At 35.9% G+C, this 72,089-nt stretch overlaps 1 protein-coding gene across 1 annotated transcript; it reads right to left on the minus strand.

The window, feature by feature from the left end:
* Positions 1 to 20,224: 20,224 nt before the first annotated feature.
* Positions 20,225 to 22,525, minus strand: LOC149234428 (RING-H2 finger protein ATL52-like). Its single transcript, XM_089371837.1, has one exon. The coding sequence runs from the start codon at positions 22,107 to 22,109 to the stop codon at positions 20,880 to 20,882; it is 1,230 nt and encodes a 409-aa protein (XP_089227963.1). The 5' UTR covers positions 22,110 to 22,525; the 3' UTR covers positions 20,225 to 20,879.
* Between the last annotated feature and the right edge of the window lie 49,564 nt (positions 22,526 to 72,089).

Here is a 72,089-nt window from a genome sequence, read left to right on the forward strand (position 1 = left end):
ATTTTTCCAGGTTATTGTTTTACCTAAACTGATTATGGACATAAAGAAGCAAATTGTAGAGTGAATTTATCCTACTGACAACTTAGAGAAAGAAGAAGAAATCAATAGATTAGACAGAGGAATAGCAAACCCAAGTATGATAATTATTTTTCTCCCTTGAACAATTTGATTCAATGTTTTAAATGTCAAAATTTTAGGCATAAAGCAGTTTATTACAAACTTAAGGATAAGAGGCCTAAACCAGTTATTGAGAAAATTAGACATGAACCCAAGGTTTGGAAAGAGAAAGAGAGCACAAAGCAATGTGATATTGGTTTGTGTGCTCATAATGAGGGCAGTCACTAGTATGTGGATAATGGTTTGGTCCAGGCACATGTCAACAGACGAAAGTAAGTTCTTCACATGGAAACCAGTTGAAAAATGTAATGTAATCTTTGGTAACAATGTAACTCGCAAGATTGTTGGTAAATGAGTAGTCAATCTGTTAAATGGAAGAGAAAAAGATAAGAATATATTATATGTTGATGGGATGAAGCATAATTTTCTTAGTGCATCTCAGATGTGTGATCAAGGATATGATGTGATTTTTAAGGCTAGAAATTGTCAAATCAATTATGCATGCATAGGTGAAATAGTGGTTGAAGCTGTGAGAAAAAATAATAATGTTTATGTCTTGAAAGAGAAAACAAAGAGGTGTTGTTTGTAAAATATTGATGAGAGTTGGTTGTGGCATATGAGACTTGGACCTCTGAATTTTGATAAGATTGTCAAATTGAGCAAGAAGAATGTTGTCAAGGATTTACCCAAGATGTAAATCCAGAGTATATGATTTACAAATCTTGTCAATTGGGTAAGAAAACTCGAGTACCATTCAAGTCTAAGGAGAGCTCATCATCAAATCCATTTCATCTAGTACACATGGACTTGTGCGGACCATCAAGAACACAATCAACCACATGTAAATTGTACTTCATGCTTGTAATTGATGATTTCAGCAAGATGACATGGGTTGCTTTTCATAGGGAAAATTTTGAAGCTTTTGAGAAGTTCAAATATTTCAAAGCTATCGTTGAGAATGAAAATGATTGTAAAATCAAGAGAAGAAGATTTGATAGTGGAGGTGAGTTTAATTCAAAAGAGTTTGATTACTTTTGCAAAAAGCATGACATCAAGAGCCAGTACACTATAGCAAAGACTCCACAACGGAATGGTGTAGCTGAAAGGGAAAACATATATGTACAGTAGCTAACTAGAGCTATGATGGATGAAAGGAAAGTTCAACAGATATTTTGGGCTCAAGTCATTCACACAACAATGGTGATACTCAACAAAGCTCATTTCATACCAAACGGTGACAAAAATCCCTATGAGCTTTAGTATGGAAGACCTGCAACAACCAAGAATTTTAGAGTTTTTGGTAGTATTTTTTACATCAAGAGGAATGATGACAGGCTTGGCAGGTTTGATGCAAAGGCCGATGAAGGTATTTTTCTTGGATATTCTCAAAGGAGCAAAGGAAATAGATGCTATAATAAGAACACAAAGAGGATTGTTCATTATATTAATGTCAAAGTGGATGAGTATATTGAATATAAAGACAAACAACTAGTAAATACCAACTCTAATGAACCAGTCAACAATGTTGAGGAGGAACATGAACCACTTTCAGAAGAAGATCATAATGAGGAGCCCTCCAGCCCTCAAGTCAAAGATCCTTCAAGGTATATGAAAAAATGCCACCCAATTGATCAAATTGTTGGTGATTTAAAAACAGTTGTGCATACAAGAAGGAAGTTTCTCAATCCCCCTATGCAAGCACAAGTATGCATGTTATCCATGGAGGAACCAAAGGATGTTGCAAAAGCTAGTCAAAATGAAAATTGGTTAAAAGCTATGCATGAAGAATTGGACCAAATCAAGAAAAATCATACATGGGAACTTGTTGCTAGACCAATAAACAAGATTTTCATTTGCACTAAGTAGGTCTTCAGAATAAGTTGAATGACCATGGTGAAGTGTTGAGAAATAAGGTAATATTGGTATGCAAAGGCTATGCTCAAATTGAAGGTATGGAATTTGATTAAACTTTTTCTCTTGTTGCTCGATTAGAAGCAATTAGAATATTTTTGGCATTTTCTTGTTTCAAGAAGTTTGAGGTATATCAGATGGATGTCAAATTTGCATTTCTAAATGGAAAACTACAAGAAGAAGTTTACATAGAACAACCAAATGGTTTTCAGTTGACAAATAAGTCGGATTATGTTTGTAAGTTTAAGAAGGCCTTATATGGTCTCAAACATTAGGAAATTTTGAGGTCTAAAATGTGCCTCCTAAGAAATATTATAAAATAATAGTGGAAATAATAAAATAAGATTAGATTACATCATCAAATTTTAGAGGGAAAAAAGAAAAAAACTATTTTTTCAACTCATGTTTTCAACTTATCTCCCTATGATTTTACTCAAATTTCGAGTGGGAGCACTCGTTGGATGCTAAATTTAATTCCTCATCCAAGGAGTACCCATGTTGCATACTTTAGATGGACCCTGCTTCTCGAAAAATGAAAAATACATGAAAATTAAATGTGATTGCAATCACATTTTTCATGTACTTCTCATTTTTTTTCATGTAGCAAGGTCCATCGAAAGTATGGAACATGGGTACTCCTTGGATGAGGAATTAAATTTTGCATCCAGCGAATGCTCCCACTCGAAATTCGAGTAAAATCATAGGGAGATAAGTTGAAAACACGAGTTGAAAAATTAGTTTTTAATTTTTTGATCTTTTCACTTTTTTACTTCAAAAATGGTGAATCATCCCCAATGGTTGACATCATCATATTGAATCCTATTCGTTCTTATAAATTTGATTTTGGTTGTACATTTTTGGTTTGAGGCCCATTTTAGACCTGAAAATTTCTCTAATGCAAGCCCCTCGAGCTTGGTATTCCAAGTTGGACAACTACCTGCTCAAGAGTGGATTCAAAAGAGGTGCAACTGATAGTAATTTATATGTTAGATTTAATGATGTCAAACTCATTGGGGTGGTTTTTATGTTGATGTCAGATGATATTATTTTTTCTAGGGATTTAGATTCTCTAACATGTCAATTTGCAGTTGATATGAAGGTTGAGTTTGAGATGTCCATGTTTGGAGAGCTTTCTTATTTCCTTGGATTGCATATTGCACAAAATCCCAAAGGGATTTTTATCTCACAAAGCAAATATCTCAAGGAAGTATCAAATAAGTCTGGCATGGAGAAATGCTCTTTGGTGAGCACACCAACGATTACTGGTTGCAAGCTTAGAAAGACTGATGAATGAACAAAAGTGACCCAAACTTTATATAAATCCATTATTGGCAGCATATTATATTTGACGCTTCAAGACAAGACATTATGCAGGCAATTGGTATTGTTAGAAGATTTCAAGCAACCCCTAGACAAAGCCATCTTCTAGCATCCAAGAGGATTCTCAGATATCTCAAAGCCACAATGGACTATGGACTATGGTACCCAAGAGGTAAATATTTTTCACTAACTATTTATACTGATGTTGATTGGGAAGGTGATGTAGATGATCGAAAGAGCACTAGTGGTGGTGCTTTCTTTCTTGGAGAATGTCTAGTTTCATGGTTGAGCAAGAAGCAAGATTCCATCTCTTTAACTATAACTTAAGCATAATCTATTACAACAACTTCTTGTTGTACTCAACTATTTTGGATGAAGTAGACTTTGCAAGATATACAAGTGTTTTATGATCAACATATTCCTATCATTTGTGACAATACAAGTGCCATTAACATGTCAAAGAATCTTGTTTTTCACTCAAAGACAAATCATATTCCAATCAAGTACCATTTCTTGAGAGAGCAAGTTTCCAATCAGATTATAAAGCTGGAGTATGTTCCTACAAAATAGAAGGTTGCCGATATTTTCACCAAACCCCTCCCACAATATCATTTTGAGTATTTGAGGCAAACATTGGGAGTTATTCCTCTTGCTTCCCTCCACTAGATCTTCCTTCTAGAGGAAGAAAGGTAGCTAGTATACCTTCAACATATCAAACATAAGTTGTCAGGTTCGTAGGCTCCATATGATAGGGAAGATTGCTGACAGAAGGGAGCAAGGTTGCAGGGGGCTCCATTAGTGCCCTTTCCATTGATGTCAAAGGGGGATAAGTCTTCATGTTCAAACAAAAAAATAAGTGTCTTCAACCAAATTGGTGGTGAAGTGAGTGTGACATACAACAGCAGTATAGTCGAAGAGAAGTGCAACAGAGGGGGGGAACATTCAAAGAAGAAGAAATTGATAAAGCATATTTGGTTTATAGCCCACTTTATCTTCATGATGATGTTTTATTTGATCAAGGTGTTTCCATCATTGTCAAAGGGGGATAATGTTAGAATTGTGTTTTCATTGATGGTAAAAGATGCAAAGGATGGCACGGGTGATCAAGATATAGGCACAAGAAGAATGAAGATCAACAAAGGTGAAATGATGCAGAGACTTTTAAGTTAATTCTTGGATAGAAAAAGCACCCCAAATATAGGTGGAACCCACTTATATGGAAATAGATATGAAAGAGATTTCCAGTGGTATGTGGAAGATCAAAAATGGCCTCATTGATTGAAATTTATGGCCAATCAAAGGTGAAGCCCAAAAGTCAAAGTTTGCAGAGTTACTATTGGTAGAGGTGCTTTAAAGCAAGATAATTTGGCAATCAGCAAAAGCTAGTGGAGCAGTTAGTGGAAAGGTTGGTGGAAGGACAAAGTTAAATTACAAGCATGTAGTTGGGCAGATTTTCCGCCACGTGTCCCCATCGAGGCATCAGAGGGATTGTGAGGGACCTTGTCACTTGACTCATAATGCATAGGGGGTGTCGTAAAGTGATTTTCCATACCTTCGATCGTTAGATAAATGACGAAGGTTAATTGCGTTACCCCCCATCCTAAATGACACAAACAATGCAAGCGGGTGGCACAAACCATCAATGGAAACCGACAGTGTAGGTGGAAAACAAGTGGACATATTACACCGGTCACCAGTAGATAAGCGGCAACATTTAGTTGATCGACATATGACGTCAGCACCATTGACGGGGCATCAAGAACAATAGACACATGTCATGTATTTTTGGACTTTTTAGGTACCCCAGTGGGCCAAATTTGGGTGAGATGTGGACCATTCAGAGCACCACGTGTCATAGATGACATAAGCATGACATCATCCCAATGGCTTGATCCCGGAAGGCTTTGAGAGGTGTATGCAAAGAGTACGAGATGACTAGGTGCTAGGATAACACAGCAGTGTCAGAGACAACTCATCCTGGCATGCATTTAATTGGTTGAGCAGTGGGTGGACTCACCAGGACAACTCATCCCAATCTCCAGACCCCGAAGGTAAATTATGGTAGCAAGGGAGAACCTATGGGCTGATAGAGCACTAGGACACAGTGGCATGTACATTCGAGAAACAATGACCAATGGGAGAAGCGGAAAGGTGGCCCCCCACAACATGTAATCCCGCAAGGAAAATCCTGGAAGGAAATCAAAGGCGCAATAGAGGAGCATTGGGATAAAGGAGTCGAGGTGTAAGCATAAATTCCAAGACATGGTTTTATGCGGCAATGATCACTAAAGGCGTAGTTTGGAGAAGCACCAGGGATTAGAGCCAAGGTCATGATCCTTGGTGATATGGGCCAAAAAGGGCAAATACATAAATGGTAGGGGCTTAAAGGACAAATATGGTGACATGGACATATTAAGTGACTTATTTGGTAGTTTGGCCATATTTAGCAATCAAATAGAGTCAGAATTATAGATAAAGACCCAGCTAAAACCTTTAAAGTGCCAGAATAAGCAGAATTGACAAAAAAACTCAGAGATTGAGCTCGGAACAACAGATCAGTGCTTGATAACTTGGAAAACACATCTAGAATACTTAGTGAAACTTGACAAAGGAAGAAATAACAGATTCAACAAGGATTAAAGTGCAAAGAAGCTAAAAATATCAATCAAATTATTTATATCCATAATCGATTGAGCAAGTTTTTTAGAATAATGGTAGTGTGTGAGTTGGATTGAATTGATGCTACTGGTGTGGATGGTGGATTTACTAGTAATCAAAGATTATTGAAGGTGTTGGTGATGGTGGGAAAATTATTTTATCTTGTAAAAGGAATTGGCCTTCATGGTTTGAGTATGAAAATTGTATGAAAGATGAATCATTGAGGTCAAGCAAGTTGTAGCTTGCAGATTAGAGGTTGTAGCTCCTTTCAGTAGGTGCTGGTAAATATTTATGGTTTGGATATCCTTTCAATTGTAGTTGATAAATCAGGGAATAGAAGCTTCCTGCTGGTTGCAGCCAGAGAATTTTGTAACAACAAGTTGTAGCTTGCCTTGTGAAGGAATTGAAGTAAAATTTCAAGAATTTGTGTGTTCATTTGTGTTACTTATATTATTTCATGTCATGCTCATATGAGTTAATTGTTGAAGTATTTCAGGGTGTCCTAACTTCCTTGCACAAGTAAAAATAAGTTTTAAAATTCCTACAATATTGATTCATTTTACCCCCAAAGATCTCCTTCGTGACTTTGACACCCAAAGACCTCCTTCATGACTTAAAATTTGATTCACAAGTAAAGATATCAATAACTTTAGTGACCTATATCAAATACCATATAGGAGGGATGAAAGAGGTGTGGATAAATTTTCATTTCAGCAAAAAACATTCTACACAAAACTTGCACTTCAGCATCAAAGTTCCTTTTGTGCATATTTTAGGTGGTCTATTAAAATGAAAATTTTAATTTCAAAACAAGTTACCTATAGTTATTTTGGGTATGCAAACTCAATAGAATCATGTGAATTCAATTCCAAGGCTCAAAATTATGGACAAGCACATTATTATTTTTTGTCAATGAGACTCTTTTGGCTTCAAAGATTATGAAAACTATCATTGAAAAGGTGGAATAGGTATTCCAATCATTTTTTTAGAAATCACTTGGTGCTCTTTATACTAAAAATAAGCAACTTCCTCATCCAATGTTACATGATGAACATATGGTATTTTGATTTTGAAAAAACAAGGGCTTTCATTATATATTATTTTAATTCAATTTTAATCAATTGCCTATATGAATTCAAGTTTGTTTTTTCATCCCAAGCTTGCATGTAAGGTGTTTTAATAAAGATGAATATTTAATCACTAAGTTTGTTGTTTTTTTCTAAGTATGGAAAGTTGTGAAGGTGGTGAGACCCTAAAGACTTCCCATGATCAGTAATGAGTTGAAGATGTTGTAAAAGACATTGAATATCCATTAAAATTCAACGATTCGACCAATAACATGTGTAATGAACTTCAAGGAAGTGAGAATTTAAGCCATTAGCCATTTAAGAAGTTATTTTCAATTTTAAGTAATGTTTCATTAATGGAAGAGTGGTATCACTCACTTGGGAAGCTTGATAGCTTCCCAATCTAGTGATTTGCCTCATGACGGATAAATTTATACTTGGGAGGACAACAAGCCTATGAACCTTCCAATTGAGCCTTTATAGATGAAGTGGGAGAAATTTAGGAGAAATTTACATGTTCAATCCTATTGAAAAAATAACTATTTTGGACAATTTGCCCAAGAAAGGGATAATTAGAAGGTTTGATGGCCAACAAACCTCCAAAACTTTCGATAGAGAGTTCCAAAATCATTGATGTACCTCCAAAACTAAAATCTCTCACTTTGATGAGCTATATGTTATCATAACCTTTTGATTTTCTTTATTGTCTATTGAACTTAGTGATTGTCCTATCTTGGGAATGTTGAAAATAGCAACAAGAAATGCTAAAAATAACATTGCTATAAATAGCATTTCAAGATATACTCCAACTTTGTTGGAAATAACAAAAAATAGAAATGCTAAAAATAGCATTGCTATAAATAGCATTTCGAGATAGATTCCAATTTTAATTAATCCCTGAATTAAAATTGAGAATTAAAATTCGAATTTAGTCTCACCAATTGTTTGAAAAATAAATAGTTAATTCATCTTGAGTTAATTAGTTGGAGAAATTCAAGTTAGAAGTCTTTCTGAATTCATGTAACAGTTATCCCTTAAATTAAGGAGATTATCCCTTAATTAAGGAGATAAGGATGAGTTGTATTTGAGTTGTAATTAGTTAGCTCAGTTAATTGAGTTAAGTCCAGTTAAATTAGTTCCAAACAGTTGGAGGAACTAATTGTGAGTTCAGTTAGTTAATGCATACATGCATGCAACTAGTGTTCTCCAGATAACTGAATATTCTCTCATAAATAACTCATGCATGTCAGTTCAGAGAAAGACCCTGTTGAGATTGAAAGAAGGGATAGTGTACTATCAGTTGGAGGAATTTTCCTATATAGGAAACTCATCCATGTAGAAGGAATTATATCCTTCAGGATTGCGCAGTTATTTCAGAGGTGAGTGTTGTGTGTGAGGTGAGAATCACACAGGTTGCAACTAGAGGACCCAGGAGAAACTACGCAAGGAAATAGGAGGCTTGGAGGACTGAAGGAAGGCATATGTGTTGTCTATTATGTCTATGAGAAGCAATGAGGGATTGTACTGAGAGCTAGATAGCTTGTGAGCTAAAGCTTTGTGTAATCCTGAGATATTTCCACTTGTATGATAATACAGATAGCGGGGTTTTTAGCTAAGGCTTTCCCCTGAGTATTCTTTTGTGTTTCATGTGTATGATGTCTTCTTCTCTGTTATATGTGTTCAGATTGATCTTGCTCAAATTGATTAAGCTTCCAAAAAGTTTGATAGTAGAAGTAGATCAAATATTTTGCTTTAGTATATTGCATTATCAGGTGATCTACGGTGAAATTTCTACATGGTATCAGAGCAAAGGTGATCAAAGCGAAGAACAGTATACAAAGAAGGGCGAAGTTCAAAGTTTGAAGTTCTTGATTGTAGGTACAAAATCGATTTCTTATCACATCTCAAAGTTCACCAATGACGTTCAATGGCTTGAGACTCGAGTATGCCCTGGATGGCAGCTCGAATTACATAGCATGGAAGGATTGCATGGAAGCGGTATTAGAGGAAAATGGTTTGAAGGACTTCATTGATCAAGAAGTCCCCAAGCCAGCAGCAGTTAATGCCCAAGAATTAGCGGAATGGAAGAAATGTGTGGCGAGAGCAAGGAGGATTCTTCTGGAGGGAGTTCGAGACCATATTGCCTCGAGTCTCCATGGGAAGAAGACTCCATTTTCAATGTGGAAGACATTGAAGGATATATATCAGAACAGCAACGACCAAAGGAAGCTGGCATTGAAGGACAAGCTTCGGAAAATCAAGTGTGAAAAGGGCGACACAATCTCTACATATCTGAACAAGCTCACCACCTGTAGAGATGAGCTTGGAAGTGTAGTAATCACGATAGCCGATGATGATATGGTGAGTCTTTCTCTCCTCGGTCTTCCTAAGAGCTAGCATAGCTACCAGGACTCAGTTAATGGAAGAAAGAAATTGTCAGATTGGGAATGACTGTGGTAGGATCTGATGTAGGAGGAGATCAGGAGGAGCATCAAAGATGGTTCTTCATCCAAGGAGGATGAAGAAAATTTCGCCTTAGCGAGTAAGGCAAGGAAAGGGAAGGATAAGTATTCTCATCCCAAATCGAGTTCTTCTAATGGAGGGAAGAAGATTGACAAATCTAAAGTGAGATGATTTAATTGTCATGAGGTGGGCCATTATGCAACTAATTGTCCATTGAAGAAATCCAAGAAGGGATCCTCGGAAGGATCTGAAGGTGAGGCATTAGCCTCTCAGTTCGAATTGGATTTTACCCTCATCGCATGCATGGTTTCATCGATGATGGGTTGTGGTTGGTTTCTTGACAGTGAAACCTCATTTCACATGACCGGAGATAAGAGTTTGTTCAGTATTTTGGAGGAGAAAGACCTCAAGATACACATAAAGATGGGTGACGATGAAAGGTACTGTGTTTCAGGTGAAGGTACGCATGCTTTTCAGAGGGTGCATGGAGCTCGCATCACCTTAACAGATGTGAAGTATGTGCCAGGACTGAAGAAAAACTTGGTATCGATCGCGATGTTGGAGGACAAAGGCTATGATGTAGTCTTCAGTAAGGGAAAGGTTTTCCTTAGACACATCACGACGAGACAAGTGAAGCAGATCAGTTCACGAGTCAAGAACCTGTATGCACTTGAGGTACAAGATGCATGCAAAGCCTTGAGGAGCAAGGCAACTGTTAAAGACTTGGTGGTTGAGAGGGAGAGTAAATTAGTTCCCAACATGGCCTCAGAAGAAGTCTCAGACAATTGTGGAGGAGCCACAATTGGTGAAGCGGCTTCAGGAGGTTGTGGAGCAACCACAACTGGAGAAGACGAGAGGAGACCGAGTGGAGGCATCCACTCATGCAGAGACCTCCAGTTGGGGGAAATTTCGAGCCAAGTGGGCAGAGGGATCACATGCATCCATTCCTCCAGGTGTGAGGTGGGGCGATGTGAAGTGATAGTCTCAAGAAGGTTGAAATAGGGGCAGGATCCTTGAGGTACCCAACCTCTTTGATTAGACCTTGCTATGGGAGCCCCGACGAGGAGTAGCGGGATTGACTTAATGGGTAGAGACAGATGTGGATGGAGCGGCAGAGGAAGCTTCAACATCAGAGGATGTTTCTAGCTCAACAGGGAGGTCAGTTGGGAGATCAGTTACTTACTTCTCAATAACTAAGTTGCAGTGCAGCAATGGGAAGCACGATGCAACATGATGAGAGGAGGTGCAGTGCGGATGCAGTGCTGGAAGATAGGACCAGCAGCAGCATAGATGCAGCAGGAGGAATCAGTGTGATTGATGTAGTCAAAGATCAAAGTGACAAAGGCTAGAACAGTTAGATACTGAAGAGCACATAGGTGTAGAGTTTTTAGTCGACATAGGCAATAGCAGTTAGAGACTTTGATGACAGAGGCATCATTCTGATTCAGGTTGGATATTTTTTGTTTCTAGAGTTGCTGGAGCAACAACACTTGAGAGAAGTGTTACATGCAGAACATTCCAAAGATTCAGGATCGGGTTCGAGTTGAATGCCTTTCTTGTTGAGAGTGAGTGTTGACAATAGCAACAAGAAATGCTAAAAATAGCATTGCTATAAATAGTATTTCGGGATAGATTCCAATTTTAATTAGTCCCTAAATTAAAATTCGAATTTAGTCTCACCAGCGGTTTGAAAAATAATTAATTAATTCATCTTGAGTTAATTAGTTGGAGAAACTCAAGTTAGAAGTCTTTTTGAAGTCATGCAACAGTTATCCCTTAAATTAAGGATATTATCCCTTAATTAAGGAGATAAGGATGAATTGTATTTGGGTTGTAATTAGTTAACTCAGTTAACTGAGTTAAGTCCAGTTAAATTAGTTCCAAACAGTTGGAGGAACTAATTGTGAATTCAGTCAGTTAATGCATGCATGCATGCAACTAGTGTTCTCCAAATAACTGAATATTCTCTCATAAATAACTCATGCATGTCAGTTTAGAGAAAGACCCAGTTGATATTAAAGGAAGGGACAATGTATTATTAGTTGGAGGAATTTTCCTATATCGAAAACTCATCCATGTAGAAGGAATTATCTCCTTCAGGATTGCGCAGTTATTTCAGAGGTCAGTGTTGTGTGTGAGGTGAGAATCACACAGGTTGCAGTTGGAGGACTCAGGGGAAACTGCGGAAGGAAATAGGAAGCTTGGAGAACTGATGGAAGGCATATGTGTTGTCTATTTTGTCTATGAGCAGCAGTGAGGGATTGTACTGAGAGCTCGATAGCTTGTGAGCTAAAGCTTTGTGTAATTCTGAGATATTTCCACTTGTATGATAATACAGATAGCGGGGTTTTTAGCTGAGGCTTTCCCTTGAGTATTCTTCTGTGTTTCATGTGTATGATTTCTTCTTCTCTCTTATATGTGTTTTGATTGATCTTGCTCAAATTGATTAAGCTTCCACAAAGTTTGATAGTAGAAGTAGATCAAGTATTTTGCTTTAGTATATTGCATTATCAGGTGATCTACGGTGAAATTTCTACAGGGAAAATCACTCAGTTCCCAATATTGTTTACCTTCTAAAGTGAGTAAATGGGCCTTTAACACTTGAACTAGCATTTTACACTATCATTTGGGTTGCTTTATAAGTGTAACTCTCATTCTTTCTTGGAAGATGAAGCAATGCTACTTCTTGAAAACAAATGTTGCCATCTTTTCCTTCATTCTCATAGTTTTTACTGCAACAACCTCTTTCTTCCTTATTTCGTTCTCTCCATTCTCCATTGTTTTTTGTGGGTCTAAACATATTTGGATCCATCCTAATAGGAAGATGATCATTCTATCCATTTTTGGAGTTATATATATTAATCGAAGAGCCAAAAGCATTGTTTACTCTTCACAAAATAATGTTGCAATTCATAGGAGTTTTGAGGCAGCAATGCCAAGCTTTAATGGAAACCTATTTTGTGTATATGCAAATGGGATCAAGAAACCCCCGTAGCAAATAATTTTCATTCCTAAAGGGTTCTAAATTTCTTGGAATCTGTAGTTCATCCTTACTCAAGAAATAATTCTTTACTATCATGAATGCTAGGAAGATGCTAAACAATAAGAAACTTGTGTTGCAATGACAAACAATTAATTTAAGCTTGGTTGCATTGTTGGGAGAAATAAGAAGCAAGAATCAATGTCTAAGACTAGGAGAAAGAAATACCTTTAGCTTTATATTTACAACACAAGAAGAAAAATAAGAATGCAGAGATATTTTATGAATTATTTTCCAACATTCATGTAATCATTTTAATTTTCAGCCCATCAGATTGTTTGATTGTATTTTCTTGTTATTTAACGATTGCTTTATGATTATATTGATAAACCTTTTACTTGATCCATATGTTTGTGCCTTTGCCATTTGTTGTGAATCATGTGCTTAGATAAATGTTCTTATGTCCACACCTTTGACATTTTTTGTGAATCTTGTGCTTTAATGCAGTTTTTTAAAAAAATAATCAATTAACAAATCATTTATAAATGTTTTTTTACCTCCTTTAGCCTCGAAGGTTAGCTCAATTGGTCGAGTTCCCATCGCTAAAGCATCTTATGAATGGGAGGTCACATGGTCAATTCTCCTCAATGCCCTCGGGGTTAGGCTCTGCTAATAAGCCGACATGATGTGATCCCTTATGGTAGAGTTGCTTGGATATTTCCTCGGAAAACAAACTATTTTTTACCTCCATTATGTAATTCGACACTTCGATTTCGTATTGCATATTTTTGTGAAGATCTTAAAAAATTAGCTTTTGAAACTTGGCTTCTCATGTTTCCAAGCATTCCATTTATAACATTGTGAAAGAAATTGAAACATCAAACATTCAAGTGAAATCCCTCACCACTTTACCCAAAGATAACATGGCTTATAAAATTGAGAGGATAAATGGTATACCTTTTGCAGTAGCAATCCAAACCCATTTGTTAAACTACTCCCATAATTTTAAAACTTAATGACAAATACATTGAAAAATGACTTAACCTCATATAAAAAACTTTATGATTTTTTCTTGGCATGTTATTTGATAACATGATTAAATACTTACATCTATGTATATATAAAATGCTACTAGAGGAACTTATGTGAAAATCATAAAAAAAAAACCATTATTATTTATATTTTTCATAAAAAAAAGTTGATTTACTATAAGCTTTATTTATTTTTAATGGTTCACACATTTTCATTGCTTTAGCTATTGAAAAGTTTGTACCATCACTTTTAATTGTGAATGTTGTATGAAATTTCATTTTGTTCATGGAAAAATAAACTTTGTGATTTATAAATTTATAATTCACATTGCTTATAAAATTAAGAGGATAAATGGTATACCTTGTGCAGTAACAATCCAAACCCATTTAATAAACTACTCCCATAATTTTGAAGCTTAATTACAAATACATTGAAAAAAACTTAACCTCATATAAAAAAAATTATGATTTTTTCTTCTCATGTTATTTGATAACACTATTAAATACTTACATCCCATAATTTTGAAGCTTAATAATAATAATAATATTCATTTTTAAGGTCACCGCCAAGCCAGACACCAAATTGGTGTATGAGACCCCCTTGTTTGTGGGACAAGGGACCCACCTCTGCACAACGATTTGACTACTAAGTCTACGAAGGCATACATACTCTACCCCCCTCTGGTTTTGAACTTGTGACCTCTTAGGAGGAAACACATGTTTTTAACCATTAAGCCCACAAATACATTGAAAAAAGGCTTAACCTCATATAAAAATCTTTATGATTTTTTCTTCTCATATTATTTGATAACACAATTAAATACTTACATCTATATATATGAAAAGCTATAAAAAAATTATATAAAAATTATACGAGGAACTTACTGATGTGAAACTCATTAAAAAACGATTGTTACTTATATTTGTAGGAAAAAAATTGATTTACTATAATCATTATTTTTTTAATAGTTCACACATTTTCATTGCTTTAGCCATTGAAAGGTTTGTATCATCGCTTTTCATTGTGCATGTTTATAAAATTTCATTTTATTCATGGAAAAAAAACTTCGTGATTTATAAACCACAAAGCTTCTTAAAAAAACAACTTAATAAAAGTTTTTATTATGCCATTTTTATAGAATTTTGGCTGGTGGAAGAAATAGCTTATTAAATTAAAAAATTCTCAAATTTACAAAACATCATATTACATCCATGCCAAACCACCTGAGATCTCAACAATTCAAGCATTTCTCGACTAAGAAAAATTTAAGACCTTGTAACAAACCTGAATTCTAAGTCCAACCTCTTGAAGGAAAATTCAAAAGCCCTTGCGACAAATGTGAAACCTTAATCCAGAAAATAATTTCAAAAGTCGTTGCATCTCTGGATTAAGAGAAATTTAAGACCTTGCAATGAATGAATGTGAATTCTTAATCCAACCCCTCGAAAGAAAATTCAAAGGCCCTTGCAGCAAATGTGAACTCTGAATCCAACCCATTTGAAGAAAAATTCAAAAGCCCTTGCAGCCCACTCCTAAATCTCCCCAATTCTGGGAGAGGATCAGGACTGAGAGGCAACCCACTTCTAAATGCTCGCATTCTGACAGAGGATCAAGGATTGAGGCCTTGAAATTCTTTGAGGGTATTTAACTTCCCAACCTTCAACTCCCTCATGATTTCTACATGGCGCATTTACGATTCGGCATACGCCTAAAATTAACACACTCCTTTTTCCTGTGTTTTTCCCGACATATTTTAGCTGAAAATCCAGCGACTGTAACCTCAGTATCTCATAACTGCAATCTCAAATGCAATCTGCAAATTTTCCGCGACCCTGCATCCAGCCAAAACAACCGGACGTTCTTATTTAGCGCATGATCAATGCCTTCAAGACCGCTGGGGTTGGAGCTTCATAAACGATTTATCAGTATGCCCTACTAATTCACGCGGTGTCCAGGGCTTGGGAACTTGAAAAGCATTCGACGGAAAAGGTCAGAAGTCCAAGCTCCCAAATCTCTTTGATAGACCTGTCTCACCACACAAAAATCATTGTGTTGGTAGGTCAGTTCGTCACTGCCAACCAGGAAAATGACAGAAGCCCTAGCTCCCAAATCTCTCTTACAGACATGTCCCATCGCTCAAATCATTTTGTTGTAGGTTGGTTGGTCACTGCCAACCAGATAAAAGATAGAAGCCCAGCTCCCAAATATCTTTTACAGACGTGTCCACCACCAAAATCGGTTTCTGGTAGGTTGGTCACCACCAACCATTACATCCTTTTCCTTCCTCTTTTATTTTGTGTGTACAGTCTTCCCTCCTTGTGTCCAGTTCCGTGTTATGTTTTGGGTCTTCCTTCTTGTCATTTTAGTTATTCATCCGGGCATGTTATCATGAGAATACTGAACCGTTCCGAAAGCTTTTCGGGAACGTTAAACATTTTTCTCAGAATATTGCCCTAAATTTCTTAGGGTTAAAACTGGCTCACTCCTAAAAATCTGTAGACATGAGACATTTTTCTCAGGATATTGGAGTAAATTTCTCAGGGTTAAAACTGTCTCACTCCTAAAAATCTGGAGACATGAGAGCTTCATGAATTGATTTTTGTAATTATTAAACTTATATTAAACTTGTCTTGACGATAAATCACACTGGATGCTTTTCGAAGCTATCAGAGTTTAACTTATATTAAACTTGTCTTGACGATAAATCACACTGGATGCTTTTCGAAGCTATCAGAGTTTTACTTATATTAAACTTGTCTTGACGATAAATCACACTGGATGCTTTTCGAAGCTATCAACAAAACTCTGATGATGTGATTTTTACTGAAAGTTTTCTTACTTTTCATAATATGGATCACAGAATCCTAAATTCAATCATTCATCATATTAATTAATACTGTTTTTCAAATTCTGAGTGCGTCCATTCACTAATTTTTCTTCACATTCTTGGTGCATGTTCTTTCTAAGTTCTCCAGTGTCTATCCCTCGTTGGCAAGTGGGACTTGCCAATTGGGGTGCTTCTCACATTATTCGCCTCTCTGCTTTTGTGTGAATTTTCTTCCTAAACAAGATTATGAGTCCAGTCCATCTGATGCAATCTACTTTTGTTATTTATATTTACTGTGAATATTTGTTCCTTGCCAATGCATCTTCCTTTCATTTCCAGGTTATAGAGTTTGACACTCTTTGAAAAATCAAAACATTGTATTTGTTGTACTGATAGAATCTAAGGGCACTTTACAACGGAGGTGGAAGAGATGCATCACTTCAGTGGACAACTCTAATAAACTAAAATCAAATTATTGAGTAAACCAACTGGCTGTTTCAGTGGTCCACATCCTTGGCCTTCTATAACTCAATAGCTATTTATGCGCTCTTCTCCAACAACAAAGCTTTTATGACGATCTCAATGATCCCAGTGGCTGTTTCAGTGGTCCACACGCTTTGGCCTTACTATAACATAATAACATGTATTTATGAGCACTTCTCCATTAGCAAAGTTGTTATGATGATCTCAATGATCCCACTGGCTGTTTCAATGGTCCGCACTCTTGGCCTTCTATAACCTAATAACTCGTATTTATGAGCTCTTCTCCACTAGCAAAGTTTCTATGATGATCTCAATGATCAAATCTATTTAAATGATCGACCTGTTCTGGTATATCACTTGATGTATTTCTTAAGTTTTGTAATGTGCTCGGATACCAAAACTGATCTGGCTTTTAGAAGACAAATCCAACTAATTTTCAGTGTTAGTATAAGCATTTAAAACACACATACAACAAATAACCACAATGAGTTTTATTTAATAACACATGCAAAAGAAGAAAACAACACAGCATTCTTATCATCTACTACTAAGTACTATTACATGGCTTTTGTCCCTTAGCCATGGACCATGGTTTCTCAAAGGAGCTGCCAGACATGTAGAGCAAGACAACTAAGTTCTCTGTTCTCTCATCTAGCTTCTAAGACTTTAAGAAGTTCTATTTTCTTTTGTTTGCTAACTCCTCTCTCACTTCAGTAGTCTTCTTATGTTGAAACATTCACTTCCCAATAGATTTCTCATGGCGAGCGATAACGAATTCTTTTTAGTTTTAGTTGCTCAGCTCAAATGCTGTCATGGGTTGATTGGTTGCTAATTGTAAGAACTGTGAATAATTTAAACAACTATTCCCTATGAACAGAATATGAATCACAGAATAGTACAGCCATTGCAGAGACAATGAGGACTTCTAAAATTAAACATCATGATCCTGTGATAAGAACACTTGAATTTTATAAATTTAACTGACAGAACCAATGAGAGTACTTACCTGTAATCCTACGGTCGATGATGTTTCAAACTACTCCTGCTTCGGTTACCAAAAGACCGAAACCACCAAGCCAAACTAAGCAAAACTTCGCTACTAAGTCCAGTAAACTTCTCAGTTGAAGCAAACTGTTCCCCGTGCCCAGAAACCTCAGAACAAGCAAGGCCCAACTGTTCCTGATGATAAACAAACTCTCTGCGTATAAATTTTCCTCCTCCTTTCTCCCCCTGCCTCCAACCATCCCTTCCTTCTTATAAGTGGTCATTTACCGACATCCTCCATCACCGTGTCAAAATTATGATACGTGTTGATTTTTATAAGGAAAATCTGATTTTATTTTATTTGAATATCTTAATTTGAAATAAAATTTATTTATTTATTTTAATGATTTAATTTTTAATTTATTTAATTTATAATTTTTTATTTAATTAATTTTATTTAAATTCATAAATTTTAATTTACTATAAGTGGGTCATTACACTAATGCCCAAATGGTAATTGGTCTTCAACTGCTTGTCATGTCTTTTTATCATAGGTCCCTTAAGAATAAGAAGGCTTTTATATGAATCTTTCAGGGCTTTACTTTATACACTGAAACGACATGTCTTAAGATATTGACCCCATTCAGGGCTTTACTATATCCCTCAAGTGACATTTCCCAAGAAATTGACCCTGTTCAGGGCCTCACGTTATCCCCAAAGCAATTTCCCAAGAGCTTGACCCCATTCCAGACGAAAAAAGGATTTGCTGGTAAACCCATACAAAATGAACATGGAATCTGACATAAGCTAGTTGTGTTTAACACAAAATTATAACCCACTGAATAGATAATATTTGGCATTTGTCATGGTTTGAATGCTGAACTAGTTAGTGAATAATTTTTGTGGGAACCAGCGCGAAACTGCTTCCAGTTTGCACAAGGGATAGCAATGGGGGATGTTTCCCAGACATCCCCATTTTCAGGAGGAAATGAGGACACATCCCCTGCCTCCCTAGCTGCAGAGAGAACATGAAAATAAGTCTGGATTTATGTTGCGACCGTGAGTCTCACCGGTTCAAATTCTGAGAAACCAATTTACTTATATCTAACATTAGCCTTATGTTCCAAGTTCAACTGATCAGCTCCTTAATGCTGCATAAAAAAGGATTTCTTACTAAGCAATGACACAGTAGGAGACAACCTACTGTCACATCAAAACCACTAATGGTGGAACGAGGCATATGTAGGTAGAGGTTGTTTTTTTTACTTGTAGGAGAAAACCTGGGATGCATGTTTCTCACTATTAAGTAGCTAATTGTTTAATTAGCACATTTTCAAGTATAATTGCTGCCGTAGTTACTTGATGCCCCATTTAAACCTTATGGATGATGTGAGGTCATTTGTAATCAATACTTTAGCATTCCAGAATTTTAAGAAGGCTTCACACAAATCTCACCGTTAGAGTCGTGTTCATCAAACAAATATTCCCCGATGGATAAAGTTAATGTACAGATACAGAGTAGCTTTATATTCATCCATGGAAGGAACTATGCAGACAATTGCCTGTTTCAAGTAATTATTTCAGTATGTGTATTCTATGCAACCCATAAGCCATATTTGAGGCCCTTGGCTATGACATTGGAAGCAAAGGCGCACCTTACCAGAAATGCACGTGGCCATTGCCTTCAGTTAAGCATGGTCTACATTGTACAAAGCAGGGAGGAAGAAGACTCCATGTTTAACGAAATCCCTGTGAAATTTCAGTAAGATATTGCTATTATTTTTACCCCCAAGCACTTACTGAAAAATAAAATGCAGCAAAGCTATGAGAGCATGAACTTATGTTGAAGCCCTGAGCTTTGCCAACTCAAAGTCAAAATTATAGATATTTCAAGCACTCGAGAGCCAAAAACCATCTTACACTTATGTTTTATGACTTGCAGCACTATCTTACTTCTTAAGTTCTATGACGTAGAAACACTGGAGAGTTGAAAACTCTGTTACTTTTAAGGTACAGTTCTGTTCATGAATAGGGTTAGTAGACTATGCAATACAAGTTAACTTGTGGAAGACTGCGTGTAAACAACCCCACGAGAATTTACATTTTAAACCATCCATCTCTCAATCATTGAATTTATCTTTTGATATGAAAAAACAGACTGTAGATCACATCATCGTAGACAAGTTCAACTTGGATTGCATCAATTCACTATGGACAGAAGTTATGTCTGTTAGGATGTAGACCCTGCACTGGACATGTTTTACGGCATGTTTAAGCATCAGCTGATCTTGAGAAAACAAATTCAGTTAAATATCAGTTCTTGTTCATGTCACAAAGCTTTAAACATTGTTGCATAATGGTTGGGTAGTAAAGACAAAAAACTAAGAAGAAAATTTATAACTCAAGATAGACAAATTGCTATTGCAGATATCTTGCAATTCAGCTTTTGCTACAAACAGCAATTTGAGAAACAAGGTATACTTTATTTCACCATACCATTTGTAGTCAAAAATGCACAGGCCCAAGTTATTACATTTGGCATTCCATTTTATAGAATTGAAGCCTTCATTACACACCACACAAAAACATCAGAAATCAGGGACTACATACTGACTCATAGGCACAAATAGTTACACTGCTAAATTAGTGTCCAAGAGGAACACAATACTCACATTAAAATTCGAAAAAACAAACCACTGAAGAAAGCACAACTAGCAAGCGTTCAAGATAATGCGAGGGGTTTAGATGAATTTCTAGGTCCTTGTTTTTCCATCTTAGAACAAACAGTAAAATTGTACATTATTTGAATCTAGGGGGTGTATAAATACCCATTTAGAGGGTTTGTCCAGTGAAGAGCAAACCTATCTTCAATGTGGTTTATGGTTTGAAAGATTTGACACTGGTTTCTGTGCAAGCATGTATACCATGAAGAAAAAATGTTTTTGAAACATTAATTTACAGAATTGTCGCTTGCAACTGAACCGTTTATTGACTTAGGTGGACAAAATAGAAGCTTCCCCAAACCATTATAGTATTTTTATATGGGTAGGATGGAACTTCTGCCTCTGTGATACCTGGAGAGGAAAAACTTGCCACCAGAGAACGATCTCTTCATGGTCATTGGCCCTTTCAAATTATGCAGAATTCCACTCTTGGAAGCATCACCCGAAGCTTTGGATTTGAGCTGACACTGACCCAAATGTTTCTTGAAACCCTTAAGAGCTAACAACTCACAGCCAAGCCTCTTCCTCTGCGAAGATTCAGGGCAAATCGCATTTGCATCTTCGTCTTCAAAACCCAGTTGCATAGCCAAAAGATCACTAATCGATATGCAAAGCCTGCTTGATGCACCCACGGAGACTGACCTTCTCATGGGCTGCAAATCTCCTCCAAAACCAACCATCCTGTCATCTCTTCGGTGCTTGCTTGCCAAATCACTCAGGGCACGGACATCTGATGGCATCATTAACTCAATCATATGCGTTTCCTGTTCAATATTTCCAGTATCCTCCTTCCTTTCCATAACAGCATTCGGATTGATCTCATTTGCACTGCTTGAATTGCCCAGTGAACTAGGCATGGGTTCCTCCCTCGAATTCTGCTGATGATTATCAGTTGGCGTTTGAGAAACAGTAGTGTCTGAACCGTCATCATGAATTGTGATTGCAGCTTCTACAGGCCGAGATGCAGCAGGACTCACGATATTCGCTCGGCACAGAGGGCAATTGGAGTGAGAATGCAACCAAGTATCAATACAAGGCAAATGAAAAGCATGGTTGCATTTGGGCAGAAGCCTGACACTATCACCGTCACGAAACTCACTGAGACAAACCGAGCAATCGGTGCATTCTACCAAGCCATCTCCTCTCTTGTACTTATAGACAGGGATAGATCTGATAGTAGACTCTTCAAGCCCAACTGTGACCAGAGGCCAGGAGTCATTTGAAGGGGTCAAGATATGATCCTCATCCTCATAAGAATCATTGTAACCACCTCCTCTCATCCGACTTCTGAACGACTCCCAACTGGTGCAGTACTTAGCAAGTATGGCATAATAGAATACAAGCAGAAAAGCGCTGGCTAGTATGCCAATAATGGCGATAACCAGAGGAGAGAAAGTGGGGTCCGAGTCATGGCTCGCGAGCTCAAAGGGAGGGGGAGGAGAGAATGGGAAACAATACCCTGGACAACAGGGTGAACAGTAATATGGGCAACAGTTGTATGATATATTACTTGTTTCGAAGATTGACGAGTCTGGTGAAGCCATGAAAGCTATTTCAATTATTAATATAATTAATGCCTATTCATGCATAACAGTAAATAATTTCTCAGGTCTCTAATACTTCTGTGCTGAATCTGTGTTTCTCAGGGCTTTTATGCTTCTATTATTCTATCTTCCCATGAATGAGATAAGTAAGGATTCGAGAACAAACTGTGCACTGTCACCTGTAAATCCTCGTCCTCCTCGCACACCATCTGAATATTGATGGAAGCTTCTCCAGAGTAAACCCACGATGAAAAACATGAATTCGTTCATGGTTTTTGAATAAATTCAGCAACCCAGAGGCTTGAATGTCCATTATTATCTGTCATCTCTTCCCTTTCTTCCCCTGCTTCGACAAGTATTTCGAGATCGCCACCTACTTTACCCTTTTGGTCAAACATGTCGTTTTCTGACCGTGCGTGAAGTGAAGCCAAAGATTGTATGGATCTGACCAACCCCGCGCGATAAGTATTTCACAAGTGGGTGGCTTAGTTTATTTACTAATCAAATCATTTGATGTAGTCTAGAAGGAAAGAAAGAAAGAAATTATTTTATGGTCTACGAGGTTAAAGATAGTCTATGGGACAGATTGCTTCTTCATCTGCTTGATGTATTCGGCCCTTTTTTTGTGAAGCTTCACAATAAATGCTCCGTCTTCTCTACAAACCCCTCGTTAAATAGATTATCCCAAGAGCTAGCTGCCAGCGTATCTGCATAAGTTTCCCTGTTGTCTTTGAAGGCCTCACACTCTAAAATGAAATGTTTTTCTGTTTCCACTTTTCCGGAAGAACAAAAAATGCATACCCTTTCCTCCCACACTTCCTTTGGCCTTTTCCAGCGCCCTGTTCACAACGGAGTTGATGAGAATTAGTCCTTAACTGAGCAATAAGAATTTTGGCTCTCCAAGAGATATTGGTCTCTATGTATGCTTTTGGTTGATGATTATGAATGGGATTAAACACTTCAATATAGAAATTTTTCTTTCTTCCTAGATCCTTCTCCCAAGTATGTTTGTGGAACTTTTCCATAACAAAAGCTTTTATCTCTTTGCTGTTTATGGGGTTATGGGGCACGCGATCAAGCAAATATCTCATTTACTAAACCATTTGTTATTTTGTTGAATCCAAGTATTTTTGCTCTAGGTCTTTTAGGCGTTGCATCCAAGTTTTCTATGGAATAAATTTGTGGCGTTGTTAAACTCTTATAGGTCTTTTAGTTTTTGGTTGGAATCTGCAAAATTGTTAAATCATTGTTTAAAATACTTGAAAAACTTCGAAATTATTTGAAGCAGGAAAAATACACCACCCAAATTTGTGATTTCAACAAATTTCAACTAAATTTTAAAGAAATTTAACTAAAATCTACAAACTCCAATACATATAACAAATACACTGCGTCTGACGACCAAAACATGCCTCTACAGAAAAATCATCAGATCACTGCCTCTGACGACCAGCTACTTTCATTCCCAAGGACCCACTTTGACGGTGCGACAAAGGATGGCATTTGCGCTTGTGGTGTTTTCATTGCTATTTCAAATGACCTCCAATTCTCCTTATATTGGAATGGGGGCAAAGGGTCAAATAACAACGCAAAGGCCATGGTCTGCGTTTATTTTGCACTTTCATGGATATAGGGCCTATTAATGTATATGGTGATTCGAAAATTATCATAGATCACGTGAAAGGCAATCATGCAATACAGATCGACAGCCTTACAGGTTGGCTAGCAAGAATGGCATCTCTATGGAAGCCTGCGACTTTCCCTATCTCTCATATAAAGCGCAATCAAAATGAGCAAGCTGATGTTTTGTCGAAGAAAGGAATGCACACTCCATTCGGTAAGTGGCACTTGTTTATCACTTTTGGCCCCTGTACATATGTCATACAGCCCTTTTCCATGCCCGGCATATAAAGTCAACAATTACAGGTATGCTACAAGAGCCATAATTTCTGGAAATATCTCCGATCTGCTAGCATTCTACATATTCCGGATAGTTAAATAATTTTGCTATGTTGATATGAATACAAGATGCCCAAAAATATTGTAATGTATAAATGAAAAATGTCTGTTAAAAGCGCTGGAAAAGAAGCCATTTCCGGAACTAATACCTGCATTTTTTTGTAATATTCAACTGTTTTTTAAACATAATATAATTCTATACTGCTTTTTCTTCTGAAAAAAACAAATACACTGCAACTATTTTATTTATTTTATTTTATTTGTATGAGATTCTCTCAATTCACACCCTTTGATTGACCCGACATCGACATTTTTCTTTATAATCTTCACCGCACTAAAGATGAATGTCGTGTCGACATGAATATTACCCACTGATATTAGTGTGAAAATCTGTGCTCCCGATCATGACCACTCGACATGGACGGAAAAGACTGTAGGTGGAGTTGGTAGCTTTTGCTTGGGCCTCCAATGATTCACAGAAAATGAAATTACCTGTCAGATGAGTATACGAATTGAATGAAATGTCGGCGGCTTTTGCTTGGACCTTAATCAACCCCACAAAATTCAATTACCTCTGCGTTGAGGATACGATTTGTATGAAATGAGAATACAAATCCTATGTTGTTGGGTTGATTTAAAACGGGCAAACGATAATCACAATGGAGAATTTTAACCCAGAATTTTGATGTTAGTTATTGGTACATTGTTAAGTATAACAAATTTAGCCAGTCATCTTAACAGTGTGCAGATCTGGTAAGTAATTTTTTATTTTTATGTTCTGCATTTATTATTTTTATGTTTATTTAAATGTAATGTGAAAAAATTATTAGTGAAATTAAGAATAAGGATAGTGAAAGAGGAGCAGCTCTCATCCAAGTAATTGTTATGATGTGTTTTATAAATTATTTAAAAAAATCTCATCCAAGTAATTGTTATGGTGCGTTTTATAAAGTATTTAAAAAAATTAAATAAATGGAAGTAGGTAGATGGCTGAAAGTTATCTTCAATAAATGCATGAGTGCCTCTAAAGTATCTAAAAAAAATTGAGTAAATGGGAGTAGATAGATCACGGAAAGTTATTTTCAACAAATGCATGAGTGAAAGAAATAAACCGCAGATTTGACAAAACAATAAATGGATGCAAAAATGGAATATTTACCTCAATGCATATCCCACAAATAGCAAGGAGTTAAAGAATTTTGTTATGGAGAAGTTCTGTAAGCGGGGAAAGAGTTGGGTAGAAAGAGCTTATAGAGGGAAAAGAGTTGCACTGGAAGAAGAAGTACTACATTAGGAATTCAACCCAACTTGTGATCTTCAACAAAAAGAGTACATTGGAGCTAGCATTCCGTGGAGAGCAAAGATTGGTATTGCTCAATTAAGAACTAACTGACATCAATTGCCATGTGAAATGGGACAAGGGGAAGAGACCTAAAGAAGCTTGGGAAGAATGAGTGTGTACTTTTTGCACTTCTAGGGCAGTGGAAGAGAGGTAAAGAAGCTTGGGAAGAATGAGTGTGTACTTTTTTGCACTTCAAGCATTTCATTTTGGAATGTGATGCTTTCAGAGACATCAGGGACAGTTGTGGCAATATGTTTGCATCAATTCCTTGGCATTCTCTTTTCAGTGAGGGGACCGTTAAAAAGTTGGGTCAGCTAATCATCAATTTGAATAAGAAAATGATTGAATTGCAAAAGGCAAAAAACAGGGAGGTTGGTAGTCCCATAGACTATTTTTAGTAAATATCATTCATTCATTCATTATCAATGAATGTCTCTTGTCTCATCAACATTATTAAAAAAGACATGTTAGTTAAAAATATTCCCCAATAAAATTACCCACCGGTGGTTTTTAAGAGGAAGATTTTCACTCCTGTCAGATACATTTAAATCTTGATCTAAAAAAGACAACCCTTAGTCAAACAAAAATAAGTTTAAGACATTCTATAAACCCACTATAATTTAAAATCTTTTCTAGTTAATTTGTTAAAAGGGAAAATATACATTCCTATCAGATGCATTTAAATCTCAGTCCAAAGAATACAGCCTTTAGCCTTTCAAAAATAAGTTTAAGGCCTTCTATAAACCCTATTTAAATATTTTACAGTTTAGCTCCTTTCTAGTTAATTTTTTTCCAAAACACAATATAAAAATACAAATTTAATTCAGATATTATAAAATAAAATGTTGAATTTTACTCTAAGAACACAATTTAAATACGTCCTGATGTATTTGACGTTTTAAAATCTATTCAATGTGGAGACTCCTTTTTCATAATCATGATTTAGTAGGTAAGGTAGGTCATCTTTTTCAGTGTTATTAAATTGTATACGCACAAAATTGATGTGGAGGATAATATATTTCATTAAAATTTTTAATAATTAATTAATTATGTGAATTGAAGTATTTAATTTAATGAGCGGCGTTGTGATATTTTTTTTAATTTAATAATTAATTAATTATGTGAATTGAATTATTTAATTTAATTTAATGAGGGGGTGGGGGATTTGTTTTTTATTTAATAATTAAATAATTTTAAATTGATTTAGTTTGAAATGTAATGGTATTTTTTTTGGGAGAGTAAGTTTAAATTTTTTATTCAATTCAAATATGTTAAGTTTTTGAAGATGTTCAATATATTTATATATTTAAAAAATACATATTAAACAACAAAAACATATAATTTTGTGAAAATTTGTATGTAAAAATGTTGATGATTAGAGTACTCACTTAATTTAGTAAGAAATTAATTATTGAATTTAGGTTTTTGTGATCCATATTATGAAAAGTAAGAAAGCTTTAGGTGAAAATCACATCATTCGCATTTCGAACCATCCAGTGTGGTTCATCCTCGAGATAAGATAACCACACAAAATTTTCATGATGTGATTTTTACCCAAAATTTTCTTACTTTTCAAGAAATTAATTATCAATGATTCATATTTATAAAATGTAAACATGGAAATTAAGAAAAATTAATTAAAATTTGTAATAAGATTTTTGAATTTAGAATAAGATAATATTCAAAATATGTTATTATAATAAAATTCAAGAAAAAATTGTGGTGTGAAAAAGAGTTAAAAAAAGGAAGAGGATATTATGAGGTAATCAACCATAATCTAGAATGTTAAATGTATTATTATTATTATTATTATTATTATTAGACTTGATTAGTGTAAAGAAAAAATAAACATTTTTTAAATAATCACAATTTCTCATGAGTTGCCAAAAGATTTTGGTTCAAATGGTTATTTGGGTGGGTACAAGTCTCTTGAGACATTGTAATTGATCTATTTGTAGCATTTATGAAATAGTTTCATATGGTCTAATAATGACAACCTATCTTTCAAAATTACAAATTCTCCCTTTTAAAAAAATCCTCAAAAGTTTTATAGTGAAACATTTTCTTAAAATATACAAGGTATAGCTAGAGTTCATCTCAATTTCAAAAAATTCACACACTTTCAATCTTCCTAAATGGTAATTTTGCAATTTTTTTGAAATATTTTTTTGGCACAAAAATAAAATTATAAAAATTTCCAAATAACATCTCACCTTCTTAGATAATATACCTAACTCATTGTAAATAACTATTAATAATTCTAATGATCATCCCAGGTTTTAAATATAACATCACATTTTAATATTGTTTACCTTTTTTATGGTTTTATGAAAGAAAACACACACACACATATATAACATTGAATTTGAATATTTTTATTTTTTTATGGTTTTATGAAAAGTGGTTGAAAAATAATCCTAGTAAGACTCTCTATACTTGTTGGATCATGATGGAAATCCTAAGACATCTTATCTCTTCCCTTCCCTTTGTCTAAAGCTCCCTCATTTTGACACTATTACTGCAGATTTGTTAAACCATGAGGAATTTCCATTGTAGTAGGGTTCTTCCCTCCTCCAAGGTGATGCTATCACTTCAAATCTCTTGAGATTTTCGATATTTGTGAGGCTAATCTCAGAGAGTACCATCTATCTGTAGGTGAAAATTGCCGACTTTGTCTCTACACTTGCGGCCAAAATTCAAGATCGAATAGGAAACCTTTTCGTCTCAATGTGGCTCCTACATGGGGGTAGGCAACCTCAGGAAGGGCTTTTGCTCAAAGATTATGGTATAACCAAGGATGCCTTAATCCTCCTAGTCTCAACATTGAATGGAGGGGCCAAAGGCTCGGGTGCGCCCTCTTCCTCTTAATTACCAACCTTTAAGGATGCTCTAAAGCCAGGGCTCTCGCAACTGACTCCTAAATATCCCTCAAGGCTAGCCTTCATTGTAGCACAAAAAAAAGATGTTCCAAATATAGAGGTAGAAGACTCCCAAGCTAATATTTTTTTCTTAGTTTATGACCATAATGCCATAATTGGCCATCAACATCTGCGCTCTGGGAATGTGTGCATCAAACCTGGTCCTCTAATACAAATTTATATCTTTGTTCGAAGGGTTGCTTTGTGATTTATTTCAAAATTTGAGAGGATTGTAAAAGAGTTTTTAATTAAAGACTTTTGGTTTTGGGGATGCTTTGGGCTCTCCTTTCAACCACAATTTCTTGAATTCAACCCTTTATCCATGATAACTCTAGCCACTCCAATTTGGGTAAAACTTCCAAGTATTCCCATTCATTCATCAACCATGGATATCTTAGCTTCCGTAGGAAACTCACTAGGTTGTTTTACGAGGATATAAACAAACAGGCTTGTGAAGGATAGTGTAACCTTTGCATGCATCTGTGTCAAAATAGAACTCAACAAAGGGTTTCATCATAGGATGTTCATCAATTGGAATGGCCTAACCTTTCCACAACCAATGGATTATGAAAACACAACTTTCTGATGTAGGTCCCGTCAACAACCAAGTCATCTCCAGAATGCTTACCCCTTTTCTCAAGGCCACTCTCACTCCCCTAATTCTAAGAAAAATAATTGAGGATGGCAAGACCCAAAAGATAGAAAAGGATCTAAGAATTCCTCATCTCACAAGCAATACAACATGCAACAATAAAATACATCTGCAACCAAATATAGTACTTCGGCCTCAGCGCAACCCCACACGGCACCATCTCATCCCATGGACTTTGGGGTCCCTCCTCTTCCTCCACCATCTCCCCACACCCGTTCAAATTCCTCGAATGGAGAAGACAGAGATACAACCATGATCCTAACTTCATCAACAAATGGGCATTAACGTCTTCATGAATTAGATCACTCAAACAGTGAAGGATGTAGTCACTGTTGTAGACCCTCCAAAATTAGAAATGCATCAAGGAAATGCAATCATTATCTCCATGTTATCTACTCCCAACAACTTCTCGGGATGGATCAACGTTCACAAGAAAAAAGGAAGAAAAGACCTTCATAAAACCCCATGATCATTTATGGCCTCAAAGACCAGAATATCAGTATATGTATTTTGTATTTTTAATCTTTAGTTATCTCGTCTTCTTGATTTGGATTTGATGGGTTTCCCCAATGACCGGCCAATCTAAACTTCTCAACTTTTCATGTAATCTTTTGTTCAGAAAATAATACAATTTTTACTCCACATGAAAAAAAAAAATTGAAAAAACATTTGAATCATCAAAATTATTTTTAATATGACAAAATATATTATAATGTAGTGGTCAATTGATATTAAGGGCAATCATTATTCGCTAGTATCTCTAATGTAGACTGATGGGAAAAACTTATGCCCATGGCATTTTTTATTTTTATTTTAAATTGTTAATCAAATTTTTAGTTAATTAAAACTATGTTTCAATTTAATTCAAAATTTATTTTTAAAAAATAATTAAAATAAGATCATATACTTTTGAATCACGTCTTTTTTTGTAAGCTGAAATTTTGTATTACTCACAAAATAATTACATTTAGAACATTAGCAATCATTTCATCACCAATATACGTTTGTAAGTTGAAATTTTGTATTACTCACAAAATAATTACATCTAGTAAATTAGCAATCATTTCATCACCAATATATGTTATGATAGGTGGTCTAAATCTGCCCAATGGGAAACCATATGTTTTTTACCACCTGCCTATAGAATAAGTAGTCTGAAATTTCAAGAGTCTTAATCATTGAAGCATAATAAGAGATTCTACAATAGAATCAAAACACCAAAAACTGACAGAAATCATGAGAAAACTAAGAACCAAAGGAGTTAATAGGTGTCAGATCTTGCGCACTAGATCTTGGAGGAGTTGATGTCGCAGTGATGCATGGGATATGTTTCTCAATATGAGTCAGCCATGCGTCCATTTATTCCATAAAAAACTTTATGTTTCTTTGTTTTTGTTTCACATCTTCTAGGCCTGCAAAGACAATATATCTTTTTGTTTGCCTCCCATTAAGAACCTTCCCAAGCTGGGTTTCATTTGCCATAGAGAGACAAAGCTTGATATATTTCTTTTTCCTTCCTCATGTATGCCCTGGGTCAAGAACCCACTATCCTATATCCTCAATGAGCTTTGTATCAGAGAATATTTTCCTATCTCTTGCTTATATCATTTCCAAGTTTCGTGTTTCAATCTGTGTATCCGGGGGAACTGCAATTTGAAAGGTATCAGCAGCCTCGTAACCTCATTGTTGGGCTTAGGTTTGGCCTTGGGGACCATATCGACACCCCCCCCCCCCAACCCCGCTTTCTACTTCTCATATGTTGCCTCTACATGGGGGCTAATTGATTGCACCAACTTAGGAAATAACCAGCCTAACTACAAGAGAAAGACAATATATAAAAATGAGACAGAAAAACAAGCACCCACTAAGCAAGAAGAAACTGAGGCCCGCTAAAGAACCAACACAACTCGGTCTATATAAAAACCAACCCCCATGGGCATAATTGCAATGGAGCAAACCAACCCTGATAAGAAATGATGAAGCACTAGCCCAACATGTGTACAAGAGGTTGCTTTTCCAGCTAGCACGGTTTAATTGCATACAAATCTAAACACCAATATGACCCACATTTCCCAAACCATAAACCACCCAAAAGTTTACTTTCATGAAATCAAACATAGGGACAGAATCAAACATAGAAATTCTAGGGAGCTGCAGAATTGCCCAGACCAATGAAATCACTAAAAGGCGAGTATTGGAAACCACCTCAGGGCTTTATGAGTTGTATCCTCTTTGAGCGATCGAGCCAAAACCGTGTCCTGCCTATTCATGGCTTGAATTCTAGACTTCCTCTCTAAGCACTCTCTCTCGAAGCTTTAGAGCACAATTTCTTTCATCGCAACTAGCACATAGTTTCCTTCTAGTGTAGCAAGTTGGTGGGGCATACCAGAATAGATTGGAAATATGATCAAACTCAGGCCCATAACTCGCCCAAGAAGCGGATCAAGTCTCACATATACATGCAATAACCAAAATATCCACCAAAACACTACACAGGGTAACCTTCCGCGCCCCACTTCTCATTCCTATGCCTCTCCTCATAAATTTTAAGGGCCAATTTCTTCGTATATAGTTACGTGCACATAGTGTCACCCTCTATTTAATTCCCTTGTAAATGTGATAGGCAAAAAAAACCCAAAGTGTCCAACTCCTCAACCCTATCAATGACAAATATCTTAATTTTATATTTAAATTCTCACTTTAAAATTATCTTAAATAAAATAATTTATCATTCATATATATATCGTAAGTATCATGCATATTAGTTAAGCGATGACCAACTTTTCAAAGGAAAATAAAGCACATGGAAACCGCTAAAAGTAGGCCAAATATTACGTTGAATTTAGCTTTTCTTTTGTATTTTAATAAGATCGGTGGAAAGTATTCCCAAATTTAAAGGGGTGGGGCTATTTTTATAGGTATATCATGTACTAACTTCTAGACATGTTCATCATCAGTTGACATGTGGGGTCAATGCCTAAAACAAAATCTACGTGTTGTGTTTGATTCAACTATTTTATTTTTTATTGAGATAATATGTTATTTTACAATTTTGAATAGGTGAATGTGAGGATTCTATTAATATATTATTTTATTTATTTATTATTGAGATAATAGGTTATTTTAAAATTTGGAATAGTGAGATAATATGTTATTTTAGAATTTGGAATAGGTGAATGTAGGGATTTTATTAATAGCATTTGATGTTGTGTTTGACTCAAACATTTTTTATTAAGATAATATGTTATTTTAGAATTTATAATAGGTGAATGTGAGGATTCTATTAATAGTATTTGATATATTATTTTTTTTTATTGAGATAATAGATTATTTTAGAATTTGAAATATTGAGATAATATGTTATTTTAGAATGGGGAATAGGTGAATGTGAGGATTCTATTAATAACTTTTGATATATTATTTTATTTATTTATTATTGAGATAATATGTTATTTTAGAATTTGGAAAAGGTTAATGTGAGATCCTATTAATAGCATTTAATATATTATTTTATTTTGTAATGTTAATGGTTAAATTTTTATTCAAAATTATAATATTATATAATTTATTGAGTTAATGTGTTATTTTAGAATTTGGAATAGGTGAATGTGAGGATTCTATTAATATATTATTTTTTTTGTCTTTTGAGATAATATGTTATTTTAGAATTTGAAATAGGTTAATGTGAGGATTCTATTAATAACACTTAATATATTATTTTATTTTGTAATGTTAATGGTTGATTTTTTATTTAAAATTATAATATTATATAATTTATTTATTTATTGATATAATATGTTATTTTAAAATTTGGAATAGGTCAGTGACAGGATTCTATCAATCACATCTGATATATTATATTATTTTATAATGTTAATGGTTGAATTTTTATTCAAAATTATAATATTATATAATTAAAATTTAATAATGTTTGATATATTATTTTATTTGATAATGTTAATTGTAAAATATTATTTTTTTTAGTAAGTTTGGTGGGACTATATCTTCATCATGTCCAATATATTACCTTGATTTGAGTGGGGAATTGAACCAATGACTTCACATCAAGGAGTCCCTTAATAGAATACCGGATCACCGTCTATCCAAAACCTCGCAAAATTATATAATTTTATTAAAATTGGAAGTCTTACTTCTCCACAACCACTAAAATTATATGTAGAAATCTACTTAGCAATATCAAAGTATAATCTCTCATAACTATAACTAGGGGAAATTCGATTCCATCTGGATGTAAACATGAATTGCATGTAGCATTTTAAAGTTTGGAAATATAAAGATAATATTAATTATTATTATTATGTATTAAAGTGGAATTTTAGCGGTGGTAATTAATGGTGGGATTTTTTATCATTTTAGTGATAACTTTGTAGTAGTTTATTTATATAAACTAAGTATTTTTTTTAACAATTTGGCTAAAGTATAAAATTTATGTTAGCTATTGAAAATAGTCACATCACACAATTTTCAAATAATTATTAAACATTTAGTAGAGGGAACCAATTCGTTAGATGTTAGGCTTGCTTTGGTCTCAATGAAATTAGGTATATGACTTCCTTCTTCTCTTAGCTTAGTTTTCATCACATTTTGAGAAGTAACATTATAGATGCTCACTAGTTAGCATCCTAAGCAATCTCTAAAAAAAATTGGGACCTTCTTATCACATGGGTTTAGCTTGAGTGGTTGGGAAATTGTTTGTGATCCTCTCCACCCAGGGTCTATTCACGTAGAATGGTGTGTTGGCTCGTTGTGATAAAGCTAGAAGGGTAGATATCCCCAAGTGGAATGTCTCACTCTTGCTAAATCATAATAGTGGCAAGTGGAGGGTTGTTGGCACTAGTTTTGGGGTTATAGTGGCAAAAAAGAAACAAGAGGCTAACATAGAATTAATCCCCTAATACCTCATTTTGACAAGTAGTGTGCATTTTAAAAGGCAGGTCTATATGTTAGTGGTGGTAGGTTCTCTTAATGTGAGGGGTATTCATAATCCTGGTAGGTTCTCTTAAGGTGGGGGGTATTCATAATCCCCATTACTTTTCACATTTTTCATGCTCCAAGAGGTGTCCAATAAAATCATTGCAGAGCATGCCCTTATATTAATGTAGTTTCTTTTATATCTCCGGCTCAAAGTTATTTTGTAGAGCACACACAACAAAGCTACAATCAATGTTCAAGGCAAGCACCCCATAGAAAATAGAGAAATAGTTGTATAAGCAAATATTTCATATAAATATTCTTTCGTCTCTTTTGTGACAAGTTCGATACATGTATTATAGGGTAATCAAAATTTTAGACATTTTATATAGACATTCTACATATCATTTTGAATTGATCTAATCTTATTACAATACTTACTAAATAATTATTTTATCTTTTAATATAATTATCTGATTATATCCTTTTTATTGCAAACTTTCTTATAGCATTTTTATAATACAATACAAACTATCTAATTTTAATTAAAAATATATATTTACATTTTAAAATAATTTATTAAATAAAATTATTATTTTGAAAATATATATTTACATTTTAAAATAATTTATTAAATAAAATTATTATTTTGAAATAAATATCAAATCAGAATAGTGATTATTATATCTATATTTAAATAATATATAATTTATCATTTTATTTTATAATATTAATTATGACAAAAAAAAATAAATTATAATAATTTGAATAATAAAAATTATATTTTAAAAATTAATAAACAAATAATTTTTTTTTTTATTTTTTTATTTTTTTTAAAATTAATACACTATAAACTTAATTTATTTAAGTATTCAAATTATTAAATTTAAAAATTAATAATACGATTTGAAAATTCACTAACGACTTTGCTTTCTTTCCATATAATATGAGAGATATATAATATGAGAGATATACATTAAAAAGCGCCACCGTACACCACAAAGATAATCAAATATAACTTTAAGTCGTGGTTGAGCGGGAGGATCTTGATTCTTAACCAAGGAGTGATGGAGCATAATATAATTCCAAAAACCAATTTTGACTTCTGATGATCATGACCAATCAAGTAGTCTTCAAATTTCAAGATGCTCTTATCATAAAGTAAAATGGTATTAGGTTAAATATGAAATATTGTTTCCATTATATTATAAGACATTATAATATTTAATATAATCGCATTATAAAATTTTATACTGTTTAATAATATATATATATATAAATTTATTATATAATAATAATAAAATTGTATAGCTTATTGAGTTAATTTTGGATGATTTAGAGAAATAACTGTTATTTTTCATTCACTTTTAAATTTTGTAATTGATATGATGAGCTTTGTTGTAATGACTTGAATTTTGTTGTTGAAATTAAATCATTTCTTGTTGTTGAGTTTAAGAGTATGAAATATAAAAATATTTCTTATGGCAAAAAAAATTTATGTTCTTTTTTCCTTTTTTTTTTTAAATTCAATTTTTTATTTTTGTTAAACATTTCTCTATATTTTATAAATGAATTTTAAAATATATATGACACAAATTATAATGTTTAATTTAATATGAACACTATTTGTAATCAAAGGCTTTCTATTAAGTCAAGTGGTTACATTTCAGAATGCCATATCTCAGAAATCTTATTGGCCTCCCTTTTACTACATTTATTGGCCAATAGATGCATACCTAGATACATAGTGAACTATTAGAATAGTCAAGATAACAAAAACAATAAAGGCACATAATATCAAAAGGTCTCCAAGATCATAATACAACTAACTACCATCATAAATCAGAGGAATTGATCGGAGCGAGGTGCTCTAGTTCTAAGCTCGACAAAGGGGGAGGTCTAAAGTCACAATGGATGTGCTTCTCCATATGGGCTAGCCTGCCATCAAGCCTTTCCAACGTCTCTTTCATGTGCCTTTGACCCTTGATAAGGTTGGCCAATCGATCATGCATCTATCACTGGTTGCATAACAAGTTATTCATAAAGATATATCATTGTGGTTGTCGTGACGGGCCCTGTAGAGTTGGTCCAACTGAGTAATAATTCAACGTAAAGTATTACTCACATCATCCAAGGGAGGGGGACATCTTATGGTGCCATGTGGCTGAGCAGAGGTGGGGTCCATGGCATCGCCCTAGCCAAAGTATAGTTGCTCATGACCTCCATGTTGTCCCCATTCTCCTCTTCCTCCCCTCGCTCTTCTACGTTGTCTCGACACGATGAATTAAGCAACAACGAGACTAAACACATTGAACTTCCAATTAACTGTAAACTTCGTGGGAATAATGGCCTTCTCAGCACCACTGAGTCCCAAGTGTCGATGGTCATTCCTACCACCACAAAACAAACCAAAATCCATTGCCACCTCCAGCGATTTGTGGTAAGGAACCAAGAGAGCCTCGTTGTAGCCTAACCTATTAACACAAACTATCTAGGAGACTAAGAGCACCCCACGAGTGTGAATTAGGACCCAGAGCCTCAAGTATAAATCTCCCACGCCACCTATGCTTGTATAGCCCCATGAATGAATAACAAGAACAAAACTTCGACACTAATATAACAAACTACAAAAAATATTAGACATAGACACACCAGGGCTCAGGACGAGGCAAACAAAAATGGAAATTTCCACACTCTCCATAACTTGCATATAAACAACATTACCAATGCACGAAGGGTTCACTCATCTTGGTAAAAGGAGGTCCAATCAAAATTTTCTCAAGCGAGCCCTTCAACCCTCTAGCAAATTGATAGACCCCGCTCAACCCGGAGACATAAAGAGAATTATTACTAACAAAAAATGCACAAAGACTGGCATTTCCATAAATTTTCCCCACCAACTACCCCTCAGGGCACATAATAGATAAACTAGAGAAAGGAACATCCACACCATAGCTTGGTCTCAGTCAGAATAATCCAAGACACACTCTAGCCCCAAACTATCCCACCAACCTCACAAAGCCTTATGTCAGGATCCCAATTGAGGATGCACAAAGTTGGTGAGTCATTATTCCACCCACCCCAACCCCCGAGTGTAATGTCTTCAACTATCAGTCTCAATGTAAACGGGAGGGTAGCCTAATTGTCACCCTCATTCTACATAGTCACAACTGAATGAAAAATTAGGCACTCCCATCCCATGCCAAATTCCACCATCCACAACCTACAGACTAGCTTCACAACATGAATAGGACATTAGCAATAACAACTACCATCACACCCATTAAATAGACAAGCCCAGAAGGATATACCCTTATGCTTTACATGAGACCACATGTCAAGTGGTGCCATGTCACCCCCTCTTAAATGCCCTGAGGATCAGTGAGGTGGTTGGCACCCACCTTGATCTCTGTCCTCTCGAGTTTTGAACATTAAATGAAGTGTTTATTAAACAAAATTAGTTTAAATAATCAACCTCAACTCTTCATATATAAAGTTCAAAAACAATTGCTCATTCAAATTAGTTCATTGTACCAAAACCCTTTTAATTTTTTGTCTTAATTTTATTGAGATTTTTTTCCTCATAAAAAGAAAAAATCTACAATATTTAGGGTTATCAAAGTAGATTATTATACTAAAGTTTCATTATTATTTTTTCCTTGAAGTTATTTTTTCAAAAAAAAATCTACAATATTCAAAACTAACAACCTAGTCTTTATTGATATAATCTCAAAGGTCTATTAATATAATCTCAAAGGTCTAACATGTAACAATCTCATCATGTGCAAATAAGGTCCAACAAACAACAACCTCATGATGTGCAAACAAAAATTCACTAGTTAAAATAACTCGCTAGTGATTTATAAGCTAGTCAAATTTTACTTTTCTTAAATACCTCTCCATTTAAAGCTGTTAACTTGTTTCCCAATCATATTCTAAAAACAAATCAAAAAATAAAAAATGATTTAAACTCATCACAAATATTAAATAAATACCCAATATTTCATTAATTATTATTAAAATTATCTCAAAAAATAAAATATAAATATAAGTTATTTTTCATTTATTAAGAGTTTGAATAATCTACTTTACAAATTATTTTAAATTACCAAATTTCATTTAAACAAATCTGCATCTCGAAACCTTATAATTATATCAATAAAATTAAATAAATAATTCTAAATATAAACTATCCATAAAATGACTTAAATAAATAATTCTAAATATAAACTATCCATAAAATGAATTATTAACCTTAGTACATTTCTTTGATTATACTAATTAATAAAGTTCAAACCTTTTTTTTAATTATTCATTACAATTTTTTTTCTCTTCATATTATTAGGGATCCCACTATAATGATGCCATGCCATAGTATTCATACCAAACTTCAAAGAGAAGTGAATATATATTTTCAAACTTTCTTATTATTAAATTTCTTTTTAAAATACTCAATTGAAAGCATTTATTTCTTTAAAAAAGAAAAAACAAATGGTCTGAAAAAAATTATTAACTTTTGGTATGTTGGCATCAATTTTTTCCAAATTATAATAATGAAATGGCCCATTTGAAAAAGAAAAAGTCAGATGCTCTAGAAAGAAAAATAAACCGTGACAAGATAGGGAATAGCTTTCTGCCTTTTCAAGCAATCGAGCATAATTTTATGAAAATACAAATTCATGTGAATTTTAATATGCTTTGGAATGTGAATTTTATTTACTTTATATTTCTTAAATACTATTTAAGATATTTTATATATTAATTTATATTGTTTTACATGTATAAAATAGTGAGTATAAAAGAAAATAATAAATTTGTATAGGTAAAAGAGTGAATCCATAAAAGGGGGTTGTTTTTTCCATTCAACTGTTAAACATTATAAATTGATTACTAGGATAATATTTATGAGATGATTTATATTTTATATACACTATACTATTCCAACTAATGATTTTGATATCTTAAAAGTTATTGTCAAAGATTATAAAGACAAAATAGATGTCACCTCATGTGTTAGTTGATTTCTAAAAAATTCTTCGATATTCACTTAGAAACAAGCTATGGAAAATAATGGAAGAAATATGTATTCCATAGCTTCCTATTTGTGTGAGTAGGCTTTATGAAAATGTACCATTAACATTACATATAATAATAAATGTAAAAAAGAGTAATATTAATGTTAAGTACATGTATAACATAAATGTCAAAAACTATAAATAATAATATTAATGTTAAGTTTAAGTATAACCATAAATGTCAAAAACCATGAATAGTAATATTAATGTTAAGTATAGGTATAACAGTAAGTGTCAAACACAATGAATAGTGATATTAATGTTGAGTATAGGGGTGGCAAGTTCAATGGAAAACTTGAAATAACTTGTTTAAAAATAATTAAGTTGAGATTTATGTTTTTATTATGGTTTTTTAAGTAAAGAAAATATGAATAAGATTTTTAATTGTTATAAGAGGTTTAAGTATAATTATCAAATTGATTGTTTGAAATTATTTTTATTTGATAATTAAAAATGTCGATATTTTTAAAAGTAGAGAGGAATATAAGGATCTATGCTTATCTTAAAGAATAAAATCTTTTGTGAATTTTAAAACCATCAAAATGTTTGATTATATGTTTGTATAATTATTTAAATTTCCAAGGATTTTATATAGTTTCTAGAAAATTTGGGCTATTTCTAAAATAGAATAGTTTTATCCTATAAAATTTAGAAGAATCATTTTAAAAAATAGGAATTGGTGAATTTTTTTTAGAAACAAACATTGAAAATTAGCCCATGGGTGAAATGTAGCCCCTAAATTTTTCCTTGAAAAGAATGGCACTTCAAAAAAATGGAGGTGGCATTGTCATACAACTCCTTAAATCCATATGGTTATGGATATGAAGATGTTACATCAAAATAAATCACCACTTGTCACATTGTGACTATTATCAAATATCAACAAGGTCACTATCTTTGAAAGGACTAGCTTACCTCCCTCTCACATGCTCGAAATTATCTTTGTTATGATTCTTGAATCCCACCATGAGGTTTTTCATCAATAAGGTTGGATAATGAATCAACAAGTGGAATAAGATAGTAATGTCATATGGAACATGTCAGGCCAGGAGGTAACTCCTCAAATCGAATTTTTTATTCATTAAGATTACTCATGGTATGTCTCTTCGTTTTCCATTATTTAATATTCACATTATTTACAAATGTTCACCCAATCCCAATGATTAGGTGTCAAAATCCCCTCCCCCCCCCCCCCCCCCCCCTTAATCTGAAGGGATGTTGGTGAGTCCAAGCATCTTTCTGAATCTTTTGAACCTTTCTCTTCCAAGCACTTTGGTGAAGATGCCTGCAATCTGCACATTAGTGGAACAATAACGTAGATGGATTGTCTTGGCCTCAACATGATGTCAAATCAGGTGGTATTTTGTATTGATGTGCTTCGTTTGATCATGGAACTTTGGGTTATTGGCTAGCTTTATTGCAAAGGTGTTGTCAAGCATGAGTGGAGTTGAATGTACTTGTTTCACTTGAAAATATTCCAAAATTTTCCTGAGCCACATAGTTTATTTTGTTGCCTCAGTTGTCACCACATATTCTGCCTCTGTTGTGGAATCCGTTGGAACTAATTGTTTGTGTGATCTGTAGGATACAACTCCTAATCCAAGAATCATAGCATAACCTGAAGTAGATACCCCAGTTTCTTTGTCTCCATTGAAGTCTAAATCAGAGTATCCAATCAAGTTGAAGTTGCCCACTTGTGTATACTTGAGTCCAAAGTCTTGGGTTCCCTTCAAGTACTCTAGAACTCTTTTTGTAGCAAACTAATGTCCTTCACAAGGCTTTTGCATAAACCTAGAGAGGATTCCAATAACAAACAAAATGCCTGGTCTGGTAGTAGTCAAGTAGTTGAGACTTCCTACAAGTTGTCTATACTTTGTTGCAACCTCAAATTCTTTTCCTTTAATGGATGTGAGCTTTAAGTTTTGTTCCATTGGAGTAGTCAGAGGATTTCACTTAGCCATGCCAAACCTGTTCAAAAAATATCCAATCTACTTCTTTTGAGAGAGGAATATAGACTTCGGATGTTGAGTTACTTCAATACCAAGATAGTAGTGAACATAGCCCAAGTTAGTCATTTCAAAACCTTTCCTCAATTCCTTCTTTATGGATGCAATGTAGCTCCCATTATTCCTTGTCATCAAAGATCATCTACATATACCATAAGATATACAACTGTTTTGCCATTTTTTTTGACAAACAAAGTTGCATCATAAAGATCATAATGTTTGAAGTTGAGTTTTATAAGATCCTTAGTTAACTTTTCATACTGGGCTCGTGGTGCTTGCTTGAGGCCATACAAGGATTTCACAAGTTTGCATAATTTATGTTCATGTCCCTTCACAAAAAATCCTTTTGGCTAGGACATAAAAACATTTTCTTTCAGATCTCCATTCAAGAAAGCAATTTTCACATCCATTTGATGGACTTTCCAATCGTTCTGAGCTTCCAAGGCAAAGAGTATTCGGATGGTAGCCCATTTTGTTGTGGGGGAAAAGTATCCTCATAATCGACTCTTTTGTTTTGTACAAAACCTTTTTCCACAAGCTTGTCTTTGTGCTTGTCAAGTGAGCCATCAACTTTATACTTGTTCTTGTAGACCCACTTGCAACCAATTGGTTTGGTTCCCAATGGAGTATCAACCATCTTCCAAGTGCCATTCTTTATCAAGGCATCATACTCCTTTTGCATCGCTTCTTTCCATTCATCATGAGAAGTGACTTATTTGAAGGAAGTTGGTTCAAAATCTGTAGACAAATTCAGTTCAAAATCATAAGAAACATCCATATCAACAGGAGAATCAGAATCATCTACATCACCTCCATTTTTCCTGGTTGAATTTCTTATTCCTGTCTTTCCAACCTCATCAGGATGAACACTTTCAAGTGTCTTTGCCAACCACTTTGGAGGACCTTTCTGAGATGGCTCAGGCTGCTTAGTTGAATGAGTTGGGACTGAATCAAGTTTGAGTCTCCCAATTTTGTCAATCACATCACTTAAAGTATCATCAATGGCTAGAGCTTCATGTGGAGGAGAGAGTGCTTTAGAAGAAGATTCCAAATATTGATCCAGTATAGGAATACCCCCTTCAAGATGTGGAATCTGATTATCAAATTCTTGGAGTGATTTTGCATGTCCGAATCTATCCAAGCGATTAAGCTACCACTCAACAACACTATCAAATTTGGAAGATTCAAGAAATATTACATCTCTAGATATAACAAACTTCTTATTAACTTCATCATAGAGACGATATGCTTTGGAGATATTTGAATACCCTAAGAAGGTAAACTTACGACTCCTTGCACCAAGTTTGTTTCTTTGTACCTTTGGTATCAAGGCATAAAAGGTGGAACCAAAGACCTTGAGATGCTTTACCGAAGGAATGTGTGATCTGAAAATGGGGCACTTAGGCTTCTTGTCTAACTTACAAGCACCTCTCCCACTTCCAAAGCTTAAATATTCCCAAGTATTTATGATTAACGAATGCGGAAATTAATAAGTGATTGAAAATATAGGTGTATGCTGGTGTTTGTTTTTAAACTGTTTATGTGTTTTAAGTTTATTTGCTTGAACGGATATAAAACATATAACAACAAATAAAATAACAGATACAATGTAGTAATAAAGCACACACACAAAACAACAATATTAATTTGGAGTTCACCCAAAACTCTTGGGCTACGTCTCCTTGAGCTCTAGTCAACTCAACTAGGCTCTCTGGGATTATGGTCTAAGTTCTTTTACAAGCTCCATGGTCAACTCCATTGGTTTACATAGAACACAATGGGTTCAGAACACCATCTTATCCCTTGGCTCTGAAACTCTCGACTTTCTGGCTCTAGGCTCCGGCTCTGGCTATGGCTTTGGCTCTGGCGCTTGGCTCTGGCTTTGGCTCTCGGCTCTGGCTCTGGCTCTTCGGCTCTGGCTTCTTTGGCTCTGGCTTTGGCTTTCTGCAACTTTCAGCTCTCTGGCTTTTCACTTGACCTCCAAGTGACTCCAAAGACTCCCTCAACTGCTCTGCACATTAGCTTTTCTCGCCCTCTCTACTCTCTTACTTCTGCCTCCTTTGAGGTACTTTTCCAGCTTTTCAACTTCCTCAGTCGTTTCTCTGTGATTCATTATCCCTCTACAGCTCTGCGACTTCTCTGCTCCCTGTTAGTTAGACTAGCCATCCGGCTCTGTAGATCCGTGGCTTCAAAATGCATCATTTCCTGTAAAAATTTCTGCTTGCAGCTTGGCATTATGATCAGGAGCGGTTACAGAGGTTTCAGGGCCTTCTCATAGGCAAAAACCCAAAAATTGAGAAAATCCCATTACACAGAGAATGTTTGCAAAATACACTATCGGGCATGATTTTCGGACTTGAAATCCCATTCAATCGCCCCTAAAATCCCTATCGGGTCTGCCATTAGGTGTTATATCGCATTGCATTAACGTATTGGGCGAGATCCCAAATACACGGGAAAACATTCAAAAACCCGACAAAATCCTTTTTATCGGACTTCAAATTATATCGAAATCGCCCTAATATCGCATCGGGTCTGCCTTGGGTTGCTTTCACAAGCTCCACCATCGATCTGGGTGATCTCCAATCCAACAGTCGATATCCAATTTTGGGCGGCTTAGGAGTAGGGAGGTTACCTGCCCGAAAAGGCGGTTTCTCTGCTCCTCCGCCAAGCCACGCATCGTTCATTGTATGGGATCGGGCGGAGCTAGCCCAATACCGCTTACCGCCTGAGGCCCACCCAAAATCCCGCTTTATTGGAACTCAAATAACATGGCGCTGTGTTTATAATTCCCTTTCAGGTCCACTTTATCGCTTCGGGCAATTTCCTTTGTATTTCGGTTTTTACATCGAAACGCGCTTATACACAGGAAAGTCCCTTTTACCGAAACTCAAAACTTATCGAACCACGCCTATAAAGTCCATCGGGTCTAGCGTTATCACCCCTTTTACATCACTGCGAGGCGACGTTGTGATGCGATATATCGCAATCGCAAGTCGCGTTGGCCCGGGGGCTCGTCCTTTGCCTTGTGGCATCGCCGACGCCGATCCGCCGATATCGGTGATCGTAATATCGCATTGGCCCGGGGTCCTTGCCTTAGGTTATATGCACAAGCCTGCCTCTGACCCGATATGTTGGGGATCAACAATTGGGGGTTTCTCCCCTTTCCGCTTAAGTCCACCTTTTGGACCTCCTCCGATGCGATTTCCCTTTATAAGGGTTTTTTGCCCATTTTAGGGGATTTTGCCTCTTTTTCCAAAGAACAAAGGGCATCTTCTTTCTGTGATAACTTCTACATCCTAAGTCCATTTTTGCCGATTCAAGTTGCAATAGATTTAGAATGAAAAGATCTTTGCCATGGGGCTACTTTCCAAGAACTTCCTTGGACTTTCATTTTCCTTTGTGAGGAACACTTAGACTTAGGAATCTATCCAAAATCCATTTTGGATCAATGTGGCCATACCACATTTCATAAGGAGTCTTGTTTCTAATAGCATTAGATGGACATCTATTCTTTACATACACAACACATAGAACTGCATCAACCTAAAACATCAATTTTACATTCTTGAAAAACATCATAGGACATACCATATTTAAGATTTTCATATTCATTTTTTTAGCTACTCCATTCTGTTGGGGACTATAAGGCACAGTTGTTTGATGTTTGATCCCATGCTGGGGAATATAGTTTTCAAATTCATTTGAAGTGTATTATTTTCCATCATTAGTGTGAATAGATCCAATATGAGATTGTTCATCATTTTTAATCCATGTATGAAAGTTCTTGAATGTTTGAAAGTCATCAGATTTGTTCTTCAATAGATAAACCCAACACGTTCTGGTGTATTCATCAACAAATGTCATCATATATTTATTTCCATTTGCAGAAGGAATAGGCATTGGACCACATAAATCTGAATGAATGAGTTCAAGTTTTCTATGTGCTCTAGAATGTGAATCATGAAAAGACTATTTGCTATGCTTTCCTAGAATACAAGCATCACATTGCTTAAGTTTCCTAGGAATTGTAGGCAAACCAGTAATACCATTTTACTTCAACAAGCGAACGATGTCATAGTTCAAGTGTCCAAGTCTAGCATGCCATAAAAGACTTGATGGAAATGTACCTTCATCATAATGAGAACTGTATGAGAAATTTTGTGCACGAGTAGAGGTACCTTGCAGCTTCAGAAGTCTTTCTTCTTCTGTCCCCGTCATGACAAGTGAGTGATCTAATGCTTTTCTAACCTCAACCTTGCCATCAAACACATGAATGGAGTGTTCTTGCTGGCATATGTGGACCAAGGACAAAATTTTTCTACTCAACTATGGGAGATACAAAACATCATGCAGAAGAAAGTCTGGAAGACCAAACAATTTGAGCCTGATTGTGCCAAGCCCTGATGGCTTGAGTTTTGATTATACTTAAAAGTATACTGCTCCATCAACATTATCAAAAAATTCTTCAAAAAATTCTCTTCTAAAAGTCCTGTGGCAAGTCTGAATCAAGAAACCAATCATTTTTCCAAGAAGCAAGTGAAGCATTAAACAAGTCTTCATTTACTCCAATATTACAATGTGCCATAACCTAGTGAGCGGATTCAGGTGCTTTACCTTTCTCTTTGCCATTGGTTTTACCTTTGGGTTGATTTCTTTCCTGCGCAATTCTGTCCCAAGAAAACTTTCTTGTGGATGCATCATGTGATCCATTTCTATTGCAACGTATGCAATGAAGATCGAACTTTTCTCCTTGAGAGTGTCTGGCTCCCCTTCCTCTGAAATTTATTTTTCCTCTTCCTCTTTGACCACCTCTTCCTCTAGAAGAATATTGAGCATGATACTTCTCTCTATGTGAAAGACACACAACTTCTTCAAAATAACGAGGAGTTGTCTTTTTCCCAAAAGCCTTCTCTCTCTCAGCAAACATTTTCACAAGGGAGTCAAAGGTAATCTCTTTGAGGCTTCTATTTGCTTGTAATGACTCAAGATAATTTGAATAAGTGGGATAAAGTGCCTTGACAAAAGCTATAAGAGGAATGTCTATTTCAACATTAGTGACTTTGATATCATGCATAATAAATCTTACTTCTAATGCTAAAGCAAGAGGATCATCATTTTTCAATTCCAGACTAAACAATTTAATCATCAATTGGACAACTTCAAGTTTAGAGTGTGAGTCATAGAGTTCCTTCAATTTCTGTAAGGTTTCAATATCATTTGAAAATGGTGAAATATGACGACTCACCTCTTCATATATAGATGTTGCAATCAAGGCATAGGCTTTGCTATTCTTGTTTTCCCAAATGAAGAATTCCTTGTCTGAGGTAGGCTTTGCAGGTTCATTATCTCCTTCTCCTACACAAACTCCTTTCCACGGCTCATTGAAAATGAGAGTGTGTTTTATCTTCCTTGACCATTCATGATAGTTCTCTTTTCCTGTGAAAACTACTCCAACACTAAATATCAATGGATGCATTTTAAATATGTGCTCTGGTGCCAATATAAAAAATTATACTTCTGGTGGAGAAAAAATGTAGTTCTGGTGTAAAAATTGTAAAAAATTGCACTCTGATATATAGTAAAGAGGTATTACTTTAGGGAATTATTACTTGGGGGAGGTTTTATATGGGGAAGGTTGTATGAGGGGAAGGGTGCTGATTGGTGGGGGAGGTTATATCCGGGGGATATAATAATTGTGATACCATTTATGGCATAAAAACTAGGAGCGGGTAGGCGTGATGCCGGTGAGGGTATTACACAGAGTATGGAGGGATGTATTACCATGGAAGGTATTATATGATAGAGGCTATTATATGGTAGATGCAAAAAAGTGGTATTAGCTATGTGAGAGGACGCAAGTCGGGAGTATGGAGCAGTATTTTGGTCTGGTGGAGCGATGGGATACCACACCACAATACCGCAACACGGGGATTGTCGAGTGGTATAACCAGTATGACGGGACCTCGGGAGTGGAATTACGTCAAGAGTCGGGAGGGAGGTTATGTCATTGGTTATGTCACTGGTTTGAATATGCCAGGAGGGAGGTTATGTATGGGAAACCGATTTTTGTTGCACAATGCTTCCACCATAGCACTGGAAGTGTTATACAAATGGAGGAGTCAGGAGGGCAATGCCACAATGGAGGTCAGTCATGCTTCCACTACGACAATATACAGTGTAATCCAATATATAGTCACGGTAACGCAAATACACAGTCGATTTAATGAATTTTATGAAGAATCATGCATCCCATATATAAATTCACCATATGTTGGCCCCAAGAAACACAACATACGACAACATCCAACTTCCACACTTTATAGTAAGATTATAATCTTCAAAAAATTAGGATTACGCATACCATATTGATAGTATTATCTTTCAGTGCAACAACAAATTACATAGGAAGTAGTATCGTCCTCCAGCGCAGCAACAAATTACATAGATTCAACAACTTAGATTTCGGTGTAGATCAACATCTTAATTTCTTTAGCTGGTGGTGTAATCTGCAACACGCAAAGTCATTCAAATTGCACTGCTACATAAACTATTTAACAAGGCACCATCAGATTAGCACTTAACACAAATAATGGAGCAATGACAGAGGTGTCAGTTCTGCAAAATGGCAGAACATAGGCAAGAGGGAGTTACAACGCAGAAATGAAGTTAAAAATGGTGCTGGTTCTAATACCATGTTAGGCCAGGAGGTAACTCCTCAAATCAAATTGTTTATTCATTAAGATTGCTCATGGTTATATAAGAACCAATATTAATCGCACGATCATATTTTACAGTATTTAGGCATCCTCAATGTGTAGTTACTCTATTTTGTTTATCCCTCTATTTATCAACAATTTTTTCTTGGCTTTTATGTGACATATATCACCTTAGCTCTCTAGGTTTCACTTCCAACTAGATATTTCCTCTTGGTTCCCTAGCCACTCTTCTTTAGGTTTATGGTTCTTTAGTTATGATGGGATTTGGATACTTTGATCTTCTTAAATTTTGTTTTAGAAAATTTTGGTCTTTTAGAGCCTTGGTAGTTCTATTGTTTGGCTTGTGGAGCAAAGGTACCATTTGTGTGTGTTATATTTAGAGATCTCTTTGAACAATTATGTGCCAATTTGAGCCTTGGAATGTTTCCATTTTTTTGTACTTTTTCTCTATGTGTTACATAAATGGATTAGAGGGAAGCAAAGGAGTTTCTAAGGGTTCTTCAAAGGCATGAAGAGCTCATAAAATTCAACATAATGTTTTTTTAGTGACTTCTAAGGTTCATGAAAATGAACATTAATACACTTCACAAAATGCAATAGTTATGAATTACTCTAGTTGAACAAAAACATAAAATAAATGTCTTAGAGGAAGAATGAAATATGTTAAGGAATTTGATCATTGAGCTTAGCAAATATTCTGATTTTGAAACCTCTAATCATAGGATTTCAACAATTCCTATCCAAGTAAATTTTAAGGACACATTTAACCAAATGATAGAAAACACTGGCACTGGACACTAAAACTCCCTTCCTTCCAACATTTAGTAAGAAGAATCTAGCGAACACCATGTGTTTCATTAGTCTACTTGTTTATTAAAGCAATTAGAATACTAGGTGTGTTTTTAAAGTTGTATATCTATAAGGAATTATGGGATGTATTGGTTATGGACTTTTGCAAGTTTTGTTTCATGGCATATGAGAGCTACTTATTTTTTTTGAAATTTCATGACAACAATTTTTTTGTATTTTTGTATTTTTGTTGTTTAGATTTGCTATAGATTTTATAATATAAATTTCCTCTATTCTCCTCCTCTCCTAGTCCTTTCAGCATTTATAACTCAAATTTATTTCTCTATGAATGAGAAACTCCTTCTGCAATGCTACATATCAAGACTATTATAGAAAATTAGAGGTCTAATATGAATACATTAAATAAACTCATGTGAATAAGCATTATAAAAGGTGAAACATATAGAGACCCATGATGATTGACCATTAACATCATCATTCTCAAACAATAGAGCCTTGAAGGAAAATTTATTAATGCTTTAGAAATTCCTAAGAAGCTTGCCTATACAAAAAAATGATCTTTAGTGCACAAATTGTATGAACAAAAAACATATGAAAAACAATTGCAAATATGGTGATCAATTTGAAAGAGAGCCAAAGGTACATAGAATTCAAGCATAAATACTGTGTGAAAATTTTCACTTTTTGACAAATAATAACATGAGAGATTGCTCACATAATCTAAAGAACGTGAAACCCAAGTGATGTGAAATTTGTGAAGAACCAAATTATTCAACACAAGAATTCCTTTTGAACTATCAAAATAAAACCACTATCATTTAACATATCGTATGCAAGCATTTATCCAAAATATGCATCAAAATAATACAAATGATTATTAAGGGCATGGTGGCTATTAAGGAAGAGGTGGCTATGAGGGTAGAGGAGTAGGCAGAGGAGGAATATTTACAAAAGGTGGAAGAGGTCGGGGTCAAGGTTGGCTATACTATTTTATACACTAGAAAGATGATCACCTTAGCAATGATTTTCCATTAACATAATAAACCAACCTCAAATTTTGTAACAGATGTGGTGTAGGGGAGCACTCCTTAGTGGATTTCCTTATTATGTAAGAAAATGTTATGAACAAAAGGATTGTTAATTTTATACAAAATATATCTTAACATGAATTCTTTAATCCAAAGAATCTACATGTCATTGCAAGATCAAGTGCAAGCCAATAAAACATGATTCAAGTGGACTCACCTATTCAACCATCAAAGTACAAAAATGCATATCTTGATATTGTTATATACCTAGGGGGGATAATATGGGGTACAAAGGGAGGTACCCAAGGGAATAATGTAATAATGGGATGGGCCATAGTAATAAATAAGGTGGTTAACCTGTACCATGTAAGGGACCACAAGTAGTTAGTAATAAATAAATGGGCCCATGGTATTAGATAGATGTTATTGAGGGAACCATGGTAATGACCCATGGTTGTATGAGGCCTATATAGAGGCTAGAGACTCCACATTGAGAGGTGTCAAGGAATATTGTATGAATATGCATATGGCTTGTGGAGTGTTCTCCTTCCTTAAGGAGTGAATGTATCGTGTTGCCCTACCTTAAGGGTTTGATATAAATAAAGAAGCATTTCTATCTATTTATATCTTGTTATTTCTTGGGTATATTTGTGTTTTCATATATTTTCATATCAGAGCTATAACAAGTGGTATCGAAGCACTTTCTTGGGCAAAAGTGGAGAATTTTTTTTTTTTTGGCAGGAACTTTCTGGGATGACGAGTTTGTAGATTAGATCTGTACATTTTGGGGAAAATATACAAAATCTAATTGCAGATCTGGATTCTTTGTGAAAAAGTACCGGATTTCAAAAAGAAAAATGGCCAAATTGGAGTCCGGATGAAGGAGATATCGCTGATCTAAAAATCAGTGGTGTTGCAGATAATTTTTCGGGGCAGCGAGTTTGCGGTGTAGATCAGGACGTTCTGGTGCAAAATCTGAAGAATCTAATTGTAGATCTGGATTGTTTGTGAAAAATTACCCAATTTCAAAAAACAATCAGTCGAATCAGAGTCCGGATGAGGCAGATATCATTGATTTAAAATCAACTCTTTTTTTTCAGAAATTTTGGTGACGACGGAAGAGTTGCAGCGCGGATTTGAAATTCCAGTGCCTAGATTAGGATTTCTACTACATGAGAAGATGCAGAATGGTGGTTCCATTTCCAAAAACAGGTCATAATAGGGATTCTGAGCAATATTGATGGAATTGTGGCCATTTAAAATTGTAAGTGAGTTTTTCCCAAACCCTCTTCATGGAAAGGCTATGTTTTACAAGAAAAGATAATGGTCCTACTATTGAAGAATTCATACAGAGACAAAAGTCCACACGTGGGACACTTTGGAAGATGTCAATGGTGCTTAATATGAAAGATGAGGCTGACAAATGGTGGTTATCACTTGACCACAAGCAGTTGCCCAAACTTTCAGATGCAGAATTTGAAAAACTCCTTTTGGACAAATGGTCTCGGGCTAGAAAAAAGGAGAATGAGACACGTAAGGGGTTATTTGCTACGGGTGTCTCCTTATTGCAGGTTCATGGATTGATTCAAAAGGAGAAGATCATTGTTTCTATAAATCCTAGTTGCAAGCATAATTTTATCAATGTTAATTTGGCAAAAAAATTGCAAGTTCCAACAAAACACATTGAAAACACACAGGTGGATGATGAGGATGTTCAAGTGTATAAGGATTTGAAGATTTCTATGGATAAGTATGTGTTACATGGTGATTTTTATACTTCAGAGATGGATAATATGGATGTTGTTTTGGGATATCCTTGGATGGAATCTGTGGGTACTATCAATATTAATGTGCAGAAGAAATTCCTGAAGCTCTGGTATAAAAAGAAGAAAATTACATTACAAGATATTTCCATCAATAAACAGGTAGAGTCCACGGAGGTTGAAGCAGAAGATGTTCCAAGGATTGACATATCAGATGATGAGTCTTTGATGATTGACAATCAAACACAAACAGAGGCTGAAGCAGAAAAGGTTACGGGTGCTGATACATCAGATGAGGGCTCAGTGGTTGAAGTAATATTGGAAGATAAGACACCACAACAAGCACCACGACATGCAACAGATAATAGTCAGGCTCTAGTAAAGGGTGAATTAAAGAAAAAGACATTGTGGGTTAAAACTTCAACATATCATCACCCACATCACCCCGCAAGAAAACAACCAACAAGATGGCAACCAATTAGCCACAAGGACAACAACCCCCGCATGGCGGATAGCGAGGAGAGAAGATCCACCTACTACACATCAACATAGAAGAGTTGCCACGGTCAAATTCCATCTCAAGTGAGCGAGGCACCAACGAGATCGAGGGTTCACCTTTTTCTTGGATGGCTAGATGCACGTGCATGGTACTAGTGGACTACTCTTTTGAGTAGATCTTATTATTTGTGTTCTTCCCATGTTTCAGGGACGACATGTTAAGGGGGGTGGAATGTTATATAACTAGGGGGGGTAATATGAGGTACAAGGGGAGGTACCCAAGGGAATAAAGTAATAATGGGATGGGCCATAGTAATAAATAAGGTGGTTAACCCGTACCATGTAAGGGACCACAAGTAGTTAGTAATAATGTAATGGGCCCATGGTATTAGATAGATGGTATTGAGGGAACCATGGTAATGACCCATGGTATTGTATGTATGAGGCCTATATAGAGGCTAGAGACTCCACATTGAGAGGTGTTAAGGAATATTGTATGAACATGCATATGGCTTGTGGAGTGCTCTCCTTAAGTGTGGGGTGCTCCACATAGATACATATGTTAATTGATCAAACAAAAAAGGATGAAATTCCCCCCACTATTTTTCAAGGTTTAACAAGGACGGGGGGTGGGGAATTTGTTGTATTCACCCTAATCCAACTCATGGCCATGTACACTTGCTAAATCCACTAGACTGTTGCCTAGACTCCACTTGTTGCCACACATATTCCTATCCTTGTGGACACCTTCACACTAGATCCTTGACATGTGTCTCTAAACTCACTCAAATCAACTGCCATGTCATTGCCACCTTCAGTTGATGTTATGGTCATGTCATATTACCACACAGAGTCCTATGGGTGGTGCCACATATCACTTGAAAACTAGCCACTTGGCCACCCAAAAGGGATGATTATGCTTACTACATGTCACACTGATAGTGTGGTACATCATCAACTCAGCCACATCATTTTTGTGCCACATACCCCCAGTCCAAGGAAATTTGGTATCTGGTGCATTTCCTATGTAACACTTACAATTATGCCTTTAAAAGGCTTGAATTTCTAGATACCTCTTCCTTTGTGGAACTTGGATTTACTAGAACCTTTACCTTATTAAGCTACTAAACATGCCTTCACTTCAAAACACCTTTTCTCCTTAATACTTGGGAATTAGGTAGAGTGTCATATACCATTGGAAATATCTTGAAGATGTTAGCATTGATGTTGTGATGAGGTGATGGTTGGAATTTATGTCAACCTAGACTTGTGTTGAAGATTATAAGATTTCTTGATGGTATTGGTTTCTATGGTTGTCTTGTGCTGAAGATGATATCCATTGGTTTATATGGTTGCTATGGTAAATGTTTGTGTTGCACATGATTTGATGGCATAGATGGTTGGTTGGCCTACTAGGTATCCATGTATATGATGTTTGTGGTGTTTCTCTTGAGATGACCTTGACCTTGATACTCATGATAATGTTTAAAGGTGTTGTAGAGGTTGTCATGATGTATCAAGTTTCCTTCTACAACTAAGCTTAATGTTTGATGCCACTTGATATAGTTTTGTCACTCATGACTTGGTTCTTGTACTTATGGTGACTACATTATGTATAATCTCAAAAGGAGGTTGTAGAGATGGTTTTGAGGCTTGTCATGGCTTGGAAAAGATTTAAAGATGCCAAAATGTTGATCAAAAAGTTGGAGGCAGTTTTGAGTTGAAGATATTGTGTTTTTCCTTCATCCTCTGCCCAGTCACATGGATGGTGGGTCATCAGAGTGACTAGAAAGCTACAATCAATGGGAGACATGCCCATGCAAGCAACCAAAAATTCCAATTGACTTTTTGTAGGCCTGTGCATGTGATTGTGTATGTAGGATGAGTTTCTTTGGATTCCTCACATTTCTTAGATGATTTAATTGTTTATCTTGTTCAGGAATCTTCATAAGAGGTTATTAATTAATTAAATAAACATGTTGGAATGGAACATGAAGTGTGAATGATTTAATGGGGTAAGTAGTGGAGCAATGGCAAGAATTTTTTAAAAGAATAAGCAAATCGATTATTAAATTGAGTGAGAAGAGCAGAAGATTGTGCAGAAAGAAGAGGGTGACCTCCTACAACAAATAATTATGCTGAGGTCAAATTTCTAGAGACAGGCTCACACATAAATAATTTACTGAGATCATAAAATAGAGAGGTGCATGGAGAGGCCATATTATAGAGGAAGAGTTTGATCTACAGTCATAGACAAAGTTTGCAGAGTATATTTCAGAAGTTATGCAGTAATGGAACACATGATCAGAAATTGTTGAGCACAACATAGTTTGATGGTCATGTCACTGATATTTTTGTTTGAAGGGATTATTTGTTGTTGTAGCTTTTATGTGAGAGTGTTTTCATGATTTTTTGCAAAGTTACGAGTCTATTTATGTACTTATTGCTAAATGTGTTGGATATGTAGATGTGTTGCTGCTAGTTGATTATCATTACTTGAGTTGTTAAGTGTTTAAGTGAATGCTTGAGCGTTGGTTCGATGAGTTGATCTTGACGAATTGATTGAAGTTGAGTTGCATAGGTTGTGGTGCAGGTGACACATATATTGATTTTTTTTAATGCAAAGGTTGTTTTTGCTTTGCCAAGGGGTCCAGTCTGAAACATTATGAAATGTGGCCCTAAATGATCAACATATCAAGGTAGCTTGGTGAATAAGGGATGGGTGTTCCTTGCCGATGGGTGTTGGTAGCATCAGTAGAGGAAGTACTATTCTCATAGTCCAATGGGTGTTGGGAAAGGCTTGTTGGTGGTAGAGGCCTTCCATGGAGGGGTGTTCACAAAGTCGATGTCATATGAGAAACTTACTTTCTGGACATATCCATTATTATGATGTAAATTGATTTGCTTGATTTATAAAATTTAAGGCATAACAATAACAACAACAACAAATGGTGGTTTTTTCCGGAGGGGGGTTTTCCACCATAGATCCTTGTGTCCCTTGTGCATGTGATTGTTTGATTGTATTATGTCTTTCATGTGATGATCACGGTAGGCTTGTTGGTGGTAGAGGCCTTCCATGGAGGGGTGTTCACAAAGTCGATGTCATATGAGAAACTTACTTTCTGGACATATCCATATATTATGATGTAAATTGATTTGCTTGATTTATAAAATTTAAGGCATAACAACAACAACAACAACAAATGGTGGTTTTTTCCCGGAGGGGGTTTTCCACCATAGATCCTTGTGTCCCTTGTGCATGTGATTGTTTGATTGTATTATGTCTTTCATGTGATGATCACGGTATTTAATTTGTTTGTTAATACATTATATGAGGTAATCTACTAATGGTGTAATGTGTGATTGTGAATCGGTAATCTAAAAGGAATTTTAAAAGTATACATATAGATATTGTCACTACTTATTCACCCCCCCCTCAACAGTGAACACATTTCCAACAATTAGTATTAGAGAAGGGTTCTCTCGATGAAGCTTGATTGCTTGAGAGCATATTGTGGGCCATGGTGAGGAATAAGAAGCAACATTCCTAGAAAAGGAAGAGCAGTAAACAATTAAGGAAGATTTCAAATTTTGAAGAACCCCTCTTCTTGCTGGTAAAAAGTGGTGAAGGTAAATGTTGCGATCATTTTATATATGGCAGTAAATTTTCTTATAGTGATGATGATTTACTTGATTTTGATGGTTTAGAATATAATAATAATTCAATTTAGTTTGATTCTTTGGAGATAAGTGATAATAACCCTTTTGTAAAGAATTCAGATCTAGAAGATGAAGAGCCTTGCAAGATTGAAACCCTAGAAGCAGAAATTAGAAAGCTCAAGGATGAAAATAAAAACCAGCAGAAATTATTGAAAATACTTGATGAGAAGGAATGTTCTTACAAAGAACATATCATCAAATTAAATATCCAATTAGACGAAGCAAGGAAAATTGAAGAAGGAATGAGAAAGAAATATCAAATTTTGGAAGCAAAAATGGCTACTTTGAGAAATAATTCAAAATGTAAAGCCATTTAGATGATGACTAATCAAAATCCTCTAGATACTATCCTGCACAAAGAAGAAATGAGTTCAACAAAAAATTTTAAAAAACCAACAACAAAAGATAATTCCAGCAGTGAGAATAAAAAGGAAGAATCACATCAGCAAAACCAGAAGTCAAAGAAGGAAAAAGTTATACCATATAGATTATCCACTTCCTCAAGATTGGTAAGATGCTTTAGTTGTCAAAATCATGGGAATATCGTTGCAAAATGCAGAAGCACACAACAAAATAATTAGTTGAATAAAAGAACATATCAAGCAAAATCATCCATGACCAAGTATAACAATTCATTTTATGGCTGTTGTTTTTCATGTAATAATTTTGGGCATAAGGCCTTTGATTGTAGGAACTATGTGAAGAAGAAGAATTTCAAAGCTTTTCCTTTATTTCTTGGACATATAAAGTGTTACACATGTGACAACATTGGCCATAAGGCCAAAGACTGCAAATTTCCTACATGTTACAGGGGATTCACTCAAAAGGAAAAGACTACTCAAAGTAGATCAGACAAGAGATCAAACAATGAAGTGCATGTCAAAAACCAAACCAACAAAATTTGGAAGAAAAATGAGCAGCAAATGACTCCCATCAAAAACTGAGGTTGGCATGGCCTGAAGGGGAGCATATGACAAAGTTCTTGAGTTTGAAAGAGAATCATTGACAATGCACCCATAGTTGGATAAAAATATATTGAGGTTTGAAATTTTCTTATTTTTGGTATTGATTGAATCAATTGATTGTAGTAGTTTGTTGAAACTTTGGTAAAGATATGGAAGCATAGATGCATTCTCAAGAGATATATGGTATTTTCATGCATATTTTTCTCTTATGTTGTCATGACAAGAAGGTATATGTCACAATTATGCAGTGAATATTATCTTGGTGACAATTGTCAAATAGGATGTGCATTAGAATACTTGCACAAGTTTATATTTGCATGACCTATTTGTAGATTTCTACTTTCATGGTCTATGTGGTTAGGATGCTACATGACTATTGCCTTATTCTTGCTTTGATTCATGAATAACTGCTAATATTCCTTTTCACAAGAAATCATGTTGCCGCTATCTGTTGTTTAGATCAACCTTCTATTGATTCTTCCATGATGCATAATGGTTGAAAAGATGTTGTTGTGAACATATTGATCCATATTTTATTTCATGGACTTGGGGTTTTAGTCTTGTTGAAGAAGTTGATTTTGTAATGATCCATCTAATTTTGGCGATGATTGAGCTTCATATAAGACATATTATTCATTTTATTAGAGAGTGTTGATGGTATTCTGTTGTTGATTGTTTCTGATGCTACTATGCTGCCTTGGGATATTGTTGCTGCATTGATTTGAGAGTGCTTGGGGAGTTTACTACTACTACTATCTATTATATATTGTTGCATATGTTTTTATTATTATCATTGTTGTTGCTGAAGTGAGTTTATTGTAGGAATTTACAGGGTAAGTTCCTCAGAAAGAACACCAAAAGGACACCGCTCACAACCAGATCACAGATCAATACACCAGTATTTTTGACATGGTTAAAACCCTCAAGAGGGAAACAGTCCACGGCCTGAGCCAACGTGGCCACTTCAGGCAATTTATTAATCAAAGAATGAAAATTTACATAAGCTTCTCTCATGCACGGATTACCCTACAAATGACCCTCCATGCGCTTTAAATAGAATTCATGGACCAATCGGGTGTCAAGCCACGGATCAAGTGTCGGTAATACCGAGGAGAGAATGAACCGTCGGATCACTACACATCGTGACCGTCGGATTGTAAGTTACAAAATGTACAACGGTAAAGAAACACACTTTACCTAACTCTATACCTAACTCTACACTAGACCAAGTTGAACTTAACTATATCCTATGTGTCGGAATATCCTAACATTTATATTGTTGCTTATTGTCTTATCTTCCTATGAGCTCACATATTGTTGTTGTTGTTGAAATTTTCCATCATGACCTAAGTGCTGAGGATCAAATGTGTGTTTCTTATTGTCTCATTATTGCTTTTTCATGGAATATAATTTCTATATGAGGATCACATTCTTTGCAAGGGAGAAGGATCTATATGTTAATTGTTGATGCCAAGAGTTCTTACATATGGAAAAGATATTCCATATCATATTACATATTTATTGTTGCTTCTTTGGGATATGGATGAAATGTTGAAGAATTTATTCATTCATGACATACGTATGGTTTGATTGCTCTTCATTAGAAGTTTTGGCGAAAGATTTAAATGAATATTCATGTAAGAGATTGGTACCTCATGTCTCATATTGTACAATGATGGTCTTGATTCCTAGAAGGCATTGATGAGAGTTGTATTTGGTCATAATGTCTCATAACAACTATGTACTCTCAATGCCATAGCCATGCATTGTTTCTATAAATCCATGTAATCATTTTTTATTCATTCATATGGATTTGTATTGAGTGAGGAATATATTGGAAAAAGAGTCAAGAGAGAATCATGGGTCATGTCAAGTGTGTGCGTGATGAGAGGTGAGAAGTGTTACAACCATGTTTAGGCTACTTGGTGTCAAATGGTGTCATGTATGTCATTATTGTATGAGCTCCTAAAGTCCTTGAGTAGCCATGTATTTTCACATCCTTATTAGGAGTCAGGGTTCATACTTGAGAGAGGAGTCACACTTCAGCTGGCTAGAGGCTTTGTACAGACTTGTATTGTCATTCATTCAACATTGTATCTTATTCTTCATCATTAGGTCAAGTTGGTCAAAGAATTAATATATGAGGATAAACCTTCTTACATATGACAAAAAGGCACTAGCAGCAGCAAAGATAGCACATTCAACAATCCAAGAGATGTTTTTGTAGTCCCTTTATATGTTTAGGGGGAGCTTGTTCATCTTAGAAATAATTCTTTGGCTTGCATAAGCTTTGTATTGACATGATGTTGAGATTGACAGGGGGAGTGCTTCCTTCATTGATATGTTAGATTCCATCACATGTTGGCATTGTTGATTTTTCCCCTTTTCCATTGATGACAAAGGGGGAGAAAATGACAAGTTCAGTTCTTCATGAGGTGTTTTGGGATGGTTCAGCTAGGGGTTTCCATCAATGCTAAAGGGGGAGATTGTTGGCATTGATGTTGTGATGAGGTGATGGTTGAAATTGATGTCAACCTAGAATTGTGCTGGAGATGATATGATTGCTTGATGGTATTGGTTTCTATGGTTGTCTTGTGTTGGAGATGATATGCACTAGTTTATATGGTTTATATGGCAAATGTTTATGTTGCAGGTGCTTTGATGGCCTCGATGGTTGGTTGGCCTATTAGGTCTCCATGTATATGATTTTTTTGGTGTTTCTCTTGAGATGACCTTGACCTTGATACTCATGATGATGTTTAAAGGTGTTGTAGAGGCTGTCATGATGCATCAAGTTTCCTTCTACAACTGAGATTCATGTTTGATGCTACTTGATATAGTTTCTGCACTCTTGAGTTGGTTCTTGTACTTGTGGTGACTACATCATGTATAAGCTCAAAAGGAGGTTGTAGATATGGTTTTGAGGCTTTTCATGGCTCAAACAAGATTTGCAGATGCTAATGATGCTGAGAAAGAAGTTGGAGGCAGTTCCGAGTTCAAGATCTTGTGTTTATCCTTCATCCTCTGCCCATTCGCATGGATGGTGGGTCATTAGAGCGACTGGAAAGCTCCAGTTGCTGGGAGATAGGCTGATGTGAGTGACCAAAACTTCTTGTCAAATTTTTATAGGCCCGTGCATGCGACTGTTTCTGTAGGATGAGTTTCTCTGGATTCCTCGCGCCTCTCAGATGATTTGATTGTTTACTTGTTCGAGAATCTTCATAAAAGGTTACTAATTGACTAAATCAACATGTTGGAATGAAACTTGAAGTGTGAATGATTTTATGGGGTAAGTAGTGGAGTAGTGGAAAGAATTGTTTAAAAGAAGAAGCAAATTGACTATTGCATTGAGTGAGAAGAGCAAAAGATTGTGCAGAAAGCACAAGGCAACCTCCCACAACAAATAATTATGCAAAGGTCAAATTTATAGGATAGGCTCACACATAAACAATTTACTAAGATAAGAAAACAATGAGGTGCATGGAGAGGCCATACTGTAGAGGAAGAGTTCGATCTATAGTCATAGATAGAGTTTGTAGAGGATATTTCAAAATTTATGCAATAATGGAGCACATAGATCAAGAGCAAGTCTAGACACAAACAATACATTCTATGGAAGATTTCCTTAGGTTAGAACCAATTAAGAGGGCCTACCTCTTAGTACAGTTATCCCGTTTGGTGATGACCTTATTTCCTTGCTCCAACTGTCTCCCGTTTCCTTCTTCGAGCACCTGAAACAAGTAAACAATAGGAAACAACAATCATGATAATAGACAAACAATAGGAAACAACAATCATGATAATAGACAAATTGTATTCAACCTACTTAACAAGTCAAGAAACATTAAGCCATAAACATGTGAGATGACATATTATGTAGGAAATCAATCGATAGTTGCATATATATTAAATCAAGAAGAGATTACAATCATTGTCTTGACGTTGTTGTTCTGATCTGACAAATCCAAGTTCCCACACACTTCCGCTAGCACTCCATGATGGCCTCGAAAATGGTAGTTGTAAGGCTCTTCCCTTTAGTCTTCACACTAAACCAAATTCACACTTCTCCCTCACACACAACTAGAGAGCTACAACTATTAATAACTTGTTGATTACTCCACAATCAAAACTTCAAGTAGAGCCTAACTAGAACTAGCTTGTGCTTGGGAAAAAGGGAGGTTTATATAGCATGGATGGAAGGGAGATGGTTCCTCTTCTCATTGGAGAAGGTCTTATCTCTTGAGATAGTTCCATCCTAATAGGGGAAAGGAGTCCAAACTGATCTCCTCGACTCCAACAGGCCTAACCATTTACCAGACTTCCGTTACGAAGCTTCTAGAGATAGAAGCTTCGGCTCCTTATTTAAAAAAGTTTCCAAAAGAGGATCGACACAACTGGAACAAGGCTCAGTCGCTCTGGTCAATGCTAGGGACAATTATAATCCCTGCATATTGGCACGAGGAGGACACGAGTCATTAGCACCGGTCTTGTAACTAGGAAAAACAAAATATTTTTGGGAAATGATGCAAAAGGGAATTTTTTTGCTCATGAAGAGGGACACAATGGGAGTTTCTTCATGAAGGGAAAGTATGTAGGGTTCACTATATAGGTCCTCTAGGATCGTGGAAAAAGGAGTACAGTGACAGTGACAAAATGTTGTGTAACACCTAGATGGTTGGAACTAGATCTGGGGTCTTCTATCTCATTCACACGATCATCCAATGTACGAGTCTAACCATGTGAATCAATGAGATGGATTCGCAAATGGTAGACACCATATGATTACTGCCCAATGATTTAGGCTATTAATAGATGCGAGAGAAACCACCGATGATGTTAATGGATCTCAAGGTACTGTAGTACAATCTGTATGGTGTGAATAAATGAGTTGAAGTCAAACACTACACAAAATATGTCGGTCGAAGGCCACAAGGAAACTTGCCATTGATGTATGAAAGAAACAAGGTACTTAAGGGTGAGTTTATAAGTCATCTTACTAGATAATGAGTTGATGTCAATAGGAAGTGAATCATCACAGGAGGGCTTTGATGTGTCCCCCATCAATGACACAAAACAAGTATCACGATTTGAGACAAAATGATCATAATGATGTTGATATAGATTTGTATCAGGAACAACATACATGGAATGAATGCTTAAGAGTATTGTAACAGACATTAACTGAATGAATTATCTTAAACACATTGGCGACACTAAATGGAGTTGGCAACATTGACCCAAAAATGAAAATGGAGGCTTTGAAAAGGAATGATGAAACAAAAGGCAAGGAAATTTCCCAACCCAACAGCCATGGAGATGAAGTAGAAGAGTGTAGTGTTTAAGAGCGACTCGCTACCATTAACAAGTGGAGTACTCTATTTTCCCAATTTCCCCAACAATTGCTGGTTAGTACCTCTTTATTTTTTACAAGCTTGAGGAGGATAACATATACTTGATCTGTAGGTTCATCCTTTAGATGAATCCCTCTGAGTATATTTAATAAAACCTGATAAGGAGTGGTTCAGTCCCATCATGATTGACGAGTCCATTGTTGTTTGATGTTTTAACGAGTATAGTGAAGGTCTAACTCAACATCTTTTTCATGTTTAGAGAGTTTGGAAAAGAGGTGAAAAATAAAACTCCAAATGTTCCTTTTCACCGATAGACTGTTATGAAACCAGCTCAAGAAAAGATAGAAAAGATAGATCAACGCCTTAGAATTCAGCCTCTTCGAGGGGGAAACCTCCTTTACATTACATAGATGAACAATTCTTGGATGATACAAATGACAAAACCTCCTTTCTATATATAGGAGTCTAAGGAGTCACAATATAATCCAGCCGACCTAACAATAATAATATAGAGCCACAAAAATAATAATAGAGGGATTCTATGGGGCACAGAAATAACAATATGGGGGTAATAGGGGCACAACAATATAAATAAGGGGTATAACTACAATAGTAATGGGGTAATCACTAGTATTATAGGGACCCAACATGCCCCTCTCCTTCAAAAAAGTGTTGTCCTCAACGCTTGAGTAGTTCTGGATACTTCTGCATAAAATTCTCATCCTCCCATGTGGAATCTTCAGCGGATAAGTTCTTCCACTTGATAAGATACTCTGAAATTGATCGATTTCGCAGCTGTCGAGTTCTTGTTTCTGTGACTGCTTCCGGTTCCAATATAATTTTTCCTTCCTCGTCAAGTTCTGGCAATATTGTTTGAATTGGGAGCTTGTCACCTATAACCTTCTTTAAACATGAAACATGGAAAACTGGGTGCAATCGAGAAGCTGCAGGAAGCTCCAATTTGTATGCCATAGTACCAATCTTTTGCAACACCTTGTATGGACCATAATACTTTGGTGATAATTTATTATCCTTCTTAGCTTGCTTTAGGGACATTTGCTTATATGGTTGTAGCCGTAGGAATACCCAATCACCTACATCAAAACTTCTTTCACTGCGATGTTGATCTGCCTGTTGTTTCATTCTATTTTGTGCCAACACGAGGTTATCCTTTAAGAGTTGGAGGACTTGTTGTTGATGTTCGATGTGATGTTCCACTGCCTGAACCTTAGATTTTTCTCTTAAATATGATGTGATGGATGGTGGTTGATACCCATAAAGTGCCATAAATGGGGTCATTTTTGTTGCTGTATGGAAGGAAGTGTTATACCACCATTCAGCCAGAGGCAACCATTTGACCCATTGTGTCTGTTTATCAGATACAAAGCAACGAAGATATCCTTCCAAACATTTGTTTACTATCTCAGTTTGCCCATCAGATTGAGGATGATAAGATGAGCTATGAGCTAACTGAGTACCAAGACAAGAAAATAATTCTATCCAAAAATTTCCAGTGAAAATGGGATCTCTGTCACTTACAATAATCTTTGGGTTTCCATGTAGCTTTTGAACTGTTTCCATAAATGCAGTAGAAACTGTACTGGCTTTAAATGGATGTGATAATGCACAAAAGTGTGCATACTTGGTAAGTCTGTCAACTACCACCATGATGACACTCTTTCCCTCAGACTTGGGTAAACCTGTGATAAAATCCATTGAAACCTCCTCCCAACGTTGGCTTGGAATGGATAAAGGTTGTAATAGACCTGGTGTCTTAATTGTTTCAACTTTATTTTGTTGGCAAACCAAACATTCCGCCACAAACTTTTGAATATCTGATTTAAGGCCATCCCAAAAAAATTCCTTCTTAACCCTGTGGTAAGTTTTTAAAAATCCTGAGTGCCCTCCTAAGGGAGAAGTGTGCAATTCCATAAGAATATTTTGTTTTAGCTGGGAATTCTTACAGAGGTATAAGCGATCTTTGTACCATAACGAATCATTTTGCCAGCTAAATGTATCAGAAGTACTGGAATCTTGTTGTAGCTTTCGAATAAGTGCCCACACTTCTTCGTCATTCTTCCATTCCTTCCTTGCTTCGTTTATCCAATCTGGTTGGATAATAGAAATGGCACACAACAATGCTTCCACATCCTCATCCTTTCTTGAGAGTGCATCTGCCACCACATTTTGCTTCCCTTTTTTGTAGATGATTTCAAAGTCATAACCCAACATCTTTGTGACCCACTTTTGTTGCTCTTCAGAGGATAATCTTTGTTCTAAAAAGTATTTAAGGCTATCATGATCCGTTTTTACCTTGAAGTGTCTTCCCATTAGGTAGGGTCGCCATTTCTTAAGTGCATGGAGTATTGCCAACATTTCCTTCTCATAAATAGCTTTGCTTAAAAACTTTCCCTTGATTGGACGACTTTCAAAAGCAATGGGTCTTTCATCTTGCATTAGAACAGCACCAATTCCATTTCCTGAAGCATCACATTCCACAATAAAGGTTTTTGTGAAGTCCGGTGTAGCTAAGACCGGTGCTTGGCACATTGCCTCTTTAAGATGTTCAAAGGCCTTTGTTGCTTCCGGAGTCCATGAAAATGAATCTTTCTTCAATAATGTTGTTAGAGGTGCTGCTATTCTCCCATAATTCTTAACAAACTTGCGATAATACCCTGTCAACCCAAGAAATCCTCGCAGATGCTTTATGGATGTGGGAATTTTCCATTCCTTAATGGCTTTAATTTTGCTAGGGTCTACCTTAACTCCTTCATGAGATACAATATGACCCAAATATTCCACCTCCTGGACTCCAAAGAAACATTTGGATCTTTTTGCATATAATTGTTTCTCCTCCAATAGTTGTAGCACCCTGTCAACATGTTCAACATGATCCTTCCAAGACTTGCTGTAGATTAGTATATCATCAAAAAATACTAACACAAATTTTCTAAGGAATGGTTTGAAAATTGAATTCATCAAACCTTGAAATGTTGAAGGTGCATTGGTAAGGCCAAAAGGCATGACCAAAAATTCATAATGACCCTCATGAGTTCTAAATGCTGTTTTCGGAATGTCTTCAATCTTCATTCTGATTTGATGATATCCCGAACGAAGATCCAACTTGGTGAAGTAAATTGATCCATGCAATTCATCCAGTAATTCATCAATAACAGGAATGGGGAACTTATCTTTAATAGTGAGCTTGTTGAGCTCCCTATAATCTGGACACATGCGCCATGATCCATCCTTCTTGTGCACCAATACTACTGGAGTAGAGAAAGAACTTTGACTTGGTTGAATTATACCAGCCTCTAGCATTTCTGCAACCATACGTTCAATTTCACTCTTTTGGGCATAGGGATATCTGTACGGCCTGATGTTTGGAGGAACACTTCCTGGAATCAGATGAATAGCATGATCATGATCACGCATAGGTGGGAGACCTTTTGGAGTCTCAAATACCTTGGAATGATTGTCCAGGACTTTTTGGAGATCTGGAGAAATAGATGATTCCAATGTGGAAACATCTAGCGAACATAATTGTGCAATTACACCTCTTTGCTCCTTTTTTAGAAGCTTTGTCATGCCATTAGAGCTGATTATCTTTCCTGGTTTCCCTGCAATACCCCTTAATTCAACTTCCTTTCCTTCTGTAGAAAATTTGATGAAAAGTTCTTGAAAATTAAAAGCTATTGTACCCAAGGATTGTAGCCATTGGACTCCTAGTACAACATCAACACCTCCCATTGGAATGGAAAGCATTGGGCTAGTCAATACATATTCTCCCATGGATAGCTTGATATTATGGCACTTTCCAGAGCAATTTATTGTTCCTCCATTTGCAATCATCACTTGACACTCTGGTGCTGGATATAGGAAGCAATTCAATTCTTTTGCTACCCTACAATGAATAAAATTGTGGGTGCTTCCTGAATCAATCAACACTATTACCTTTTTCTTCTTGATTTGTCCTTCTATCTTGATGGTTTGAGGAGTGGTAATTCCCGCCAATGCATTACAAGATATGGTCGGATTTATTTGTTCTTCATCTAGGCTTTGTTCCTGGAGTATATCTTCTTCTTTTGACCTTTCTTGCTCCTTTTCTTCTTCCTCTTCACAATCTATGTAGAATAATTTCTTCTCAGCACACTTATGACCTTTAGTGTATTTGCTATCACAACTGTAACAAAGCCCTTTTGCTCTTTTTTCTTCCAATTGTTGTGGTGTCAACCTTATAGGTTGTGGAAGACTAGGGGCAACAACACTTCCGTCTTTATAGTTGTGAGTGGTATGCTTCCTGGTTGCCATAATTTTGCTTTCCATTTTTCTTGCTAACCTGAATGCCTTCTCTAATGAATCAGGTTCCCAAAGGCGAACATCATGTTGGATATTATCCTTTAAAGACCCTATGAACACATCAATCCTATGCTCCTCTGGAATATCTTTTACCCTTATGTTCAATTTTTGGAACTCCTCAATGTGCTCCATTACTGAACCCTTTTGTTTGAGACTTATCAATTGGCTAAAAAAAGTGTTGCTTTTTGTATCTTCATAATGTGCTATCAATTCTTCCGTAAAAATTGCCCAAGTGATAAATTGTTTACGAGAGCAAAGCCATTGATACCATACAAACTGATTTGGTTCCAAATATACAGTTGCCATACGTACCTTTTGTGCGTTTTGCACATTATTGAGATCGAAGAATTGCTCCATCTGTAATATCCATGTGGCGGGATCCTTGCCATCAAACTTCCTCATATCGATTTTTGGAATATGGTGATTCTTCGATCCAACATTAGCGTCTATGGAATCATGATTAACATTTCTTTTGTTCTCATCATGAGTTTCCTTTACTACCTTTTCACCATTAGTGACCCTTTCTTATAGCAACTTCTTCAATTCTTCCATGTCTGTCTTTAAATCTATCTTCAAATCTGCCATGTCTCTCTTCAAATCTGTTTTCGAATCATCCATCTTAGCTGCCATGCCCTTTATCTTAGATTCCACGCCATTTATCTTAGATTCTACGCCACTTATCTTAGCTTCTGTTAGCTTTTGTGAGCGTGACATTTGTTGCACTTGTTCTTGTAATTTTGATATATCATGTAGCATTTCTTCCTCTTCTTCATGAGTCATGCTAGAGCTTTCAGGTTCCTTACTAGGTGTTTGCATTTTCTTTCCTCGGGGCATCAGTTACCGATAATAATGCTTTACTATGCCCTTTGAATTTCGTTAAACCAAGCTTACACAAAAATTTAAAAAAAAAACTACACACCTTTTTTCACTTTATAGAAGCCTGATATTGAATCTGATGTATCTCTGTAATTTCGGATCATCCAGTTCTGAAATTGCTACCTGTAGTAGCCTTCTGCGTCCTCTTTCCAATGCCACAAGTCTAAGCCAAATTGGATTCTCCAAGGAAGAGTTATGTGAAATCTCCCACAGTGACTTGCTTTTAGACTGGTTCAGTAGAGCGAACTTGTGCGACGTACCACACGTCACTGTTTCAACCTTTGAATCTGAAACACAGACACAAGAAACTACAGTCCGTCCTATTTTTGTAACTTCTTACGAAATTTCAATCCGATCCCCAGAGAGAAAGTTATGACGATTTTCCCTAGGTCACCTGTTTTGAATGTAATTCAGGAGTCTGCAAAAAGACCAACTTCCTCAGATCATATCTCCGCAAATATCGTGCAAAAAGCTCTGAAATTCGGACCCAAGGTTCAGCGCGATTTCTTCTCAAATGGGTTTTTTTGCAACTTCTGAAATGTCACAGAAAAAAGTTATAGCGAAAATGCCACGATGACCTGTTTGGAGCAGCGAAACCCTAGAATCCAAAGCTTTGATACCAAATGTTATGAAACCAGCTCAAGAAAAGATAGAAAATATAGATCAACGCCTTAGAATTCAGCCTCTTCGAGGGGGAAACCTCCTTTACATTACATAAATGAACAATTCTTGGATGATACAAATGACAAAACCTCCTTTCTATATATAGGAGTCTAAGGAGTCACAATATAATCCAGCCGACCTAACAATAATAATATAGAGTCACAAAAATAACAATAGAGGTATTCTATGGGGCACAGAAATAACAATATGGGGGTAATAGGGGCACAACAATATAAATAAGGGGTATAACTACAATAGTAATGGGGTAATCACTAGTATTATAAGGACCCAACATAGACCCCTGAGTCCGAAAATTATACTCAGGAGAACCTCTTTGCCATTTTCAACTAAGGTATTCCTTTTTCTTAGTTAGTCTATCTTAGTCTAGAAAAGGGTTAAACTTATACTGATTAGACGTCTTTTCACTTACTTTAATGAGTTCGAAAAGGAAAGTGCTCAAAATTATTTTCATATTTTGGTAGTTTGAAAAGAGTTGAAAGAAGACTCCACCTAGAGGAACGAGTGGTGTAAAGGGTAACAACTAGTTTTGGTAATGATGTAACTGCTCAAGAAATGTAGAGGTTAAGAGTTTGGATAGTAAGACCACTCATCGCAATTATTCCCCAGGAAGGGTAAACAACCAAGTGAAAGTGTATGATCGGCCAAGCAGACCATGACGATGGAAAGAGAAAACCAAGGCTCATATGGAAAAAATAGGCTGATAAAAATGGAAATCACGAGAGGTAGGATCATAATGGTTTCATTTTTACATAAGCCTTAAACATGGGAAAATATGCTTGAGATTTGTTTCATTTTTTCACAAGCTTAAAACATGAGAGAAACTATGATTAAGAGTGAGAGTGGTTTCATTTTTACACAAGCTTGAAACAAAGGAAAAACTATGCTTGAAATAAGTTAGCATGCCCCCAACATAATAACTCAATTCTAGACACATGCCCCCCAAGCTTCATTTAATTCATCTAAGTAGACTATTGATTACTAATAAGTGGATGGAATGAAGGTTCATGTATGAGATCAAGTGAAATTATCAACTGGGAATTTACGAGATCTAATCAAAGACTCGAATTTGAAGGGAGTCTGTTTCATTTTTTAATGATCTTGACACATGAAAATAACTCTACTCAAGGGACCTTGTTTCATTTCTTAATGAGCTTGACACAAGAAAATGAACTCTGCCTTGGGACCTTGTTTCATTTTTTAACAAGCTTGACACAAGAACATGAACCATGCTTCGATACCTTGATTATGACCTCCAAGAGGCCATGGATTCCAAGAGGTTCTCATCAGATGGGAGGACAAAACTCTGGAAGGGATACATATTAAGGGATCTAATAGAAATACCAAACTCCAATTCCCCCGGTAAATGATGCACTACATAACTGATTAGATCACCAATTGATGCGGGCATGCAACAGGTTGCCATATAATTAATCTTTGGAAGGTGAGATACCACTTGGATAAAAGGGCCATTTAGGGAAGATGGTTGATTGAGAGTCAAATTAGGACTAACAAATGAAATTTGATCGATGGTCACGATTATTCCTTCATGCGGGTAACACATCACACAAAAGAGAGAAGCGACAAGAGCTCCCATGTTATAAACATAGTCACACACAAGGAGTAAATTAAAATCCAAAGGGCCTTGGACTACCATAAAATATTTATAGACTATCTTTCCTCCCAAAGTAATAGGCAACTGAGGAAGGATCCCTAATGGTTGTTTGGTTCCTCTGTTAAAAGCCAAAAAATTCTGGGTAACGGGCACAAGCTGCGAAGAACAGAAAGCTTGCCAAGTAGTGGAGGGAAAAATAATAACAGACATACCTTTATGTATAACCATGCCAAGTACAACCATATTATAATCCCATACTATGATTTGGAAGGGTACGTAAGGGCAAAGGTGATATCCTACCAATCAACTCCAATCAAAGGAAGTGACCATACTACTTGGAGGGGGTATCATGGGAATGGGAGAATTCCCGCCTTGCACAATGAAAAAGGGATAACTACTACCACGTATTGTGGGAATGGGATAATTTCCTCCTAGTGCCATTGGAATGATAGGATTGTCCCCGTATATCGTTGGAATGGGAGGATTTCCCCCCAGTTCATTGGAACCTAAAGAAATCAAAAGAACCTACGCGGTATGAAGTTCACTCTCTACAGGAAATGTACGATCAAATAAAGCTGGAATTGAGTCAACTACTTCCACAACCAATGGCTGGTTGGGAATTGTTGGGTTGTGTTATATTCTTTCCATGACTAGCCTCCCTAGTTAACTGGGGGGTTAGAGGGGGTGTGGAGCCCCCCCTTTGTTGCACTGATTGTGCAGCAGGGCGGTCACAAGGGGTTTTAGGGGGGCAGTTCGCCCCCCTCTACGAGGTCCAGGGCAGCGGCCCGGGGAATTTTGTTTTGGACCCTATATTAAGTGGGAAGACCTACCTATGGTTTTGTGCATGGCTTTCACACATGGTTGTGGGCACAATGGTTTTCGGTCCATGGTATTGGATGCTTTGACATGTATATATATGTATTGTAACATTGGAAGGAACATAAGGAAAAATCAAGCTGGTAGTCCCAGTTTTGGGATCCATGGGAAAATATCTGTGTATATGTGTTTTATGTGTCATTCTCTCACATTATTTACTTTCTGTTCTTAGAATTCGTATGCAGGTAATTTCTGTATGGGGTTAAAATGTTCGGTTGTGTTATATTCTTTCCACGACTAGCCCACGTAGTAAACCAGGGGGTTAGAGGGGGGGCGGAGGCCCCCCTTCGTTGTGTCAATTGCACAGTGGGGGGTTTGAGGGGGGCGGGTAGGCCCCCTTGGGGAAATTTTTTTTGGACCCTATATTAGTTTGGGCGGACCTACCTATGGTTTTGTGCATGGTTTTCACACATGGTTTTGGACACGATGTTTTCGATCCATGGTTTTGGACACGGTGGTTTTCGGTCTATGGTATTGGATGCTTCGGAATGTATAAATACATATTGTAACATTGAAAGGAACATAATGAAAAATCAATCTGGTAGTCCCGATTTTGGGATCTAAGGGAAAATCTATGTGTATATGTGTTTTATGTGTTATGCCCTCACATTGTTTATTTTCTGTGTTTTAGAATTCGTATGCAGGTAATTTCTGTACGGGGTTAAAACCTACATTTGGTATCAGAGCTATTTTGGCTTCAAGGGGATGCCTTTTTTGCTGAGGGGTTTCGCTCGGGCTTGTGGTAGTCCCTGTTCAGTGGGAGATATGCGGGATCGATTCTGGTGGTGAAAGAAGATGGCGAGTAGTGGAAAGATAGAGATCGAGAAATTTAATGGTCAGAGTTTTGAGTTGTGGAAACTCAAGCCGGAGGATCTATTGGTGGATAAAGATCAGTGGATTGCAGTAGATCTGGGTACTAAACCAACGGGAGTGTCCGATGAAGAATGGAAGAAGTTGGATCGGAAGGCAAAGAGCACAATACGATTGTGTGTCTTAGATTCAGTATTGCTGAATGTATCAGGGGAAGCTACGACTAATGCTTTGTGGGACAAGTTAGCGATTTTGTACCAATCTAAGTCTCTGGTGAATAAACTGTTCCTACAGAAAAAGCTATATAACCTGAGGATGAAAGATGGAGACTCAGTGACAGAGCATTTGAACACATTTGTTACCTTGGTAAGTCAGTTATTATCTGTTTATATTAAAATTTCAGATGAATATTCATGCATCAATTTGTTTTGTTCTCTACTAGATTCATGGGATAGTCTGATTATTGCAATAGGTAGCAATACAACTACCTTACAATTTGATGAAATAGTCTCATCCTTGCTGATGGAGGAGATGAGACGGGAAAATATGGAGAGCCAAAATGGTGATGCCTTGTTTGAACGAGGATGGTCCCAAAACATAAACAAAAATAAGTCATCAAGTGGAAGATCTAAATCTAGAGGGAGATCTAAATCTCAAGGAAAACCTGTAAAGGTAGTTTGCTGGAAATACGGAAAGGAAGGGCACTACAAAAGGGACTGTAAATCTAAATATTCTGACAAAGGAAAGGGATTTGATGATGCTCCTTCTGCAGAGGTGAAAACCACCTCAGATGAAGGTGGGGATGTGTAGTTGGCTTCTTCAAGTACACATGTAGATCATGAGGCATGGTTGATTGATTCAGGTGCATCCTTTCACATCACTCCCCATAGACAGTGGTTCTGCGAGTATGAGAAATATGATGGTGGTGATGTATTCTTAGGGGATGATAGGAAGGCTAGAACCATTGGTTGTGGAAAAGTAAAGTTGAAGTTGCAAGGTGGAAGGGTTAGAACAATTCCAGGTGT

The sequence above is a fragment of the Pinus tabuliformis genome, chromosome 8 (assembly GCF_031772625.1).
Source record: "Pinus tabuliformis cultivar Carrire ecotype Pingquan chromosome 8, CPIR1, whole genome shotgun sequence".
NCBI lineage: Eukaryota > Viridiplantae > Streptophyta > Pinopsida > Pinales > Pinaceae > Pinus > Pinus tabuliformis.

What these genes read in the sequence shown, in the direction of transcription:
- LOC149234428 (XM_089371837.1), bottom strand. Translation starts at nt 22,109, where the DNA reads ATGGCTTCACCAGACTCGTCAATCTTCGAAACAAGTAATATATCATAC.